We start from the raw sequence: 65,762 nt of genomic DNA, 5'->3' as shown, positions 1-65,762 counted from the left end.
TCCCCCGAAGCCGCCGTTGCCAGGCGACGCCCTGCGCTCCCGGCATGCCCCGCGCGGCGGTTGCCATGGCAGCGGGCCGCGGCGGCGATGATGGCGGCGATGGGCCCGCAGCGCTCTACGCGTGGTTGGACTCGGTGCCGCTGTCCCGGCCCCGCAGGAACCTGGCCCGGGACTTCAGCGACGGCGGTGCGGGAAGGGGGGGGGGGGAACGGGGGTGCGGGAGCGCGGGGGAAGCGGTGCGGGAGGGCCGCAGCCCCGAGGGGCCCGCGCTGAGCGCCGCCCGTGGCCCCGCAGTGCTGGCGGCCGAGGTGGTGAAGTTCTTCCTGCCCGCCCTGGTGCAGCTGCACGGCTACGTCCCCGCCTGCGCCACCGCGCAGAAGCTCAGCAACTGGGCACAGCTCAACCGGTACCGCGGGCCCGGGCCCTGACCCTGACCCTGCCCCACGGCACCCACCTGACCCGCAGTGACCCTGCCCCACGGCACCCACCTGACCCGCAGTGACCCTGACCCACGGCACCACCTGACCCACAGTGCCCCTGCCCCACAGTGACCCTGACCCATGGCACCCACCTGACCCACAGTGACCCTGACCCACGGCACCACCTGACCCACAGTGACCCTGTCCCATTGCACCTCCCCTGCTCCCCAATGCCCCTGCCCCACCGCGCCCTCCCTGTCCCACATTGACCCCTGCTCCACAGCATCCCCCTGTCCCACAGCACTCCCCTGCCCCCCAGTGTCCCTCTGTGCTCTACTGTGTCCCTGTCCCACAGCACCCCTGTGCCCCACAGCACCTCCCCTGCTCCACAGCATCCCCCTGTCCCACAGCACTCCCCTGCCCCCAGTGTCCCTCTGTGCTCCACTGTGTCCCTGCCCCTCAGCAGGAAGGAATTTCCTCCTTAGGTCCGATCTAAACTTGCCCTGTTCCAGTTTGATCCCGTTACCCCTTGTCCCTAATGAAGAGCCCTTCCCCAGCCTCCCTACAGCCCCCTTCAGTTGGGACCCTCTGCAGAGCCCTATGGGGCAGGGCCTGCTCATTCTCTCCCCCCCCGCCCCACGGCAGGAAGGTGCTGAGCAAGCTCAAGTGCTGCCTGCCGCAGGATGTGATCCGGCAGCTGGTGCAGGGCCGGCCGGGCGCGGCGGAGCAGGTCCTGCTGCTGCTGCGGAGCAGGATCCAGGAGAGGCTGCGGCAGAGCCAGGTGGGTTCGGGCTGGAAGGGGCCTTAAACCCCCTCCAGCCCCAGCCCTGCCATGGGGACCCCTTCCACTGGAGCAGCTTGCTCCAAGCCCCTGTGTCCAACCTGCCCTTGAGCACTGCCAGGGATGGGGCAGCCACAGCTTCAACCCCTTCCCGTGTCCCACTGCCCTCAGAGGGGAGAACTTCCTTGTATCCCACCCAGCTCTTCCCTCTTCCACTTGGAAGCCCAAACTCCTCTTCCCATCCCTGCCTCCCTTGTCCCAGGCCCCTCTCCAGGTTGCCTGCAGCCCCTTTAGGCCCTGGAGCTGCTCTGAGGTTTCCTCATGGATTGAGGCAGACCCAGCCCAGCCCGGCCCTGGGGCTCTGAGCTCCTGCCCTGGCTGCACCCCCTTCATCCCGGTGCTCCCAACACCCTGGGTCCCTGCCCCCCATTCCCTGCTGCTCCCTGCCCACTGTGCCCCCGCCCCTCCATGGGGTGACCCCCCCAGGCCTGACGGGTGTTTTCCTGCCCTCTCCATGCAGGATCCGGGTGTCCCGGCAGCGCGGGGAGGGCTCAGCTACATGGAGACAGGTACAGGCAGGGGCGGGATCAGGGAGCATCCCCGTATCCCACCCCTGATCCCTTCGGGGCACGCACCCCGACAGCGACCCGGGGGGTGCAGGAGGGGCTGCCGGAAGGGGGTGTCCCCAGGGAGGGGGGCAGATCCTGCTCTAACTCCTCTGTGATCCAGGGGGCTCCAAGGCAGGAGGAGGCAGCACCCAGGAGTCTCCCAAGGCTGCCGGGTAAGGGCAGGGATGCTCCATAGGGATGCTGAGCGGTGCTGGGGTCCTTGTGCAGGGATGCGGCTCTGCGGGCTGTCAGCAGCAGCCATGGCCCGTGCAGTGATGCTCCGGGGGGTCAGTGCTTATCCCGGTGTTCCCATTCCCACTGCAGGGCTCAGGAGCAGCAGGCAGAGCAGGAGAAGGCGCTGCTCCTGGCACAGGAAACCATCCAGGTGAGTGCCCCTCTCCTTGCCACAGCTCCCCTTTGCCTCCGCACCCATCCCGTGCCACCCTCCGGGGCTGCACCCGGCTCTGGAGGCACCCGCGGGTGTGGGATGAGCGGATCCACGATTCCCAAACGATCCCAATGCTCATCCTCTCTGCCCGGTGATGAGGGTGATGCGGAACGGGGGCCCGTCAGGGCTGCGGCTCGGTGTTGCCTAAAAACGCGGTTTTTCCCCTGGAAAACGTAGTTTAAAGCGTAAAATTCCCGGTGCTGGGAATCCCGGGCTGGGCTTTAAGGGATCAGCTGCGTGTGGGCGCTGGGAGCTGCAATAGGGACCCCAAATGCGGCCCTGCCCGCCTCGGTCTCCCCCGCCAGAGGTGATGGGTGCCCCCATGGCGGAGCTGCGGGCCGCAATCCCTGCGGGAATGTCGCGCAGATCCTGCAGCTCAAGGTGAGCCGCTTGGAGCAGCTGCTGCGCCTCAAGGACGTGCGCATCCAGGACCTGAGCCGGCTGCTGCGGGAGGCCCAGCGGCGCTGAGCCCCGCGCTTCCCGGCGCTTCCCGGTGCTCCCAGTTCCAGCACAGCGACTCCCAGGACAAGATGCAGGAGTGGGAACGCGGTGCTCACCTCGGGGCATGGCTCTGATTCATCCCATCCCCTCCCGTCCCGTCCCGTCCCATCCCATCCCCTCCCCTCCCGTCCCGTCCCATCCCATCCCCTCCCATCCCCTCCCATCCCGTCCCGTCCCATCCCATCCCATCCCATCCCATCCCGTCCCGTCCCGTCCCGTCCCATCCCATCCCGTCCCATCCCATCCCATCCCATCCCCTCCCGTCCCGTCCCGTCCCATCCCCTCCCCTCCCATCCCATCCTTCCCACGCCACGGATGCTGGGAATTAAATATCCCTGTTGTTTGGTGAGGCTGTGAGGGGGTCCTGGGGGGTTATTCCCCGGTGGATGCGGTGTCGGAGTGGGATCTGCAGTGTTTGGAGGCTGGGACTGAATCCCATTCCCAAAGCTCTTGGGTTCTGTGATCCTTGTGGAGATCCATGCCTTGGAAAGGGTCTGCGTCGGGCAGCCCAGGACGGGAATGTCGCCAGGAATGGGAATGTCGCCGCTCCTCCCTGGTGACATTCCCATCCCTGGGGACATGGGGACACCCCTGCTGTGCCCAGGACACCTTTCAGGGTGAAACCCACTGGGGTTATCCCGTTCTTCCCACATGAGGATGTGCTGTATCCCATCCCGGGCTGAGCCGTGTGCAGGGTCACGCGTTGTCACGTGTTGTCACGTGTTGTCACGCGTTGTCACGTGTTGTCACGTGTTGTCACGCGTTGTCACGCGTTGTCCCCCACCACTTTAAGCTCTCTGGCAGCTGTGGGCTCCGAAGGGAACGTTGTCCCAATGGGAACCTGCTCCAGCTGCTTTTCCCAGCCCCTATTCCCCCGGCAGCTGCCGGATCCCGGCATCCCGTGGGACACGCGAGCCCTTTCCCGTGCTCCGGTTCATGGGGAGACGTGATGGGAGCTGCAGGCGGTGGGAGGGGATTGGGATGAGGATGGGATGGGTTTGAAGGGGATGGGGGGGGATTGAATGGGATAGGATGGGATATGGGATGGGGTGGAATGAGCTGGGATGGGATGGGTTAGGTTTGAATGGGATGGGGTGGGATAGGATCGAGAGGGATAGAATGGGATATGGGATAGGGTGGAATGAGCTGGGATGGGATGAGATGAGGTGGGATGGGGAGGGGATGAGGTGGGATGCAACAGGATGGGATGGGGTGAGATATTGGGTGGGATGAGATAAGGTGAGGTGGAATGAAATGGGGTGGGATGGGATGAGATTGGATGAGTTGAGATGACACAGGATGGGATGAGATGGGATGGGATGAGATGGGATGGGATGAGATGAGATGGGATGGGATGATATGGGATGGGATGGGATGAGGTGACATGAGATGCGATATGGGATGGGATGAGATGTGATGGGATGAGATGGGATGGGATGAGATGAGATGGGATGGGATGATATGGGATGGGATGGGATGAGGTGACATGAGATGCGATATGGGATGGGATGAGATGTGATGGGATGAGATGTGATGGGATATGGGATACAGGATATGGGATGGGCTGAGCCATCCCTGCCCAGCTGCCCTGCCTGGGCCCCAGCCCAGTTCCCCCATGGAGCCGGGATGAGCCAAGGGGTGTCGGGGACAGCAGGGACCCGGCTCCCGCACCACATCCACCTTCCCCTAACGGCCCGAGGCCTTCGGCTCCAGCCCCGGCTGCCCCCCACGCCCCCGAGGGTTCCGCGCTGCCCGAGCCCTCAGTGCCGCCCTTTGCCTGCTTTAACTGGACTTACCCCCAAACCGGGGGGTTCATCCTGGGAGGGTCCCACCCGTTCCCACACCCTCGGAGGCTCCGGCCTGTCGCGGCACATCGTCTGGCCTGTCGCGACATGTCGTCGCGCTGTCGCGATGGAGGCCCGGACGGTAACAATGATCACGTGTTGCCGCGGCAACCGCATCGACCGATAACGGGGGTACCCCCTCCTCGCCCCTTCCCTCGCCGCCCGCTGCCCATTGGCTGCCCCAGCCCTTGGCCACGCCCCTTAGCGACAGCCCCGCCCCTTGGCGACGACCCGGAGGGCGTGGCTCGGTGGGCGCGGCCGTTAAAGGTGTGGACCAATGGGAAAGCGCGGAGGGTGTGTCGGGGCCAATGGGAGGCGAGGGGGCGGGTCCCGGTAGTGGGAAGCGGGGAGCCGGGAGCGCGGCGGCCACGGCGGTGACCGGGACGGAGCGGGCGGGGTGAGGCATGGGGAGGGGGGGACCGGGACCGGGAGGGGCCCCCGGGGCGGTGACACCGGGAAGGGGGGACCCGGATGGGAGGGGCGGGGGGTCCCGGTGCCGCGGTCCCGGCCCGTGCTGCTCGCCCGGGCCGGTCGTTACCCCATGGCCGTGATGGGAGCACCGGGACCGGGGGCCCAGCCCCGCGTCCCCTCCTGCAGCACCGGGGCTGGGGGGGGCAGGTGGGAAACACCGCGAGGTGATGGCGGAGGCAGATTGGGGCCACCGGGCGGGGCGGGGGGGTGCGTGTCTCCGGTTGGGTACCGGGGGGGCGGCCCGGGGAGACCGCGTACCCCGGGGCTGCGGCATTGACCCCGTCAAGGGCAACGGGAGCCCGCGGGCCCCGCATCCTGGGTGCGTTCCGGTGTTCCCGGTGAATCCCGGCGCTCCCGGCCCGCGCTGGGGCTCCCGGCGGGGTTTGAGCCTCAGCTTTGGGGTGCCTGGACCTGAACCTCCGGTTCAGGGGGGGGGGGGGGGGGAGTCCTGGTGTCCCCCGGTCTCGATGTACCCACCCGGGGGGTGCTGGTGGGGACCCCCGTTATCGGGGGGGGGGGCACAGCCATTCGCCAGGCCGGAGAGAGCAGCGATTCCCTTGGGAAAGGGATGGGGGGGGGGTTCCGTGCCCGGGTCTGCGCTGTTCCCACTCGGTTCAGGGCTCATGCGGCGGCTCCCGGAGCCTCCGTGCGGAGCGGGAATGGGGAAACTGAGGCACGGGGAGGGTTTGGGTGTGAATCCCCCTTTTCCAGGCGGGGAACCCCAGAGCTGATGGCGCAAGAGCCCGGGGCTGGCTCGGTCGCACCACGGGCTCCTGCTGCTGCCCGCACCCATGGGGGCTCTGCCTGCTCCTGCCCATCCCTGCCCCTTCCCTCCGCAGCTCCCGCGATCCCAAAGGATGGCCTCTTCCTGCCCGTGCCTTTGAAGTGCGGAGCAAGCACGATCGCTGCGGGGACTCATGGCCACGGCCAGCAAGGGTGAGTCCCGCACCCCTGCCCCTCGCCTCCGTGTCCCCTCCCTGCCCTGGTCCACGTCTGGTGCTCTGCTCCCTGCCACGGGATCCCTCTGCCTGCCCCATATCGGAGGCTACTGAATCCCAAGGGAATGCTCTCACCCTCTTCCCACTACAAGCCACAAGTGGGCATCCCCCGAGGCGCTTAGGGCAGGGGGGGTCCATTGGGTACCACCAGCATCCTTCAGCCACGGTCCCCCGCGGTGACCCCGCGCAGCAGCGCTGCTGCGGGATGCGGTGGGTGCCAGGCGCTCCCGGTGTCTCCCAGCCCCAAAGGGCTCTGGAAGCACCGGCTCTGGATGCTGGGGGGGGGCAGGACGGACCCCAAAGTGCTCTGGTGCGGGGTGCCCCGTGTGGGAGCAGCGAGACAAAGAGAGAAGAGGCTCTTTGTGCTGCGCGATTCCACCTCCTTTGTGTGCTCCAGCCTCCCTGGCTCCTTCCTACCGCTGCATCCCGCGGGATTCCCCCCTCCCGCCCGGCTTCCCAGCGGGATGAGGGCCGGCCGAGTGGCCCATTGGTGGCACTGGCAAAGGCCGGCAGGTTGCCTTGCTCCGGGAATCTTGCTCCCAGCGGCCCTGGGAAGAGGGGTTGCGGGTCCCTGAGTGCTTCCCTGCTCCCAGCTCTTCCTTGGGAACACTGAGACGCGAGGACTCTCATTCCCTGGTGGAGCCCACTTCCAAGGCTTGTGATTCCTATTGGCACCTGTGCTACGGGCACCCCCCCCCCCCCAAAGCCAGTGGGTCCCGGTGCCCCCCCTCCACGGCTGCGCCGGCACCCGAGGTGACCTGGGCGCTCCCATGGTTTCCAGGCAATCCCTGCTGTCCCCTCGCGATCCGGGGCTCGGGGCCCCTCAAGGTCACCGGGATGCAGGCACTGATCCTGTTCCCGGGACAGCTGCTGCGGATCCCGCTGCCGCCTTCCCGGCCTGTCCGGGCCGGGTTCCCTCGGGATCCCTCATCCCGGGCGCCTCCTCCGAGCCGCACGGATGGGCTTTTCCCTGCCTCTTTCCTGGCAGGAACTGGGGTTTGGCTGCTCCGATCCTGGCGCTGCCGCTGGGATTCCCAATGGAAGCCCCAGGCTGGGAGCTCGCCCATCGCTCCTGCTCTATGGGATCCAGGGGCTCACCCTGCCCTATGGCACCGCGGTGGGGGGGGGCTCGGTTTGGTTGTGGGTTCCCTCTGTGTCCCCTTCCCATCGGCAGTGTGCGGGTCTCCTGTTCTGTCCCTGCGTGCAGGGAAGGGCTGGCTGCTCCCGGCTGGACAAAGCCGGGTCGTTAAATCCCAGCCGTTCCCAGCACAAAGAGCCTGTTCTTTAGGGAGACACCGATCTGCTCCCGGCTGCTGCCAGATGGATGCTGGCGGCCGGAAGGGGGGGGCTTGGGATGTGCTGGGGGGCAGGAGGAGGGAGAGGCGGATCCCATTGCAGAGGAGCCCGTGGGGACCTCGCTGTCCCCAGCCTGGTGCCTGCCCTCGCAGGGGCGATGCAGGTTTGGGTTTTCCCATGGGATTGGCTTCCCTGGAGAGCCCTGGGACGTGCGGGATCCCTTCCCTGGGGATGCTGCCCGTGCCCCATCCGTGTCCCCCTTCCTGTGTATCCGCTCATCGACTCCTCTGGGCTGAATGAGCAAATGGTGCTGGGCACGGGGGCTGGATGGACCCCAGAGCCTCTGGGCATTGCTGGTGGCAGATCCGTGCTGCGGATGTGGAACCGTGGCTGGAACTGGGGATATGGGGCTGGGGATGTGGGGATGGAGGTGGAGCTGGGGGCATGGGGATGTGGAGCTGGGGATAGAGGTGGAACTGGGGACATGGGGATGTGGAGCTGGGGATGGAGGTGGAGCTGTGGATATGGAGCTGGGCCTGGGGATGTGGGGATGGAGGTGGAACTGGGGACATGGGGATGTGGAGCTGGGGATGGAGCTGGGGATAGAGGTGGGAATGTGGATGTGGGAATATGGAGGTGGGGACATGGGGATGTGGATGTGGGGCTGGAGCTGGGGATGTGGGGATGGAGGTGGGGATATGGGGATGTGGATGTGGGGCTGGAGATGGGGATATGGGGGTGTGGATGTGGGGCTGGAGATGGGGATGTGGATGTGGGGATGGAGGTGGGGATATGGGGATGTGGATGTGGGGCTGGAGATGGGGATGTGGATGTGGGGATGGAGGTGGGGATATGGGGATGTGGATGTGGGGCTGGAGCTGGGGATGTGGGGATGGAGGTGGAGCTGCGGATGAGGATGTGGATGTGGGGCTGGAGCTGGGGATGTGGGGATGGAGGTGGAGCTGCGGATGAGGATGGGGATGTGGGGCTGGAGCTGGGGATGTGGGAGCAGGGCTGTGGAGCTGGGGCTGGAGCTGGCGCTGATGCTGTGGGCGATGCTGGGGTCCGTGCGCACGGGGGTGACCCCGGGCTCCCTCTCCCCCCCCCGCAGGCAGCAAGGCCAAGGGGGGCTCCGTGCGCTTCGCCCCGGCGCAGCCCCCCGAGGGCTCCCACGGCCACGTCCACTTCGAGGAGCAGCTCCGCGATTCGGCCGTGATGGTGACGCGGGAGAGGGACGGCAGCTTCCTGGTGAAGGTGGGGGGGGCCGGGCTCGCCAGCCCCGGGCAGTTTGGGAACGGTTCTGGCCCCATTGCAATCACGGAAACGGCCCCGTTATCCCTGCTTGACCCAGGGAGCATCCCCATCCTTCCCTGCAGGCGGCTCCTTGCTCCCAGTGCTCCGGGTTCACCCCTCTGACTCCCCCAGCCATGGGGCAGGCTCGGAGGGTCCCCATTCCTGATGGGACAAACTGGGGGGGGGCTGGTCCTGCTGCCCCCGGGGGGATGGGGATGCGGCACCACCTCCTGTGCCCTGTTGTGGGGGACAGGGCTGAGCCGTGGGTGCTCACTGCTCCCATTGCCACGGGCACTGATCGTGGGCCCAGGGCTGGCGGTGGCTCCCAGGCGGGTGCTGACAATGGGGACAACCAAGGCACCGCGTAACGACACCGAGGGATTCATCCTGGCGCCTGGCAGGTTCACAGCCACGCACACACGAGCTGCCAGCCCCATCCCTCAGCTCCTCATCCCTCAGCTCCACATCCCTGAGCTCCTCATCCCTCAGCTCCACATCCCTGAGCTCCTCATCCCTCGGCTCCACATCCCTCGGCTCCTCATCCCTCAGCTCCTCATCCCTGAGCTCCTCATCCCTCGGCTCCTCATCCCTCGGCTCCACATCCCTCGGCTCCTCATCCCTCAGCTCCACATCCCTCGGCTCCTCGTCCCTGAGCTCCTCATCCCTCAGCTCCACATCCCTCGGCTCCTCATCCCTCAGCTCCACATCCCTGAGCTCCTCATCCCTCGGCTCCACATCCCTCGGCTCCTCATCCCTCAGCTCCACATCCCTCGGCTCCTCGTCCCTGAGCTCCTCATCCCTCAGCTCCACATCCCTCGGCTCCTCATCCCTCAGCTCCACATCCCTCGGCTCCTCATCCCTGAGCTCCTCATCCCTGAGCTCCTCATCCCTCAGCTCCACATCCCTCGGCTCCTCATCTCTCGGCTCCTCATCCCTCGGCTCCTCATCCCTCAGCTCCACATCCCTCGGCTCCTCATCCCTGAGCTCCTCATCCCTCAGCTCCACATCCCTCGGCTCCTCATCCCTCGGCTCCTCATCCCTTGGCTCCTCATCCCTCAGCTCCACATCCCTCGGCTCCTCATCCCTGAGCTCCTCATCCCTCGGCTCCTCGTCCCTGAGCTCCTCATCCCTCAGCTCCACATCCCTCGGCTCCTCATCCCTCGGCTCCACATCCTCGGCTCCACATCCTTGGCTCCTCATCCCTTGGCTCCACATCCTCAGCTCCTCATCCCCCAGCTCCTCATCCCTCGGCTCCTCATCCCTCGGCTCCATATCCTCGGCTCCTCATCCCTCGGCTCCTCATCCCTCGGCTCCTCATCCCTCGGCTCCTCATCCCTCGGCTCCACATCCCTCGGCTCCTCATCCCTCGGCTCCTCATCCCTCGGCTCCTCATCCCTCGGCTCCACATCCTCAGCTCCTCATCCCTGAGCTCCTCATCCCTTGGTTCCTCATCCCTCAGCTCCACATCCTCAGCTCCTCATCCCTCGGTTCCTCATCCCTCGGCTCCACATCCTCAGCTCCTCATCCCTCGGTTCCTCATCCTGCAGCTCCACATCCTCAGCTCCTCATCCCTGAGCTCCTCATCCCTGAGCTCCTCATCCCTCGGCTCCTCATCCCTCGGCTCCACATCCCTCGGCTCCTCATCCCTCGGCTCCTCATCCCTCGGCTCCACATCCCTCGGCTCCTCATCCCTCGGCTCCTCATCCCTCGGCTCCTCATCCCTCGGCTCCACATCCCTCGGCTCCTCATCCCTCGGCTCCTCATCCCTCGGCTCCTCATCCCTCGGCTCCTCATCCCTCGGCTCCTCATCCCTCGGCTCCACATCCCTCGGCTCCTCATCCCTCGGCTCCTCATCCCTCGGCTCCTCATCCCTCGGCTCCACATCCCTCGGCTCCTCATCCCTCGGCTCCTCATCCCTCGGCTCCTCATCCCTCGGCTCCTCATCCCTCGGCTCCTCATCCCTCGGCTCCTCATCCCTCGGCTCCTCATCCCTCGGCTCCTCATCCCTCGGCTCCTCATCCCTCGGCTCCACATCCCTCGGCTCCTCATCCCTCGGCTCCTCATCCCTCGGCTCCTCATCCCTCGGCTCCTCATCCCTCGGCTCCTCATCCCTCGGCTCCTCATCCCTCGGCTCCTCACCTGCTGCGAGCTGGACCAAAGGGAATGGGGCTGAAGCCCCTCGGGGCGTTGGTGGCAATGGCTGTGATGGGCCCCTGGAGCTGCTTTACCACATCCATCCCCGGCAGTGCCCAAGGCCAGGCTGGAGCAGCCTGCTCCAGCGGAAGCTGTCCCTGCCCGTGGGTCCTTCAACCCAAACCATTCCATGCCTCCATCCCCTCGCGGCGGCTCCGCGCCGGGTGCGGAGCTCCCCCAGCTCTGAGTCAGTGCCTGGTCTCGGTGGGTGATGGGATCCCTCCCTCGATCCGGCACGGAATTGCTTAGCAATCGCCGGGCTGTGGGTGGGATGTTGTTGTTTTCCCCCTGTGCCGTGCACCGGCACCCGGCACCGCACGTGCCGGCAGTGGGGCGGGCGGGGGCTGCAGCTCTTCCCTATGGATAGGTTTGGGATGCACCCCCCGTCGCGCTCCCGATGGAGGACTCGGTGCAGCGGGCGCCCCACGGCTGCGGGATGGGCTCGTCCTCGTCCCGGCCCTGCCGCAGGGGGGGTCCTTCCTTCCCCGCATGGCTTTGGGCGCGGAGGGCTGACATCTCCGGGGGTGCTCTTGGGAGCATCCTGGCTTTGGGGGACCGGGAGCAGCGGCTGAGCTCATGGATCATGTGCTGTTATCCCAGTTAGCCAGGAGCGCCCCCCCCCCGCTTCCCATGGGTGTGGGGTGGGTGCGCTGCGGAAGGGAAGGGGCTAAGGCAGGACCATGGCCCGGCCCCACCGCGTGCCCCCGTTCCAGGTGGGGTTCCTGAAGATCCTGCACAAGTACGAGATCAGCTTCGTGCTGCCGCCGCTGCGGGGCGCGGGGGGGGAGCTGTGCCCTGTGCCCCTGCCCAGCCTCAACCTGCGCCTCACCGGCATCACCCCCCTGCCTGAAGGTAAAGCCTGGACCCCCCCCCCCCCCCCCATTGTCCTCTTCCTGCCCTGGGGGAAACCTGGAGAGGGGCTTGGGATGAGGGATGCAGGGACAGGGCAAGGGGAACGGCTTGAACCTGCCAGGGGGGGAGATGGATGGGGTACAGGGAAGGGGGGGGCATGGGAAGGGGTTGAATGGAGGAGCTGTGGCTGCCCCATCCCTGGCAGTGCTCAAGGCCAGGTTGGACACAGGGGCTTGGAGCAAGCTGCTCCAGTGGAAGGGGTCCCTGCCCGTGGCAGGGCTTGGAGCTGGATGGATTTAAGCTCCCTTCATCTCACCCCATTCCATGGCTCCAACTCCATGGGTGAGCACTTCCCAATCCCAGCCTCATCCTGCCCCGGGTGCTTTTCCCAGTGCCCATCCCTGCAGCTTTACCCCAGGTCCACGTTGTTTCCATTGCGCATCCCAGGATGCTCCCTCCCCTCCCCGCGTGCTTCAGGAGCAGCTTTTGTGGCATCCGAGTGCAGGAGCAGAGCCCGGACACGGGGGCACTTTTAGCTCCTGCTCCAAGGGGCTGCTGCGGGAGCCATGGAATGGGTTGGGATGGAAGGGACCTTAAAGCTCCTCCAGCCCCAGGGACCCCTTCCTCTGGAGCAGCTCGCTCCAAGCCCCTGTGTCCAACCTGTTCCTCCGCCTCCTCCTTCCTCCCCATCCTTCCCCATTCCCATCCCGGCTCCCTCACTCCATCCCACCCCACCCCATCCCATCCCGTCCCCTCCCCGCCGCTGTTGCTCCATCCCCTGCAGCCCCACGTCTCTCCATTACTCATCACCTGCAGCTGGGAGGCTGGAAGCTCTTTTACCCCAGATAGGCGTCAATCACCTGCGGCTTGGTGTGGGTTTGGATCCGTTTGGGATGTGGGGATGTGGGAGGGGAGCAGCGGATGGGGGTTGGTGGCGCAGAGCCCACGAGCGGATGGGGACGAGGACTGGGTTTGCTCCAGGAGACCCCAGCCTGGCTCTGGGTTGGGGTCCCCTCGTCACCAGCATCCCCACAGGAGCAGGGATGTGCCCGGTGGCCCCCATGGAGCACTTGGGACACCCAAGCATCCCACTGGGCTCCGTGGCAGCCGTGCTGGGGACACGGATCCGCTCTGGGAACACCGTGCCGGCAGCTCCCGTTGATGCATCCCATGGGAGCTGCTTCCCGCATCCCTGTCCCCATGGGGCCGTGTCTCACCTCCCGCTCTGGGCCCGCGGCTCTTCCCGTGCTCCCGCTGGCTCCAGCCCAGCAAGGCACTCACAGCTCCCTTTGGTTGGAGCTTCCCACCTCGGCCGGGCTTGGAGCCAGGGAAGCTGCAGGGAAAGGAGCCCTTTGGGAGCCAGGAGCAGCTCCAGTGGGATCTGGTGCCCCGTGGTGCCTGTCCTCAGGGTCCTGGTGATGGGGACAGGGGGGTCTCGGGGGTGCCATTGGCTTGGGGGATGCTCAGTGGTACCCTCGGCCTGGCATCCCCGACACCCCCCCTGCATCTCTGTGGTGCTTCGGCACGTGTCAGCATCCTTGTGCCTGCCTCGTGGGGGGGGGAAACTGAGGCACGGGGATGGGGATGGAGCCGGGCAGGGGAAGGGATGCGGGGAAGATGCGGGCAGCGCTGAGCCCCCTGCCTGTGCCCCAGGGTACAGCGTGAAGTGCGAGTACACGGCGCACAAGGAGGGGGTGCTGAAGGAGGAGATGGTCCTGGCCAGCGAGGCCGGCGAAGGAGCCACCATCAGGGTCGTGGTCCAAGCCCGTGTCATGGGTAAGGGGCTGCTGGGGCCGGGTGTGGGGTGGCAGTTCCTCCCTGGAGCAGCTGGGAACGGGTTGCTCATGGGCTTGGCCAGAGACCTGCTGCCTTCTGCAGTGCTGGCGAGCTGGGGATGCTCCCTGCATCCCATGAGCCTGCCCCGTGCTCCCTCCTTCCCAACCCAGCTCGCACCAGTTCCCCCAGTCCAGCCCCCGCAGCCACTTCCCACCTGAGGAGCTGCTGAAACTGGATGGTTTCACCCCCAAATCCCCATCCCGGGGGGTTTCACCCCCAGAATCCCCATCCCAAGGGCTGAGGCTGTGGAGCCTCCCTGGTGAAGGGGCACATGGAGCAGGGCTGCAGCGGGTGGCTTGGGGGCATCCCTTGTCCCCCCCATCCTCACCCCATCCCCACTGGGGTCCCTCCCCATCCACCCACAGCTGCTCATTAGGCAGCAGAGTCATTAATGATTTTCCTTCTCCCCCGCCCTTTGCTGCCTGATGCTTGGTTCATCAGAGCCACGTTTCACAGCTCTGCCCCCCTGCACTGGGTGACACCGTGGCTGCTTCCACCGGCATCTTCAGTGGGGCTGGGTTTGGGGTCCCCCTGCTGGGTAGGGATGGGGGTTCACTCATTGTGCCCCCAGCACCTCGTCACACCGGGCTGAGCATCATCCCCTCGCAGCCACAGTGTGCAGCATCCCTGCATCCCCCTCCCCTTGGGTACCAGCATCTCCTTGGGTACCAGCATCCCCTTGGGTACCAGCATCTGCTTGGGTACCAGCATCCCCTTGGCTACCAGAATCCCTTGGGTACCAGCATCCCCTTGGGTACCAGCATCCTCTTGGTTACCAGAATGCCTTGGGCACCAGCATCCCCTTGGGTACCAGCATCCCCTTGGGTACCAGCATCCCCTTGGCTACCAGCACCCCTTGGGTACCAGCATCTCCTTGGGTACCAACATCCCTTGTGTGGTGATGGTGGGAGGGGGGACAACCACCTGTGGGCCTCAAAACACCCCAGAAGGCCCCATAGGCCAGCATGGGGGTGCTGTGGCTGTCCCCCAGCTGTGTCCCTGTCCCTCCCTCCCGCAGACCGGCACCACGGCACCCCGATGCTGCTGGATGGGGTGCGCTGCATCGGTGCCGAGCTGGAGTACGACTCGGAGCAGAGCGACTGGCACGGCTTCGACTAGACCCTGACCCCCCCGTGAGGATGGAGCCCATATGGAATCAGGGACAAATCCCCCCCCCCCCCCCCCCCCCCCCCATGTCAATGGGGTCACCAGGAGCTGGGGGTCCCCCAGTGCCGGAGCCCCGGGGAAGGGACCCTCTTGCTGCTTTCCCCCCGCTTTCCTCCCCGGAGCACCCCAGGAAAGGGACGTTTGGGGGTGCTGGAGCCCCTCAGGGTGAGGTTTTGCCTCTTGGGGTGCAGAGCAGAGCTGGACCAGGGGAGGGTCCGGCAGTGGAAGGGGTCAGGTCCCCAGGGCTGTCCCTGGGACAGAGCCTGTCCGTGTCCTCGTGTTGCAGCCATCGCCTTGGTCTTAGTCCTGTTATCCTTTCCCTTCCAGTTTCCCTTTTCCCCTCCAGTTCCCTTTCCCCTCCAGTTCCCTTTCCCTTCCAGTTCCCTTTCCCTTCCAGTTCCCTTTTCCCCTCCAGTTCCCTTTTCCCTTCCAGTTCCCTTTTCCCTTCCAGTTCCCTTTCCCTTCCAGTTCCCTTTTCCCCTCCAGTTCCCTTTTCCCTTCCAGTTCCCTTTCCCTTCCAGTTCCCTTTTCCCCTCCAGTTCCCTTTTCCCCTCCAGTTCCCTTTTCCCCTCCAGTTCCCTTTTCCCCCCCAGTTCCCTTTCCCTTCCAGTTCCCTTTTCCCTTCCAGTTCCCTTTCCCTTCCAGTTCCCTTTTCCCCTCCAGTTTCCTTTTCCCCTCCAGTTCCCTTTTCCCCTCCAGTTCCCTTTTCCCCCCCAGTTCCCTTTCCCCTCCAGTTCCCTTTTCCCTTCCAGTTCCCTTTCCCTTCCAGTTCCCTTTTCCCTTCCAGTTCCCTTTCCCTTCCAGTTCTTTTCCCCTCCAGTTTCCTTTTCCCCTCCAGTTCCCTTTTCCCCTCCAGTTCCCTTTTCCCCCCCAGTTCCCTTTCCCCTCCAGTTCCCTTTTCCCTTCCAGTTCCCTTTCCCTTCCAGTTCCCTTTTCCCCCCAGTTCCCTTTCCCCTCCAGTTCCCTTTTCCCTTCCAGTTCCCTTTCCCTTCCAGTTCCCTTTCCCCTCCAGTTCCCTTTTCCCTTCCAGTTCCCTTTCCCCTCCAGTTCCCTTTTCCCCTCCAGTTCCCTTTCCCCTCCAGTTCCCTTTCCCTTCCAGTTCCCTTTCCCCTCCAGTTCCCTTTTCCCCTCCAGTTCCCTTTCCCCTCCAGTTCCCTTTTCCCCTCCAGTTCCCTTTCCCCTCCAGTTCCCTTTCCCTTCCAGTTCCCTTTTCCCTTCCAGTTCCCTTTTCCCCTCCAGTTCCCTTTTCCCCTCCAGTTCCCTTTTCCCCTCCAGTTCCCTTTTCCCCCCCAGTTCCCTTTCCCTTCCAGTTCCCTTTTCCCTTCCAGTTCCCTTTTCCCTTCCAGTTCCCTTTCCCTTCCAGTTCCCTTTTCCCCTCCAGTTTCCTTTTCCCCTCCAGTTCCCTTTTCCCCTCCAGTTCCCTTTTCCCCTCCAGTTCCCTTTTCCCCCCCAGTTCCCTTTTCCCTTCCAGTTCCCTTTCCCTTCCAGTTCCCTTTTCCCCTCCAGTTTCCTTTTCCCCTCCAGTTCCCTTTTCCCCTCCAGTTTCCTTTTCCCTTCCAGTTCCCTTTTCCCCTCCAGTTCCCTTTTCCCCCCCAGTTCCCTTTCCCCTCCAGTTCCCTTTCCCTTCCAGTTTCCTTTTCCCCTCCAGTTCCCTTTTCCCCTCCAGTTTCCTTTTCCCCTCCAGTTCCCTTTCCCCTCCAGTTCCCTTTTCCCCTCCAGTTCCCTTTTCCCCTCCAGTTCCCTTTCCCCTCCAGTTCCCTTTCCCCCCCAGTTCCCCTTTCCTTGTTCCCCCCCAGGGAGCCCCATGGTACACGGACCAGGAGCAGTGGCTCAGTTCTGACAGCAACAGGAGGCTTCATGTGCCTATATATATAGATATAAATATAGAGATATATATATACATATACATGTATGTGTGGGGGTTAAGTACAAACCTATAGAGGTAAAGAGTAAACTGGAGCTGGGGGGGGGGGAATGGAGCCCAATTCACCCCCATTGAACCCCCTGGGAGCACTGGGGCTGGTGCTGCAACCCCATTAAACCCTATGGAGGACACGGGGCGGACGGAGAAGGGGCACCCCATAAGGGTACAAGGGGCTGCAGGAGCCTATCCCTGTGTGGGGATGGGGATGGGGATAGGGGCTTTGTGCTGCACAGTCCCATTGCAAGGGGGTCTGGGGCCCCCCGCTGTGTCCCTGCCCCATCCTCACTGGGCTGCACTGGGGGGGGTGTGTGACAAAATCCATCTCTGTGGGTGCAGGATGTGGGGCTGGGGCCTCAGGGGTGCTCTGGGGCTTGCTGGTGGCCACGACCCACACTTGGGGGGCGGCCGTTTCCTAACAGTCAAATCCCGACCCATTCCTATGGGAGGTGCAGCAGCTTTGGGGTGTCCCTTGAGTCGAGGGCCTGCAAGAGGGGCCTGGTGGCAGCTCGGTGTCTGCCTGCGTCCTTGCACCCATGGGTGTCCCAGAGCACTCATGGGGTGTCTCGGAGCACCCAGAAGTGCCCTAAAGTACCTGGGGGGGTCCCGAAACACAAATGGGTGTCTCAAACACTGATGAGCATCCCCAAAGCGCCCGTGGGTGGCCCAAAGCGTCTGTGGGTGTCCCAAAATACGAATGGGTGTCCTAAAACAAGGGGGTGTCCCAAAGCACTAATGGGGTGTTCCAAAGGATCTCTAGGGTGTTCCAAAGCACCCATGGGTGTCCCCCAGAGCACTCATGGGGTGTCCTAAAGGACCAACGGGGTGTTCCAAAGCACTAATGGGTGTCCCAAAGCACCCATGGGATGTCCCAGAGTACTAATGGGGTGTCCCAAAGGACCAATGGCATATCCCAAAGCACCCGTGGGTGCCCCAGAGCACTCATGGCGTGTTCCAGATCACCCATGGGTGTCCCAAAGCATCCATGGGTGTCCCAAAGGACCAATGTGGTGTCCCAAAGCACTCATGGGGTGTCCCACAGCACCCACGGGTGTCCCAAAGCACCCATGGGGTGTCCCACAGCGCCCACGGATGTCTCACAGCACCCATGGGGTGTCCCACAGCACCCACGGATGTCCCACAGCACCCATGGGATGTCCCAGAGCACCCATGGGATGTCCCAGAGCACCCATGGGATGTCCCACAGCACCCATGGGGCGTCCCACAGCACCCACAGGCGTCCCAGAGCGCCCATGGGATGTCCCACAGCACCCATGGGATGTCCCAGAGCACCCACGGATGTCCCACAGCACCCATGGGATGTCCCAGAGCATCCATGGGATGTCCCACAGCACCCACGGGATGTCCCACAGCACCCATGGGTGTCCCACAGCACGCATGGAGCGTCCCACAGCACCCATGGGATGTCCCAGAGCACCCATGGGATGTCCCACAGCACCCATGGGGCGTCCCAGAGCACCCATGGGATGTCCCACAGCACCCACAGATGTCCCACAGCACCCATGGGGCGTCCCACAGCACCCACAGGCGTCCCAGAGCGCCCATGGGATGTCCCACAGCACCCACGGATGTCCCAGAGCACCCACGGATGTCCCACAGCACCCACGGGATGTCCCAGAGCACCCACAGATGTCCCAGAGCACCCACGGGCGTCCCAGGGCACCCACGGGAGCTGCATCGCCCCCCGCGCGGGTGCCGCGGGGCTCAGTTGCCGAGGAAGTCGATGGTGGCCCGCACGGTCTTGGCGGTGCTGACGTCCACGGCGGTCACCTTGATCTCGGTGTCTCCGAACTGCATGGAGGCGCGGATCTCCCTGCGCGCGCCCGCGCCGCGGCCCAGCTCCTCCAGCTCCAGGCTGACGGTGCCGCACTTGCGCACGCCGGGGTCGGTGATGTACTGCGCCTCGTCGGAGGCGCTGCAGTAGACGTTGATGACGGTCCTGCGCTGGCCCGGCCGCGCCGGGCAGTACCGGCGCTGCACCACCTCGCCCAACGCCACCGACTGGTCCACGGCCACGAAGCGCTCGAAGACGTCGGTGCACCAGGCCCGGCCGCCCTTCAGCAGCAGCTTCTCGCGGGGGTGCTTCCCCTCCACGAACTTGTTGAGCACGCCCACGCCGTAGGAGAGGGGCGAGCGGCGCACGCGCACGACGGTGGGGTCGAGGCCGAAGAGCACGGCGCCCTTGAGGATGGTGAGCCCCACGTCCTGCGGCACCAGCACCCGGCACGCCGCGCCCAACGCCGCCTGCACCGCGCCCTGCAGCATGGGCGACTCGGCGAAGCCCCCCACCAGGAACAGGAACTTGATGCCTTGGACCTCCGGCTTCTTGAGGAGATCGTCTGGGGAGGGGAAAGGGGGAGAAAGAGGGGGGGAGTTGGGGCTGTGGGGGTGGCTGTGGAGTCACCGAGGCAAAACGGGGTGGGAAAGACCGTGAAGGTCATCGAGTCCAACCACTGAGGTCACCGAGTTCAACGGTTGAAATCAAACCCAACCATTGAGATCAAGTCCAACCATTGAGATCAAGTTCAACCATTAAGGTCAAGTCCAACCACTGAGATCATCAAGTCCAACCATTAAGTCCAACCGTTGAGATCAAGTCCAACCATTGATATCATTAAGTCCAACCATTCAGGTCAAGTCCAACCATTGAGATCATCAAGTCCAACCATTAAGTCCAACCATTGAGATCATGCCCAACCATTGAGATCAAGTCCAACCACTAAGGTCAAGCCCAACCATTCAGATCAAGTCCAACCACTAAGGTCAAGTCCAACCATTAAATTACCACTGAGATCAACAAGTCCAACCACTGAGATCATCAAGTCCAACCATTAAGTCCAACCGTTGAGATCAAGCCCAACCATTGAGATCAAGTCCAACCACCGAGGTCACCAAGTCCAACCATTAAGTCCAACCATTATCAAGTCCAACCTCTGAGATCAACAAATCCAACCATTGAGATCATCAAGTCCAACCGCTGTCAAGTCCAGCCACTGAGATCAAATCTAACCATTGAGGACATCAAGTCCAACCACTGAGATCAAGAAGTCCATTATCACCAAGTTCAACCATTGAGAACATCAAGTCCAGCCACTGAGATAGAGTCCATTAAGACCAAGTCCAGCCATTGAGATCATCAAGGTCAACAACTGAGAGTCCTAAGACCAACCATTGAGATCATCAAGTCCAAACATTAAGATCAAGTCCATCCGTTGAGATCAAGTCCAACCATTGAGATCATCAAGTCCAACAACTGAGAGTCCTAAGACCAACCATTGAGATCATGAAGTCCAAACATTAAGATCAAGTCCAACCGTTGAGATCAAGTCCAACCATTGAGATCATCAAGTCCAACCATCGTCAATTCCAACCATTATCAAGTCAACCACTGAGATCAACCATGATTAAGTTCCAGCCATTGAGATCAAGTCCAACCATTACAATCGAGTCCAACCATTAAGATCAAGCCCAGTCATTGAGATCACCAAGTCCAACCACTGAGATAGAGTCCAACCATTGAGATCATCAAGTCCAACCATTTAAGTCAAGTCCCCCCATTAGGATCAAGTCCAACCATTGTTGTCATCAAGTCCAACCTTTGCCCCTACCCCAGTGATGGCGGGAGGGTGTCAGGATCCCAAGGCACAAGGGGACCCCCTTTGCAATGCCTGTTCCCACCCTTCAACACACCCAGTGTGAGGAGGCCCTGCCCATGGCTACCGGATCAGTAGCAGGTACAAGAAGATGCTCAACAAGAAGAGCCCCATCCCTGGCAGTGCTCAAGGCCAGGTTGGACACAGGGGCTTGAAGCAAAGCTGCTCCAGTGGAAGGGTCCCTGCCCGGGGCAGGGGTTGGGGCTGGAGGAGCTTTGAGGTCCCTTCCAACCCAAACCATGCTGTGATTCCATGATTGCTCCTTTCCAAGCCAGCCCATTCCCTGACTCCATGAAGCCCTACCGATGTGTTTGATGATCTGGCTGATGGTGGGCTGGAAGAGCTCGCTCATGGCCTCGGGGGACATCCGCAGCATCCCTTGGGACGACCACTTCACCAAGTTAACACTGGGGAAGGAGAGAAGATCCAGGCCTGCCCTCACCAGTGGCTCCCCCCTCCCAGGAGCAGAGCACCCCAGTTTAGAGCACCCCAAGCCCCATTCCCCCCCCCAGGCCCTCACTTGCTCCTCTTCAGCGCCGTCTCCACGTTCTGCCCGCGGTGCTTGCGGTAGAAGTCGATGAAGGAGAAGGGCAGGGAGATGTTGAGGGCGCTGGCGCGGGCCGGGGCCGCCGCTCGCTTCCGCGCCTCGAAGGCGATGGTGAGGTCCACCCAGGCCGCCGGGCGCTTGGCCTTGAACGTGGAGATGAAATCCGCCCCGAAGATGTGGCACAGGAGCTGCTCGAAGGCCAGGTCCACCCCCACGGCCCCATAGGGACCCCCTGCGGAGCCAGAGGGGTGGATCGGGCACTGTCCCCATGTCCCCCATCCCCATGTGCTCCATCCCCATGTGCCCCATCCCGTAACCCCCATCCCCATGTCCCCCATCCCCATGTCCCCCATCCCCATAACCCCCATCCCCATGTCCCCAGTCCCCATGTGCCTCATCCCTATGTTCTCCATCCCCATGTCTTCCATCCCCATGTCCCCCATCCCCATTACTCCATCCCCATTACTACATCCCCATGTCCCCCATCCCATGTCCCACATCCCTATGTTCTCCATCCCCATGGCCCCCATCCCCATGTCCTCCATCCCCATGGCCCCCATCCTCATGTCCCACAGCCCAGCATCACCCGGTGCTGCCCCGGCTGGCACATGGGGACACCGGTGGGTCCGTGGCCCCAGGTTGGGTGCTCTGGGCCTCAGCTTCTGGCCTTGTCCTGCCCCGCAGCACCCCTGTCCCTGCCTGCCCCAGCCCAGCACCCCTGTCCCTCCGTCACCCCTCAATGCAGCATCCCTGTCCCACCTGAATCCCTGCCCCATCTGACCCCCCACTCAGCACCCCTGTCCCACCTTGTACCCCCATAACCCATCACCCATGTCCCACTGTTACCCCATCCCAGCACCCCCCATCCCAGCACCCCGTCCCACCTTGTACCCCCATAACCCATCACCCATGTCCCACTGTCACCCCCATCCTAGCATCCCTGTCCCACCTTGTACCCCCATATCCCAACACCCATGTCCCACTGTCACCCCCATCCAGCATCCCTGTCCCACCTTGTACCCTCATAATCCATCACCCATATCCCACTGTCACCCCCATCCCAACATCCCTGTCCCACCTTGTACCCCCATATCCCAACACCCATGTCCCACTGTCACCCCCATCCCAACATCCCTGTCCCCCCTTGTCCCCGCATCCAGCATCCCTGTCCCCCCTCCCTGCCCTTCTCCTCGCTGTCACCAGATGGCGCCACGACCCCACTGCTGCCACCGAGGGACCCCAAACCCCTTATGATGGGGTCCCCCCTTTTGGGGTGTCCCCCTCACCTGAGGCTTTGTAGAGCTCCTTCAGCGTCCCCTGGGGCTTCTCGATCTGATGCACGGTGAGGTCCACGGTGCCCCCCCCGCAGTCAGCCACGATGTACCTGTCACCTAGGGGCAGTGCAGGGGCTGAGGGGGGGTGGTCCTGAGTGCTCCCCACCCCGTAGCCCATCACCCTGCATCAGGCCTGACCCTCTGGGATACCCACCCCATGCTCCTGTGTGCTCCCCACCCCATAGCCCATCACCGTGCATCAGGCCTGACCCTCTGGGATACCCACCCCATGCTCCTGTGTGCTCCCCACCCATAGCCCATCACCGTGCATCAGGCCTGACCCTCTGGGATACCCACCCCATGCTCCTGTGTGCTCCCCACCCCATAGCCCATCACCGTGCATCAGGCCTGCTCCCCTGGGGTACCCACCCCATGGGCTTGGGGCAACGGGCTGAGCCCGTTGCCCCAAGCCCATGGGGTGGGTACCCCAGGGGATGCATCCCACTGCTCCAAGCGCATCACCCCCATGCAAGGACCCTTAGTGACCCCTCCAGCCCCTCTTCCCATCCCAGCGTGATCCAATCGGGCCCTTCCATGGAGCCATCCCTTCTCCTACCTGCCTGCATTTCCGACCAGAGCTCCCCCATTCCCGATTCCACCAGGAACGTGCGGCTGTGACGGGATCTCCGGAGCTGTTCCCGAGCTGCGGGATGCAACGGCAGGGCCAGCATCAGGATCGGAGGGGAGCAGCCCATGTGCATTGGGAATGCCACGGTGGGATGCACTGGTTTTCCGCTCCCTCCCAACCCGATGTAACGCAGCCATCCCTGCTGCTCTTCCCATTATCCCATAGGATCCTATGGGACCCCAGCTCACCACATCCAGTGCCCTTTTCCCTCTTCCCGGGTGGGGTTTCCTCTGCTTCCCCCCCCCCCTCCCATCACCAAAGCACCCGGAAGGGCAGGAGCTCTTTGGGAATGTGGGGTTATCCCTGTTTTCGGCACGCCGGGATGCACATGCAGCACCAGGTCCATCACCCTCAGCCTCCGGGATGCAGCTCCATGCATCCGGATGCGGCCCCGGCCAAGACAAAGGCAGGAGGCACCGGATGATCCCAGCTCCAGACCACACATGGGGGGAGCTCCGTGGGGCGGGGGGGGGGGGGGTGATCCTCTCCCCATACAGGGAGGTCGCTGTGGGATCGGGAAGCCCGAGGCCTCGGCCCCTATGGGGGCGCTGGGGTGGTCAGGGCCAAGGGGAGCCGCTGGGAGGGATCCAGCGACATTCCAGCTGAGGCAGCAGAAACGGGAATGCCGGGAAAGGGAAGGGGGGAGGCGGCGAGGGCAGGTCGGGCTGATGGCAGGGGCTAAGCCCGTGGGGGGTGCACGGCTCGGGTGGGCTTGGAACGGGGGATAGGGGGGGAAAGGGGGAAGCAGAGTGCATGGGGTCTCATTTCCCCCCTTGGCACAAGGCCCCGCTCAGCCCTGCCTCGGTTTCCCCGTCAGCTGGGGATGCCGCGGGTCCCGGACCCAGCTCTTCCCTGTCCCTGCGCTGAGGCTTTCCCTTGGCTCAGCCGCGTTGGATGAAGTGCCAGAGCAAGGAAAACCGCAGGGAAGGGGATGGGAGCGTGGAAAAGGGCCGGGGGCGGAGGAGCGGGGAGGGAGCCATCGCTGCTTCCCCGGCTGCGGCTCTGCTCCATCGCTGATGCCGAGCGGGAGGCAGGCGCCGGGTCCATGACTGAGACCTGCTCCCTGCCCTGGGAGCTCCCCGGGATGCTCATCCCTGTGGGAATGCCCCTCTGGATGGAAGAGCAGGACCCAGTCTGGGGTGATGCCGGTGCCGCTCACCCTGCCGGAAGCTGGAGTCAATGGGATGCTCCGGAGCCAGCCCCGTGCCCGCGGCCTTGCAGCTCAGGTCGGTCAGTTGATGGAGCCGGAGCTTCCTGCAGTAGATGGAGGCGGCCTCGGGCTCCAGCGCGATCAGGAGCTGCTCCGGGCTCTCCGGGGACACCAGCCCGGCCTGGAGGGATAACGGGACATGGGGATGGAGGGGGGAACATCCCATCCCTGAGCATCCCATCCCTGAACATCCCATCCCTGAGCAACCCATCCCTGAACATCCCATCCCTGAACATCCCATCCCTGAGCAACCCATCCCTGAACATCCCATCCCTGAGCATCCCATCCCTGAGCATCCCATCCCTGAACATCCCATCCCTGAGCAACCCATCCCTGAACATCCCATCCCTGAGCATCCCATCCCTGAACATCCCATCCCTGAGCATCCCATCCCTGAGCATCCCATCCCTGAGCATCCCATCCCTGAGCATCTCATCCCATCCCATCCCTGAGCAACCCATCCCTGAACATCCCATCCCTGAGCATCCCATCCCTGAGCATCTCATCCCTGCCCATCCCATCCCTGAACATCCCATCCCTGAGCAACCCATCCCTGAACATCCCATCCCTGAACATCCCATCCCTGAACATCCCATCCCTGAGCATCTCATCCCATCCCATCCCTGCCCATCCCATCCCTGAACATCCCATCCCTGAGCATCCCATCCCTGAGCATCCCATCCCTGAGCATCCCATCCCTGAACATCCCATCCCTGAACATCCCATCCCTGAACATCCCATCCCTGAGCATCCCATCCCTGAACATCCCATCCCTGAGCATCCCATCCCTGAGCATCCCATCCCTGAACATCCCATCCCTGAGCAACCCATCCCTGAACATCCCATCCCTGAACATCCCATCCCTGAGCATCCCATCCCTGAGCATCCCATCCCTGAACATCCCATCCCTGAGCAACCCATCCCTGAACATCCCATCCCTGAGCATCCCATCCCTGAGCATCCCATCCCTGAGCATCCCATCCCTGAGCATCCCATCCCTGAACATCCCATCCCTGAGCAACCCATCCCTGAACATCCCATCCCTGAGCATCTCATCCCATCCCACCCCTGCCCATCCCTGCCCATCCCATCCCATCCCTGCCCATCGCATCCCTGTGCATCCCAGCCCATCCCATCCCACCCCATCCCATCCCTGAACATCCCAGCCCATTCCAGCCCTGTCCATCCCATCCCTGCCCATCCCATCCCTTTCCATCCCATCCCATCCCATCCCTGCCCATCCCATCCCTTTCCATCCCATCCCTGCCCATCCCATCCATCCCATCCCTTTCCATCCCATCCCATCCCATCCCTTTCCATCCCATCCCATCCCATCCCATCCCTGTCCATCCCATCTCATCCCTCTCCATCCCCTCCCACCCCACCCCACCCCACCCTCACCCTGTATGCAGCCTCCCTCATGAACTGCTTGGCCGGCTGCTTCCAGATGGCCGGCACGGTGATGACCCAGCGGATGGCATCGCGCTCGGGCAGCGCCGGGCACTGCTCCTTCAGCTCCTGGCGGGATGGAGCCCCAGGATGGGAGGCGGGGAGCAGCGCCCCGGCAGCGGGGAGGCAGAGGAGGGAAGAGGGGGCCGTGGCCCTACCTGCACCGCGTGCTGCTTGAAGAAGCGGAGCGCGTGCGCGAACACCTCCAGCGCCTGCAGCTTCTTCCCGTTGACGGCTTCCAGCTCCGTGCTCATGGTGAGGTCCTGCGGGAAGGGCAGCGGCAGCAAATGGGGTGTCCTGGGCTCCCGGAGAGGCTGTGGCTGCCCCATCCCTGGCAGTGCTCAAGGCCAGGTTGGACACAGGGGCTTGGAGCAAGCTGCTCTATGGAAGGGGTCCCTGCCCGTGGCAGGGGTTGGGGCTGGAGGGGCTTTAAGGTCCCTTTACCCAGGTGTCCATGGGGTCTCCTCACCCCTCAGAGCATCCCAGTCTCCCCTCTGTTGGGTTAAAGCCATTCCTTGGGTCCTGTCCCCAGTCCCTGATGGAATCCTTCACCCCATCATCCCTCACCCCACCATCCCTCACCCCATCATCCCTCATCCCTCACCCCACCATCCCTCACCCCACCATCCCTCACCCCATCATCCCTCATCCCTCACCCCACCATCCCTCATCCCTCACCCCACCATCCCTCACCCCATCATCCCTCACCCCACCATCCCTCCCTTTCCCTTGCAGCCACCAGGAAGAGGACCCCACCATGGCCACTCTCCTGGAGCCCGGGATGCAGAACCTGCGCTTGGGTAAGGCTGGGCCCAGGGAGCTGGGGGGGGTCCCTGTCCCCATCACCCCCCATTGTCCGTGTGACACCCGGGGCCCTCTCCCTTCTCCTCCCCACCGCAGTCACCATCCCATGGGGAGCCCCCAGTGCTGCTCCTGCACGGGGGTAACCAGCACCATGTGCATTGAGGAGCCCTGGCCCTGCCGGCGCCAGCCTGAGCACGGAGGTGACGGCAAGGACGGGCTCCATGGGGGTCCCCCAAATCACTGTTGGTCCAGAGCCCACGCACTGGGGCTGGCTCCGGACCCATGGAAGGATGCTCTGGTCCGGATGGGTCTCTGGAGCCCCACGCTCCAAGCCTTCCACCCAACCCATTCCATGCCCCATGCCCCGTGCCCCATGACCCGTGCCCCATGTTCCATGCCCCATGCTCCGTGCCCCATGCTCTGTGCCCCGTGCCCCATACCCCATGCTCGGTGCCCCATGCCCCATGCTCTGTGCCCCATGCTCCATGCTCCGTGCCCCATGCCCCGTGCTCCATGCCCTGTGCCCCATGCCCCATGCTCCATGCCCCGTGCCCCATGCCCCATGCTCCATGCTCCGTGCCCCATGCCCCGTGCCCCATGCCCCATGCTCCATGCCCCATGCTCCATGCCCTGTGCCCCATGCTCCATGCCCCATGCTCCATGCCCCATGCCCCGTGCCCCGTGCTCCATGCCCCATGCCCCATGCCCCGTGCCCCATGCCCCATGCCCCATGCTCCATGCCCCATGCCCCATGCCCCGTGCCCCATGCCCCATGCCCCATGCCCCGTGCCCCATGCCCCATGCTCCATGCCCCATGCCCCGTGCCCCCTGCCGTACGCTCGTGCTGTGGATCTTCATCTTGAACTTCTCGAAGTAGAGCCACTCGCGGGCCTCCTCGGGGTCCAGGTCATGGTAATAGTCCCTGGCCGTGTAGCCGAAGCTGTGGAAGGCGCCGTCGGGCGTGAGCAGGAGGCTGGTCGGGCTCTTCTGGTTGGCCACCCCCGGGTCCCCTCCTTCCCATTTCCTGCGAACAGGAGCCTGTGAAGCTCAAGGCCGGCCCCGGCCCCGGCCCCGCTGTGTTCACCCCATGGCAGCGCCCCAAGGGACGCAGAACGGGGCAAGGTCCCTGCCGAGGCCGTGCGCGGAGCTTGCGCTGCTCCCCCGGGGCTCTAACGAGCGGAGCCCTAACGGGGAGCTGCCCACGGCTGAAGCAGAGAGCATCCCCCGGGCTCCCTCCACCCCACGGCGGGGTCCCGCTGCCCCCCTCAAGGCGGCCTCGCTGCCCCTCACCTCATCATGTGGATGGCCTCGGGGTCGCTGCGGAAGCTGAAGGCGTATCCGCTGGACGTGGTGCCGAAGTCGATGGCCACCACCACGGCGAAGGACGCGGTTTGCCGCGAGCGAGCCTCGCTCCTCTGGAACACGAGGGAAGCCCTTCGGGATGGGCTCTGCGCCGAGGGCACGCACCCAAACGGGGCTGGATGCTGCCCGAAAACTGGGTAAGGGGTTTAACCCCCCATGGACCAGGGCAAGGGATGCGCTGATGCTGTGCTTTGCTCTGGTGCCGGCAGCAAGGGCCGATTCCTCCTCTTGCCCAGCTCCGGACCATGGAGCAAAGGCTCGGCGGGCACCAGGCTCCGTGGGGATGCTGTGATTGCTCCTAAAGCTCCGTGGGACAAAGGGTTTGGACGGGGCTCGGAGCGAGCTGCTCCAGTGGAAGGGGTCCCTGCCCGAGGCAGGGGTTGGGGCTGGAGGAGCTTTGAGGTCCCTTCAACCCAAACCAGTCCATGATTCCATGACTGCATTGTCAGCTGCTCCCCATCTCTGTTCCAGGAGCCTCATCCCACCCCGTGGACCCCCCAACCCAAACCCTTCCTGGCCCGAATGCCCCTGGCGGGTTCTCTGATGCTTTCCTGGCCCCCCTGTTGCTCCCCATCCCTTGTCTCGCGGCTGGCGATGGCGGGTGGAGGTGCCAAGGGGACCGTGAAGTCACGGTGATCCCTGTATCCATGCCGGAGGCTCCCAGGCGTGCGGGGCAGACACGGGAAGCTAAAAGCCCTCATTAACTTTTAACACGTCCCGCTTTGCGGGGCGCAGGAGGCAGCCGGCCGTGAAGAGCGCCGGCAGGAACACGGCTCAGGAGCTTGTCTCCGACGTGTCCCTGCTCCGGCACGTTCCCTGCCGCCCTCCATCCTCCGGGATGCCCACGGGAGCGAGCTGAGCCCGCAGCCTCGCAGTGACTTAAACTGGAACGGATGCTGGTGCTCCTCCGGCTCCTCTCCTGCCTCCTCCATCCCAGCAGTCCCATGCCTAAAGGATGCCCTGGGGTCACGCTGACCCACCCTTGGGCTGCTGTTGGGGATGGAAACCGGGATGGGAGGCAATGGGGGGGTCACCACTGACCAGGGGAAGGCCAAAATGGGGGGCAATGCCACGAGAACAGACCCAGGGACCCCCCCGTTCCTTACCGGTGACTGGGAGGGCGTCAATGGGGCGATGCTGCAGCTATCGTGAGGGGTCTCCGGGGAGCCGGGGGGGGACGGCGTGGGGCAGCGCTCGCCACTGGCACCTGTGGACACAGGGGGACAGGGATGGGGATGGAGCAGGACCTGGATCCTCCTTGAGACCCTTCCCTTAGGGGAGGGCAGCACTCGGCATCCTCTCGCTGCGATGGAGACATCCCAATGGGTCATGGCCGCTGATCCCGGTGGGATCCATAGAGGGCAGGTCTGGGGTTCAACCAGTGTAAGGAAGGAGCTCGCCAGCGCTGGTTAAATAGCAAGAGAGGAAGCCCTTGGAGGTGTCAGGAGGTGCAGGAACCAGTTACACTTGGTGTTAGCACTGGGGAGCTCATGGGCATCCCTCTCGCTGCCTATGGGGGGGGATAAGGGGTGAAGAAGGGCTCCAGGAATGAGGGATCTCCTCCTCCTCTGTGGCCTGGGGACATCAGCGCTTGCCCGATGGGAAGATGCCCCATCGCTGGCAGTGCTCAAGGCCAGGTTGGACACAGGGCTTGGAGCAAGCTGCTCCAGTGGAAGGGGTCCCTGCCCGTGGCAGGGGCTGGAGCTGGAGGAGCTTTGAGGTCCCTTCCAACCCATTCCATGGTCGGGGTGGCCTGGTTGTGGTTTCGGGGGGTTCCACGCAGCGGCGTGGGCAGGATCTGGTGAGGAGACACGGGCTCAACGCCCCCTCCATCACCAGAGAGGAAGCAGCACAGGGAGCCAAGGACCTGCCAGCCCCGTGTCCCCATTGCCCCTGGGATGGGGGGAAAACTTGGGATGAGAGGTGCTGGGGGGCACTGAGGCAGGGCAAGTGTCCATCTCCTCCTCCTCTTCCTCCCCCTCGGACCCCAACCACCCCCCTGCCTCCTCCGTGACCCTGCCCTGGGTTCCTGGTTATTCCCGGCTATTCCCGGTGTGCCGGCCCCACGGAGCCGCCTCCGCTCCTCCTGCCACATGGTTCCCATTAGCACAGGGGGATTAATCACCATGGACGGGCTCCAGCTGCTCCGGGGGGGCTGGGGGAGCGGGGCCGCCTTTCCCAGAGGTTATGGAACCCCTGGGAATGGGATGTGGGGGCCAGGCAGTGGCACGGGGGTATCCAACCGCCCCATGGACCCACGCATCCACCCCAGCTCCCAGGGCAACCCCTGTGCGCCGAGGGAGCATCCCGGTGCGTCCCTTGTTAGCTCCCTAAATCCCTCTGGCAGCACGGGAGCCCCAGAGCCTGCCCTGGGGATGCTCTGGGACCCCCAACAGCAGCAGCTGTGGGGCTGGGGCTGGACTTGATCCCCCCCCCCCCATCCTGGGGCTGCGGTCCCAGCTCCCCCCAGCGCTTCCTCTCCTTGCCCGGCCAGGGCTGCGTCCCTTGACACGTCCCGGTGCCAGGATCCTGCTTTGTCCCGTGCCCCCCCCTCCCGCTCCCGGCTGCTCCCCACCAGGATGCGCCTCCGGTCCCTCCATGCTCCGTAAGTGCCTTTTGCTGTATCCGTGTCCGTGCCATGAATATTTGATCCCTGACAAACAGGGATGTCCCTCGGGATGTCTCTGTGTGCCAGCAGCGGGGGGAGGCCGGAGCCCCCCCGTTGTGGGGGGGGGGGGAAGCATCCCCCAGGTCAGGCAGGGGGATGAGCCGGGCTTGGAGCGTGGGGCTCCGGAGACCCATCCGGAACAGAGCATCCTTCCATGGGTCCGGAGCCAGCCCCAGCGCGTGGGCTCTGGACCAACAGTGATTTGGGGGACCCCCATGGAGCCCGTCCTTGCCGTCACCTCCGTGCTCAGGCTGGCGCCGGCAGGGCCAGGGCTCCTCAATGCACATGGTGCTGGTTACCCCCGTGCAGGAGCAGCACTGGGGGCTCCCCATGGGATGGTGACTGCGGTGGGGAGGAGAAGGGAGAGGGCCCCGGGTGTCACACGGACAATGGGGGGTGATGGGGACAGGGACCCCCCCCAGCTCCCTGGGCCCAGCCTTACCCAAGCGCAGGTTCTGCATCCCGGGCTCCAGGAGCGTGGCCATGGTGGGGTCCTCTTCCTGGTGGCTGCAAGGGAAAGGGAGGAATGGTGGGGTGAGGGATGGTGGGGTGAGGGATGGTGGGGTGAGGGATGGTGGGGTGAGGGATGGTGGGGTGAGGGATGATGGGGTGAGGGATGGTGGGGTGAGGGATGAGGGATGATGGGGTGAGGGATGGTGGGGTGAGGGATGGTGGGGTGAGGGATGGTGGGGTGAGGGATGGTGGGGTGAGGGATGGTGGGGTGAGGGATGATGGGGTGAGGGATGGTGGGGTGAGGGATGATGGGGTGAGGGATGGTGGGGTGAGGGATGAGGGATGATGGGGTGAGGGATGGTGGGGTGAGGGATGGTGGGGTGAGGGATGGTGGGGTGAGGGATGGTGGGGTGAGGGATGAGGGATGGTGGGGTGAGGGATGATGGGGTGAGGGATGGTGGGGTGAGGGATGGTGGGGTGAGGGATGGTGGGGTGAGGGATGGTGGGGTGAGGGATGATGGGGTGAGGGATGGTGGGGTGAGGGATGATGGGGTGAGGGATGGTGGGGTGAGGGATGATGGGGTGAGGGATGGTGGGGTGAGGGATGAGGGATGGTGGGGTGAGGGATGGTGGGGTGAGGGATGGTGGGGTGAGGGATGATGGGGTGAGGGATGATGGGGTGAGGGATGATGGGGTGAGGGATGGTGGGGTGAGGGATGAGGGATGGTGGGGTGAGGGATGGTGGGGTGAGGGATGGTGGGGTGAGGGATGGTGGGGTGAGGGATGGTGGGGTGAGGGATGAGGGATGGTGGGGTGAGGGATGGTGGGGTGAGGGATGGTGGGGTGAGGGATGGTGGGGTGAGGGATGGTGGGGTGAGGGGTGATGGGGTGAGGGATGATGGGGTGAGGGATGAGGGATGGTGGGGTGAGGGATGAGGGATGGTGGGGTGAGGGATGGTGAGGTGAAGGATTCCATCAGGGACTGGGGACAGGACCCGGGGAATGGCTTTAACCCAACAGAGGGGAGACTGGGATGCTCTGAGGGGTGAGGAGACCCCATGGACACCTGGGTAAAGGGACCTTAAAGCTCCTCCAGTTCCAGCCCCTGCCACGGGCAGGGACCCCTTCCACTGGAGCAGCTTGCTCCAAGCCCCTGTGTCCAACCTGGCCTTGAGCACTGCCAGGGATGGGGCAGCCACAGCTTCTCTGGGCACCCTGTGCCAGCGCCTCAGCACCCTCCCAGGGAAGAGCTTCTGCCTAAGAGCTCATCTCAGTCTCCCCTCTGGCAGGTTAAAGCCATTCCCCTTGGCCTGTCCCTACATCCCTTGTCCCAAGCCCCTCTCCAGCTTTCCTGCAGCCCCTTCAGGCACTGGAGCTGCTCTCAGGTCTCCCCTTCAGGAGCCTTCTCTTGTCCAGGCTGCCCCAGCCCAGCTCTCTCAGCCTGGCCCCAGAGGCCTGACCCTTTACAGCAGGAGACCCTTTACAGCCCCCCTGTCAATGCAGCGGTCACCGCCCGGCTCCGGCTGCTCCCATCCTGCGGAGCCACGGGCTCAGGACCACGCTGAGCTCATCGGGAGCGGCCTCGCTCCTCCCCAAGCCAAACCCAGCGCCCGCTGCCGGCCCTGAGCCTGGGTCCTGCCCTCGGTGCCTCCCCGGTGTGCTATGGATGGGCTTCTGCTGCCTAAAGGATGCTGTGATCCCGTGGCCCAAACCGGGCTTCCCAAGGGGTTCTGAGGGTCCTGCGAGGGGTTCTCCCCCCTCCAGCGCTGGGAATTTGGGTCTCCTCCAACGGGAGCCCTGCCCAGCGCTGAGCTTGCATTCCTGGTGTCCCTTTGTCCCGCACACCCCTTGTGCAGCCCCAGGGCTGGGGGGGGGGGGATAACCCCAGTTCTGCCCCCCCAGCCCAACGGGGCTATGCAGGGATGTCCTTTGTATCCCCACCCTGGGGGCTGAGCTCCCAGCGGAGCCTTCCTGCATCCCGCTGCTGCGGGAGCTGTCGGGGAGTGGGAGTGCGAAGCAAGACCTCGGGCTGTGGTGACCCGATGGCTTCATTCCTGCCCCTCCAAGGCCACGGGAAGGTCCGGACAGGCATTCCAGAGGCCCACCAGGATCCAGGTCTCATTGTGGGGTTGGCTCTTGGCTGCCTCCATCCCCGAGCTGCCCAGCCCCTGCCTGGGCTCCCATGAGGAATATGAGCAGCCTCAGCCCACTCTGGTGGTGGTGGCAGCAGAACAAGGGACCGAGGTGTCCTCCAGCCCCACAAAGGGGATTCCTGCCCCCCTCCGGAGACCCAGCCCCTGCACCCAATGCCAGGGCACTCCTGAGGTCTGGGGGCACCCCATGAGCCTGGCATCCCATAATCCCTGCTGGAGGAAGCGAGTGGGTCCCTCGGTTCCCATCGGCTGCGTCAGTGGAGCCCTGGTGTCCTCCAGCCCCATCCCCGGGCGGTGACCGCGCTGCCTGCACATGGGGCTGCCTGACCCACAGCTTCCAGCTCTGGGGAAGGATCCCGGGGCTCATTCCAGCAGCGTTTTCGAGGACTTTCCACCATTTCTGCCTCTGCAGGGGCTCGCGGAAACAGGGAGAGGAAACAAGTTTGGGTTGGACTCAGGGAGGCAGAGCCAGGCAAGGGAGAGGCGCCGGGGGCTCGGTGTTGATGTCGAGCATGGGATCCTTTGTGGGATTCACCCCATCGCGCGGCTCCGCTGGGATGTCCCCGGTGTGCCTCAGCCACAGCCCCTGCGCGGTGCTGGCGCTACCCCTGTGCCTCATTGAGGTGTCCCCGCCGGGACCCCAGCGTGGGGACACGGGGCCCTCCGGAGCTCAGGGGGGTCCCAACGCCCCCACCAGCGCCCTGGCACCCCCCCGCCCGCTCTCCACACTGCGGGGTGCCGGGGGCGAGCCGGTCCCCGCTGGCCCCGCGCCTCGGGCGCTGCTCCCCGCTCACCTCTGCATGGGACGGGTCGGGGCCCCCTCCGCGCTCCGGCGATGCCCGCGGGTGCCGGCGGTGCCGAACGGCTCCGCTCCCGCTGCCGCCGCCGCCCGCAGCGCCCCCGCTCGCGCCTCCCTCCGCTTCCCCCGCGCCTTCCTGCCGCGGATCGCGATCGCAGCTGCTGCAGATGTTGTGCGAGCGGGAGGAGCCGCGAAACCCGAGCCCCGCGGCGCTGCCTCCGCGCCCCGAGGGGGGAAAGGGACCCCCGGCATCCCGGCCGCGGTGCGCGGGAGCAGCGGCGCCTCCGTCCACGTCCTCCCACCCCATCCGCTTCTGTTTGTGCCCCCATTCCTCCCAGTGCTGGCTCTGGATGCGCCATGGAAGCAGGGGCTGGAGGCAAGCGGGGGGGGGGGGGGGCTCCTCTCTGCGGCTCCCAAAGGGCCCCAGGCCAAGAAGAAACCTTCCAGGGAGGGGCTCAAAATCACAAAGAGATCATTGAGATTGTTGGGGCTATTTGGATCGACGAGCTCAGTTGGGATCATTGAGAGCATTTGGGTCATTGAGATCATTGGGATCATTGAGATCAGTTGGGATCATTGAGAGCATTTGGGTCATTGAGAGCATTTGGGTCTTTGAGAGCATTTGGGTCATTGAGAGCATTTGGGTCTTTGAGAGCATTTGGGTCATTGAGATCATTGGGATCATTGAGAGCATTTGGGTCATTGAGAGCATTTGGGTCTTTGAGATCAGTTGGGTCATTGAGATCATTGGGATCATTGAGAGCATTTGGGTCATTGAGAGCATTGGGATCATTGAGGGCATTTGGGTCTTTGAGAGCATATGGATCATTGAGAGCATTTGGGTCTTTGAGAGCATTTGGGTCTTTGAGATCAGTTGGGTCATTGAGATCAGTTGGGTCATTGAGGGCATTTGGGTCATTGAGGGCATTTGGGTCATTGAGATCAGTTGGGTCATTGAGAGCATTTGGGTCTTTGAGATCAGTTGGGATCACTGAGATCAGTTGGGTCATTGAGGGCATTTGGGTCATTGAGGGCATTTGGATCATTGAGAGCATTTGGGTCATTGAGATCAGTTGGGATCACTGAGATCAGTTGGGTCATTGAGGGCATTTGGGTCATTGAGGGCATTTGGGTCATTGAGATCATTTTGGGATCATTGAGATCAGTTGGGTCATTGAGGGCATTTGGGTCATTGAGATCATTGGGATCATTGAGATCAGTTGGGATCATTGAGGGCACTTGGTTCATTGAGGGCATTTGGGTCATTGAGGGCATTTGGGTCATTGAGATCATTGGGATCATTGAGATTACTAGGATCATTTGTATCACTGAAATGAGTGGGATCCTGAAGGTTGTTGGGATCATCAAGATCCCCAAAACCATTGGGATAATAGTTGAGATCAGTGGGGTGGTCATTGAGACCATTGGGATCACACCTATGGACCACACAAGTGCCTGTCCTGCTCACTGCATCCCTCCTGTCCGTGCACACACGCTTACCTGCCCTCTTACTGCCTGCTCCTTCCTCCTCCTGCCATGGCCTGAGTCCCTGGTCCCAGTTTGGGACTGGGAAGAGCCTGGATGTGTGCTGGGCTCCCTGCAGGCAGGAGGGATGGGGCTGGGGGTGGTCGCTGTGGGCTCCTCAGTAGCTCTGTGTGCACACATACACGCGTGATCATGCAGGGCCATGGCATGCACACACACATGCGTGTGCATGCTGCACCCTGGGCCGGCTGGACGGAACAGGTCCGGGCAGGCAGGGCTGCAAGTGCCCAGTTGTACTGGGGCTGTACTGGGGTTGTATTGGGGTTGCAGTGGGGTTTTACTTTGACTGTACTGGGCTGAATGGGGTTGTAGTGGGGTTTTAATGGCGCTGGACTGGGACTTCACCAGGGCTGTACTGGAGCTGTACTGGGGCTTTACTGGAGCTGTACAGGGGCCATAGTGCGGCAGTACCATGGCTTTAGTGGGGCTGTACCAGAGCTGTACTGGGGCAGCACTGGGCTGAACTGGGGTTTTGCTGGCACTGGACTGGGGCTTTACCAGGGCTGTACTGGAGCTGTATAGGGGCTATAGTGTGGGAGTTCCATGGCTTTACCTGGGCCTGTACTGAGGCTTTACTGGGTCTGTACCAGGGTCTGTACTGGGGCAGAACTGGGTCTGTACCGGGGATGTACTGGGGTTGTACTGGGGCAGTATCAGGGTTATACTGGGTCTGTACTGAGGCTTTAGTGGGGCTGTACCAGAGCTGTACTGGGGCAGCACTGGGCTGAACTGGGGCTTTGCTGGCACTGGACTGGGACTTTACCAGGGCTGTACTGGAGCTGTATAGGGGCTATAGTGTGGCAGTACCGTGGCTTTACCTGGGCCTGTACTGGGGGTTTACTGGGTCTGTACCAGGGTCTGTACTGGGGCAGTGCTGGATCTGTACCAGGGATGTATCAGGGCTGTACTGGGGTTGTACTGGGGCAGTACCAGGGTTATACTGGGTCTGTACTGGGGCAGTACTGGGACTGTACCAGGGCTGTACCTGGGCTGAACTGGGGCAGTACTGGGACTGTACCAGGGTCTGTATTGGGGCAGTACTGGGTCTGTACAAGGGCTGTACTGGGGATGTACTGGGTTTGTACTGGGGCAGTACTGGGGTTATCCTGGGTCTGCACTGGGGCTTTAGTGGGGCTGTACCAGAGTTGTCCTGGGGCAGTACTGGGCTTGTATTGGGTCTGTACTGGGGCTTTAGTGGGGCTGTACCAGAGCTGTCCTGGGGCAGTACTGGGGTTGTATTGGGTCTGTACTGGGGCTTTAGTGGGGCTGTACCAGAGCTGTACTGGGGCAGTACTGGGCTTGTATTGGGTCTGTACTGGGGCTTTAGTGGGGCTGTACCAGAGCTGTCCTGGGGCAGTACTGGGGTTGTATTGGGTCTGTACTGGGGCTTTAGTGGGGCTGTACCAGAGCCATCTTGGGGCAGCTCTGGGCTTGTATTGGGTCTGCACTGGGGCTTTAGTGGGGCTGTACCAGAGCTGTACTGGGGCAGCACTGGGCTTGTATTGGGTCTGCACTGGGGCTTTAGTGGGGCTGTACCAGAGCTGTCCTGGGGCAGCTCTGGGCTTGTATTGGGTCTGCACTGGGGCTTTAGTGGGGCTGTACCAGAGCTGTACTGGGGCAGCTCTGGGCTTGTATTGGGTCTGTACTGGGGCTTTAGTGGGGCTGTACCAGAGCTGTCCTGGGGCAGTACTGGGGTTGTATTGGGTCTGCACTGGGGCTTTAGTGGGGCTGTACCAGAGCTGTCCTGGGGCAGTACTGGGGTTGTATTGGGTCTGCACTGGGGCTTTAGTGGGGCTGTACCAGAGCTGTCCTGGGGCAGTACTGGGGTTGTATTGGGTCTGTACTGGGGCTTTAGTGGGGCTGTACCAGAGCCGTCCTGGGGCAGCTCTGGGCTTGTATTGGGTCTGCACTGGGGCCATGCTGAGGCTGGACTGGGGCAGCACCGGTGGGATCGAGGTGTGGGGCAGGCACCGGGAGGCCTCAGCCCTGGAGCCGGGGAAGCTTCTGGAGGCAGAGCAGGAGCGGGAGGAGGAGGGGAGGGAGGCCGGGGCTCCGCCTGTGTTTGCTTCCCTGGCTCCCGGACAAGGATGAGGTAGCGCTTTCCGGGAATTGAGGTAAGGCCCAGGGAAATGCCTCCGGGCGACGGGAAACGGGGGAGCGGAGCGGGAGCCGGAGCCCGAACCCGGCCCGCGGGGCAAAACCCACCCGGGGCTGGTGGGTGCCCAGCGGTGGTGTTCCCGTGGCTGGGAATGGGGCCAGCGGCGGTGTTCCCGTGGCTGGGAATGGGGCAGGGGTGTTCCCGTGGCTGGGAATGGGGCAGGGGTGTTCCCGTGGCTGGGAATGGGGCAGGGGTGTTCCCATCACTGGGAATGGGGCAGGGGTGCTCCCATGGCTGGGAATGGGGCAGGGGTGTTCCCGTGGCTGGGAATGGGGCAGGGGTGTTCCCGTGGCTGGGAATGGGGCCAGCGGCGGTGTTCCTGTTGCTGGGAATGGGGCAGGGGTGTTCCCATCACTGGGAATGGGGCAGTCGCCACCGGGCAGAGCAATCCCTCCTGCCCACTCCACCCCGTTTGCCCCTCCAAAGGCAGCATCCCCTGGGATGAGCAGGGAGCCGGTCCCCCCTGTGCCGGGGCCTGCAATCCCCACCTTCATCACCACCCTCACCATCACCTCCCATCGCCAGGCATCCCAGGGGAGGGCTGGAGAAGCGGGATGGGACCGGGGCAAACAGGGCTGAAGGAAGGTGCCACCACTCAACCAAGGTCTTTGCGACCTCGCTGCCAATGGATCCTATGGGAAAGGGGGTGCTGGCACCGGGAGCAGGAGGGAGCACACCCAGGCTGGGAAGGGCCGGTCGCTTCCTCCACACAGCACAGCCCGTGTTTCCCATCACATTCCCAGTTTCCCATCCATTGTTGCCCATCCAACTGTTCCCCGCTGTTCCCAGTGGGGCCACAGCTCCTTTGGGATGGTTTTGGTCCCTCTGTGGTGCTGCCCCCATCTCACTGTGTCACTGCTGAGGAGGGGTTTGGGTTGGTGGCTCCTGCTCCGGTTGTTTCCCATGGAAAGCAGAGGGATGGGAAGCACTGGAGCTCAGGGAGCGTCTGTGGTGGTTTTGGACGTGGTTTGGGTCAGGCTGTCAGCAAACCACTGCCTGTGCCTCAGTTTCCCCATAGAAACGGCTGTGCAGGGCAGGGGGGTGCAGAGATTCAGTTCTTACTTCCTGCATCCCCCCAAGCTGCATGCGGCTCCCCCATGCACCCCATCCTGCCCTCCATGCCTTGGGATGCTGGTGGGGACGAGCTGCTGCAGCTCCGGTATCTCCCTGGGTGACGCCAGCCAACGACCCCTCGCCATGGGGCTGATCCCATCCGCTCCCCCACCAGGACACCCCAGACTCCGGGTGCTCGGTCTCCAGGAGATGATGTGCAGCTGTGACCCCCCCAGCATGACCCACACTGTTCAGCCATGATGCCCGCGGCAGGGGGCTGGAACTGGGTGAGCTTTAAGGTCCCTTCCCACCCAAACCATTCCATGCTTCCATGATCAATTCATCTCTCGGGCCTGACTGATGTGGGGAGCCCCACGGGCACTTTGCACACACACACAGTGACCACAGCCATACACAGCCCCGCACAGCCACCACCCTTTCCTGCCAAGCACGCCCTGCACACGCATGTGCACTCGCACACGTATGTGCACACGTGTCCTGGCTTCCCCTGCGGTGCTCACCAGAGCCTTCCTCTCCCAAGCCCGGTGCTGTCCCCTGGCCTGCGGCCGTGCCAAGCTTCCTTCCCGGCCTCTCCCTTCCCCTGCCCGCACGCAAACACCCCATGGGGGTCCTGCCAACCCGAACGGACGCCCGGGTCCTCAGCCCAGCCGTGGGGCCACAGAAACACGGGATGGTTTGGGTTGGAAGGGAGCTTAAATCCCATCCAGCTCCAACCCCTGCCACGGGCAGGGACCCCTTCCACTGGAGCAGCTTGCTCCAAGCCCCTGTGTCCAACCTGGCCTTGAGCACTGCCAGGGATGGGGCAGCCACAGCTTCTCTGGGCACCCTGTGCCAGCGCCTCAGCACCCTCCCAGGGAAGAGCTTCTGCCTAAGAGCTCAGCTCAGTCTCCCCTCGGGCAGGTTAAAGCCATTCCCCTTGGCCTGTCCCTACATCCCTTGTCCCAAGCCCCTCTCCAGGTTCCCTGCAGCCCCTTGAGGCACTGGAGCTGCTCTGAGCTCGCTCCATCCCTGCAGCCGCGCTGGGAGCTCGGGCTCTGCCCCGGCCCCGATCCGCAGCCGCCGCTCGCGGGTCTGGATCCCATTATCCCGGCGGGGGAGCTCCGAGAGCGGCATCAGCGGAAGTGCTCCGGGGAAGGGGAACAGACCCGGAGCGGGGGCACCGGCGGGGGCGGTCCCTCCTCCACCTCTCTCCAGCCACAGGCCCCGTTTAAGTGGCCCTAAATCACTGCTCAGCCCGGAGCTGGCCTCTCCCCGCAGCACCCGTGGGTGCGCTTCAGCATCTCCCGCTCAGTGCCTGGGACAGGGCAGGCCTGGGTGCCCCAGGGCGCCCCACACGCCCGGATCCGGCCAGAGGGATTTGGGCTGCTTGGAAGTCCTCCAGGATCCCACCCCACCCCGGGTCCCGGCCGGCGGCTGGGACGGGGGATGCATCCCCAGCCGTCCCTCGCCGAGGGGAACAGGAGGGTTTGAGATGAAAACGGCTTTTCCCCCATGAGCCCCCCTCCAGCCTTGTCCTGCTCGCACGGATCCATCAGTGCAGGGGGAACGGGGGGCTCCCGGGGGGTTCATGTGTCAGGTCCCGGTATCCAGGAGCAGGGAAACGGGGATGAGCCAAATGGCAAAGCGCTGTAGCGGCGTTGTCGGCGGCTGGGAGCAGGGAGCGGAGCCGGGGGCTCCGCATCCCCCTCCCGGCCCCCGGGGGGGAGCTCTTGGGGACGCGGTGCGGGCGAGAGCCGTGCCGGGGACATCGGTTTGACAGCGGCCGCGGCTCCGTGTCCTGCTCCGAGCCTGGTGGGGGAGCGGGGCCGGGGGGGGCTGTACCCACACAGCGGCCAAGGGGGGTGCCCCTGGTTTGGCTTCCAGCAGTGGGGCTGGAGGGGGGGGGGGAAAGGTGCCTGGATGGGGGTTCTCCGTTTCGCCGGGGGTGGCAGCCCTGGGGTGTTGGAATCATGGAAGCATGGAATGGTTTGGGTTGAAGGGGCCTTAAAGCTCCTCCGGCTCCAGCCCCAGTGAAGGCCTCTGCCCAAGTCCCTTTGCTGCACAGCGTGGGATGTTCAGAGGCTCCTCTATACATGTGGGGCTGATGGGACCCAGTGTGTCTGTAGGAACACGGATCAGGATGCCCTGGGAGCAGCCCGGGTGCCTGCTCTGCCCATGCACCAAGCGCTGTTAGCACAGGGTGCCCAGAGAAGCTGTGGCTGCCCCATCCCTGGCAGTGCTCAAGGCCAGGTTGGACACAGGGGCTTGGAGCAAGCTGCTCCAGTGGAAGGGGTTGGGGTTGGAGGAGCTTTAAGGTCCCTTCCAACCGGAACCATTCCATGATTCCATGGAGCATCACCTCAAGCCAGGACGGGGCTGTCCCAGCTTCAGGCCTGGGGTCCTCATTCCCTTGGGAAGAGGGCAGCACGCTTGGACAGGGCAAACCTTGGCTTTAGGCTGAGCTGCCCTCAGGCTCTGCTCGTGCCAGGACCCGCTCTGCTGCGCCGCAGCAGTGACCGGAGGGGAGGCAGCGATGCTGCGGGTCCCCGGCGCATCCCTCTCCAGCCCTTGGGGCTGCAGCAGCCCCTGTCCCCCCGTGCCCACCCCACGGCGCTGCCGTGTCACATCCCATTCCGTTGGACATTGCTGCTCGCCGCGGCGCAGGAATAATTTAAGGCGTTTTCCCAGCGGAAGCCCCCGTCTCGCTCCGGAGCTAATGAAGCGTCTGGGATCAGTGACTCGAAACATTCCAACGTCCCCTGCCCGGGGCGGGGCTGTGCAGCTGAGAGCGGGTTTGCGCTCGGATGCTCCCTGTGCTCGTGTTCAGGTGTCCTGGAGATGCGATTCCAGCCCAGGATGGGGTCGGTGAGGCCGCAGCTTGGCCTGAAGCCCTGCTCCCCCCAGGCACTGGGGTCCCCCCGGGCACCCCCCTGGCTGTACCGGGGCAGGCGATGCTCTGCCGTGGGCGCAGGATCGATCCTGGGGGTCCATCCCGGTGCTCAGCACCGCAGCCTCCCCTCGTCCTGTGGGGCTCCCCTGCCCTGCCTGTGCTGAGCCCCCCCTGCCCCGGCTCCTGCCCCTGCCTGAACCCTGCCGAGCATTGACCCCAGAACTGCACCGCACCAGTGCCTGTGACATCCCCATCCCATCCCATCCTATCCTGTCCTGTCCCGTCCTATCCTAGCCTATCCGATCCCACTCTGTCCCATCGCATCCTATCCTATTCTATTCCATCCCATCCTATCCTGTCCTATCCCCATCTCATCCCATCCAATCCCATCCTATCTTATTCTATCCCATCCCATCCAATCCCATCCCATCCTATGCTATCTTATCCTATCCCATCTTATCCCATCCCATCCTATCCCATACTACTTCCTATCCCATCCCATCCTATCCCATCCCATCCTATCCCATCCTATCCTATCCTATCCTATCCTATCCTATCCTATCCTATCCTATCCTATCCCATCCTACCCTGTCCCATCCCATCCCATTCCCCACCCCACCCCAAGGCCCCCACCCCACTCCCCGCCCTAGGGCTCATCCCCCCATGTCCCCTCCTCTCTCCCCTCCCTGCTGAGCTCAGCAAAAGCCCCCCCAGCCGTGGGGGGCACCGATGGGACCCCCTTTACCAGCACCCGCCCCCCGGACCCCCCCAGCCCTGCAGAGCCCAGCACCGGGCCAGGAGGAGCTGGGGGGAGCCGGGCCCCCCCAGTCTCACCAGGGCCTCGCACCGGCCCCACTGCCAAAGCCAACATTGACCCAGAGCAGGAGCAACCGGAGCCCAGGGCTGGGTGACCCCAGTGCCCCCCAGTGACGGGGATGGGGGGGCAGCACACAGTGACCCCCAGTGATGGGGATGGGGGGGGCAGCACACAGTGACCCCAGTGCCCCCCAGTGATGGGGATGGGGGGGGCAGCACTCAGTGACCCCAGTGCCCCCCAGTGATGGGGATGGGGGGGGCAGCACTCAGTGACCCCCAGTTCCCCCCAGTGACGGGGATGGGGGGGGCAGCACTCAGTGACCCCCAGTGATGGGGAAGGGGGGGGCAGCACACAGTGACCCCAGTGCCCCCCAGTGATGGGGATGGAGGGGACAGCACACAGTGACCCCAGTGATGGGGATGGGGGGGGCAGCACACAGTGACCCCAGTGCCCCCCAGTGATGGGGATGGGGGGTGCAGCACTCAGTGACCCCCAGTTCCCCCCAGTGATGGGGATGGGGGGGACACAGTGACCCCAGTGCCCCACCAGTGATGGGGATGGGGGGGACACAGTGACCCCAGTGCCCCACCAGTGATGGGGATGGGGGGGCAGCACACAGTGACCCCGGTGCCCCACCAGTGATGGGGATGGGGGGGGCAGCACACAGTGACCCCCAGTGACGGGGATGGAGGGGACAGCACACAGTGACCCCAGTGCCCCACCAGTGATGGGGATGGGGGGGCAGCACACAGTGACCCCCAGTGACGGGGATGGGGGGGGCAGCACTCAGTGACCCCCAGTTCCCCCCAGTGATGGGGATGGGGGGGCAGCACACAGTGACGCCCAGTGATGGGGATGGGGGGGGCAGAACACAGTGACCCCAGTGCCCCCCAGTGATGGGGATGGGGGGGACACAGTGACCCCAGTGCCACCAGTGATGGGGGGGACACAGTGACCCCAGTGCCCCCCAGTGATGGGGATGGAGGGGACAGCACACAGTGACCCCAGTGATGGGGATGGGGGGGCAGAACACAGTGACCCCAGTGCCCCCCAGTGATGGGGATGGGGGGGACACAGTGACCCCAGTGCCACCAGTGATGGGGGGGACACAGTGACCCCAGTGCCCCCCAGTGATGGGGATGGGGGGGGCAGCACACAGTGACCTCCAGTGATGGGGATGGAGGGGACAGCATACAGTGACCCCCAGTGCCCCACCAGTGATGGGTGCAATGTGGGTCCCCCACCTCCACCCAGCTCCAAGCAGAGGGAATGGGATTCTGGAGCTTCCCCATGGAGCAGCCCCTGTCCCTCCAGCCCCCAGGAGCCCCCGTTGGGGCGCTGCTTCCCACGTGTCCCCCCCAAAGCAAACCAGCGCGTGTTGACTCAGGTGCCAGCGCTGAGCTGGGCTTGGCCCTGCTTTTCCAGCCCTTATCCCAAGGGAGCAGCTCCTTCCTTATCCTTTCCTTCCAGCCCCTCCCCTCCCCTCGGTGGGGGGGATCCCGGGGATTGAGCCCCCTCCTCACACCCCACTGCCTCCAGAAGCATCCGTCCCGGGGAGCCCACGGGCAGGTTCTGCAGGGGGGGAGCAGGGATCCGCCCCCGTTCCCTGTGTGGGGCCGGGCCCGGGGCACTGCGGAGCCCCCCGGCCCAGCCCTGCTTTGTGGCCCCTCTCCCCAGGGATGTTTTCCTCTCCCTCCCGCAGCCACACCTCGGATTCCTGGGATGCCCCCGGGCAGCTCCCTATCCCTGCGGTATGCGGCCGGCCCGCATTCCTGCGCCGAGGATCTGCCGCCCACTGCTGCCCTTGGGAGCCGGCTCCACCGGCACTGGGACACCGCCACACCGGCACAGAGCAGCACACGGCAGCGCACACAACGGGTAACCCCCACGGAGCAAGGCTGGGAGAGCTTTACCCCTTGGAGGATGCTCATCCACAGGAGGACGCAGGTCCCCAGGAGGATGCTGGTCCTCAGGAGGATGCTGGTCCTCAGGAGGATGCAGGTCCTCAGGAGGATGCAGGTCCTCAGAGGATGCAGGTCCCCAGAGGATGCAGGTCCTCAGGAGGATGCAGGTCCTCAGGAGGATGCAGGTCCTCAGAGGATGCAGGTCCCCAGGAGGATGCAGGTCCTCAGAGGATGCAGGTCCCCAGGAGGATGCAGGTCCCCAGGAGGATGCAGGTCCCCAGGAGGATGCAGGTCCTCAGGAGGATGCAGGTCCCCAGGAGGATGCTGGTCCCCAGGAGGATGCAGGTCCCCAGGAGGATGCAGGTCCCCAGGAGGATGTAGGTCCTCAGGAGGATGCAGGTCCCCAGGAGGATGCAGGTCCCCAGGAGGATGCAGGTCCTCAGAGGATGCAGGTCCCCAGGGGGATGCTCATCCCCATCCTGCATCACGGTCACCCCTCCCTCTCTCCCTCCCTCCCCGGGACCAGGCCATGGGGCTGTTGGCACGCTGCTTTTTCACCCATTTCCTGACCTCTTCACTTGTTTTGGCTTCCCCATCAGGTTCCCCTTTGCAGATGGGCACCACCCTCGGGATGGGGAACAGGAACTGCATGGGCTCTGCCCTCATGAGCTGTGGGCAGAGGGATGAGCATCAGGCAACCCCTGCGTGCCCAGCACCCTGCGCGCGCCTGATCCAGCACAGCAGGGAGCTCTGCCCTGCGTGGGGCAGTGATGTGGGTGCTTTGGCTTGGCTGGACCCATGAGGGATGTGGGGTGCTGGGGAAGCTGAGTGGGCACGGGAGCACTTGCAGCACCTCGATCATGGAAGCATGGAACGGGTTGGGATGAAGGGAGCTTAAAGCCCCAGCTTCTCTGGGCACCCTGTGCCAGCGCCTCAGCACCCTCCCAGGGAAGAGCTTCTGCCTAAGAGCTCATCTCAGTCTCCCCTATTGATGGGTTTCCATGGGTATCTGTGGGTTTTCATCACAGCATTCCCAACCCAGCCCTCCCAGAGGGGTTTCTGGTTTCATACACCGGGACATGGGCACCATCTGCTCCAGCTGCTGCAGGAGGCTCCAGAGGGGCCATGGGGAGCTTAGATGTGGACCCTGCCCCAGAGCATCCTCAGATCAGCGTAGCTGATCTGAGGATGCTCTGGGGCAGGGTCCACATCCAGACTGGTGCCTGGATCTAAAGCAAAGGGGAATTAGGATGAAAGGATGTAACAAATGGGGTGTAGAGCAATAGGGGCAGCTCCGGGTGACTCCAGAGAGGGCCCCAGCAGGTCAATCCATGGGCAATTCCATCCTTATCATTTACGCACCCACCCCCTTTGTGCCTGTTAACCCAAGGGTGGATTTTGGGCTGGGGTCTTCCGACACCTCCTCGGGTTCCTTCTCCACCTCCATACGTGAGCAGTTCTTACCCCATGGGGTCGCAGGTTGTGCTGATGGCTGTAGCCTCCTTGTCCCCTGCTTCGTGCCCCTGGTGCTCATGGGGACCTAGGACAAACAGGGAGCAACAACGGGGCCATGAGCCTGCTGTCAGCATTGCTCCCCCTGAGGCCAAAGCCCAGCCCTGCTAGGGAAGTCCCAAAGGATAACTCCATCCCAGCGCCTGGAATCCACAGCACTCAGCGAGCTCCCTGCTCACGGCAAGCAAATGGAGCTGCTTGTGCTGAAACCTCCCAGTAGGAATTGAGGGGGACTCGTCCTATTGGAAAATCCCTTCTTTAAGCTAAAGAGCAGCCCTGAACACCCCTTCCTTGCTTGCATGGAGCCCTTCCTGCAGGGAGCCCGGTGGGATGTGCCGGGCTGTGACTGCTCCCCACAGTGTCACATCCATGGGGACCATCAGCAGGCACAGCAAGGCCAGGATGGATGCAGGGGCTTGGAGCAAGCTGCTCCAGTGGAAGGGTCGGAGCCGGAGGAAGCTTTAAGGTCCCTTCCACCCCAAACCAGGCTGGGATTCCAGGGATCCATGAATTAACAGGGATAAAACCTCTTGGTGATTGGTTGCCCCAGGTGAGGGCTGCACCAGCATCCCCATCCCCACGGGCACCCGCACTGGGGGCTCAGGGCGTCCCAGCAGAACCCAAGACCCTCTTGGGGTGCTGTGGGGATGCCCCGGGGCTGGGCATCGCCCTGCTCTGGCTCTGCCCCATCCACAGGGTGGAGGGTGCTCCGCCAAGGCACCCCTAAGCCTTGTCAATGGGTGCTGCCAGCCCCTCTGTGGGTCCCCGAACCCACCCGGATCAGCACAAGGCAAGAACCAGCTGAGGCTGCAGCCACTTCCCAAAAGCAGTGGCAGGGACAAAGCCCTGAACAGGGAAGTGGTGTGGGTTTGGGCTCCTCACCCCCCCCCCCCACACATAACCCATCCCGGGGTGGGGAAGGACGGTCACCATTCCCAATGCCACGGCTTGGGACCCAGCACCGGAGCCACCGGCGCTGCCAGGTAATGCCTGGGATGGGGCCACGGGACAGAGCCTGCCCATGGGGCTCGTGCTGTGGGGCTGTGGTGGGTATGAGGGTGGCACTGGTTCCTCATGGGGTGGATGGTGCTGGAGGGGATGCAGCGGTGGTGGGAGCATCTTCAAGGGGCTGAGCCTCATCTCTTGCTTCTGGGGATGGGGAAGCCGCACAGAGCTCCAGGTTGTGGTCCAGGACTGGGGATGCCTCTGGAGCGTGGGATGCAGCCGACCTGCACCCCTCGGAGCATGACCCTGGGGGAAAGCCTCGATGGCAGCAGCGGGAGGGTGGTTTGGGACTGAGGTGCTTCCAGCACGTGTGGAGGATGCAGTGATGGCCTTTGGGACTGGACAGGAGTGGTGCCGGAGCAGCGGTGGGGCAGGGCTGGGTGCGTCTTTGCAATGGGAGACGGTGGAGGCTGGAGGGACCAGCACCTGAGGCTTCCCTTCTTCACGCTCAGCCCCGCTTTGGCCCCACTCCTATGGCAATGGGGGGTGAGGTGGTGGTGACCTGCTCAAAGCTGTCAGAGGAGGCCACGGGGATGCTGCGAGGGCTGGAGCAGCTCTGCTCTGGAGCCAGGCTGAGAGAGCTGGGCTGGGGCAGCCTGGACAAGAGAAGGCTCCTGAAGGGGAGACCTGAGAGCAGCTCCAGTGCCTGAAGGGGCTGCAGGAAAGCTGGAGAGGGGCTTGGGACAAGGGATGTAGGGACAGGCCAAGGGGAATGGCTTGAACCTGCCCGAGGGGATACAAGGAGGGTGGGGAGACATTGGAAGGGGTTGAATGGAGAAGCTGTGGCTGCCCCATCCCTGGCAGTGCTCAAGGCCAGGTTGGACACAGGGGCTTGGAGCAAGCTGCTCCAGTGGAAGGGGTCCCTGCCTGTGGAAGCGGTTGGGGCTGGAGGAGCTCTAAGGTCCCTTCCAACCCAACCCATTCCATGAGTCCCTGATCCCAAGTCAGAGCCCTCCCTCGCTGCCACGCGCGGGATCCTTGCGTGGTCTTTGCTGGTTGATGGCAGCTCCTGCTCAGCCTGGCTGTGACGCAGAGGGGACCCTAACGGGCTCCTTCCCTGTGTAACCTCCTCTTTCCTCTCTATCCCGGGTTCCCTTGCCCGGTCCACCCCAGGTGTCAGTGCACAGCGCATCCTGCTCCGGGTGCTCCCGGTGCCTGCCCCGGGCCCCCGCTGCCCTCAGCATGCGTCCCCCCATCACCCCCATTGCAACCCCACCTAACGCCTTCATGCTGTTGATTGAGGGGCAGGGCCCCAACCGCAGCCTCTGCTATGGGGGCCGGGGCCCATCCTGCCCCAAAGGTCCCCTCGAGGCCAGAAACCGAAACCGGGAGGAAGGGGGCAGAAATGAAACCCGGCTCCGGCAGGAGCAGGACCCGGTGCTGAGCCAGCGTTTCCTTCCTCCTGCTCCCTGCCCAGGGCTATTTCTGGCCTTTCACCCCCCCGATGGTCACCCAGGGGCCATCCCGTGTGCTCCTGCTGCTGCAGTTTGCTCGGAGAGCTTCGGAGCCTCCCCAGACCGAGCGAGCAGCACAAATACAAAGCAGGTGTGGGGAACAGAAGGCATTGGCGCATCCCTGACGGGGGAAGAGGAGTCAGGAGCAGCTGGGTGCCATAGGGGGGAGGTTGCCAGGATCTGAGCTGGACTCAATCCATTGGCTGCCCCATCCCTGGCAGTGCTCAAGGCCAGGTTGGACACAGGGGCTTGGAGCAAGCTGCTCCAGTGGAAGGGGTCCCTGCCCGTGGTTGGAGCTGGAGGAGCTTTAGGGTCCCTTCAACCCACCCCATTCCTTGATTCCATGGCACTTTGACATTCCCAAGGCCTTTGGCCACCTCTTCTTGTTGGCAGGGTCCCCTCTGCCCAAAGCTGACATTGGAGACTCCCACCTCGCTCCCACCATCACTGCCTGCTCCTGCCCTGCCTCTGCCCCCCAGGACCCCCACCAGTGCCCGGGGTGCTGCCATGCTCCTGTGCCCATGGCTCATCCTCCTGGCCAGCCTCATCCCACCAGGTACAGTGCTGGTGCCACCAAGAGACCCGGTGCCTCCTGCCCCACCGCTGTCCAGGGATGGGGTGGGCATCATGGGGACAGCCAAGGCAGCAGAGAAAGGACGAGGGCACAGAGAACAGGGGAAGGAAATAGAAATAAGCTTTTGAAGAGCCAGGATTGCAAACTTGCCCTTTCCACTGCTTATTGAGGCCTTTGCTTTTCCAATCCACCCGTGCCTTGTGCTGCCCCAGATCCACCTTTTCCCCATCATCCCCCCCTCAGATTCCCTCCCGATCCCACTCCCCCATCCTCCTCTCCCCATCCCAAGCCCCTCTTTGCCTATTCCAGCATCTCGGGAGCTCAGTCTGGCCCGGGAATGTCCCAGGAGGGGAGCAGGGTGCCATGGACCGCACGGCACAGCCCCGCATCCCTCTGCCCTCGTCCCACACAGCCCTCGGCTCTTGGGGTGTCTCCTACCCCCGATCCCTGCGGGGCATCAGCGGCTCCTGCGTGGTGATTCCCTGCTCGCTGAGCTTCCCGGAGGAGGTGGCCACCGACGACGGCTTGGTGGCCATTTGGTACAAGGACTACACCGAGCAGAAGACGCTCGTGTTCCACTCGGCGGCCCAGGAGGTGGACGCTCACTTCCAGGGCCGGGCCCAGCTCCTGGGGGACCCCTCGGCTCGGAACTGCACCCTGCAGCTGCAGGGGGTGACGGTGGGGGACAGCGGGCCCTATCGGTTCCGCTTTGAGATCGTCAACGGAGACCGGTGGTCGGCGGCGCAGGACGCGGTGCTCAGCGTGTCGGGTGGGTGCAGCGGCGAGCCCGGTCTTCCCCCCATCTCCCCTCCTGCCCGCCCCATGGGGACCCCCCCCACGCTGTGCTCTCCGTCCCCAGAGGACCTCGAGAAGCCCAGCATTGCCGGCAGCGAGGAGCAAAGCGAGGGGCAAACGTCCACCTTGGAGTGCTCCGCACCCTACGCGTGCCCACTGGGAGACATCGCCCTGCGCTGGGAGGGCCACGACCCACAGGTCTCGCTGGTGTCCGGCCGCGTGCAGATGGACACGAGTGGGGTCGGGCACTACCTGACCCTCACCACGTCCTTCTCCTGGAGGGACCACTCCAGGAAGCTGCTCTGCGAGGTCTCCTACGGCTCCAGGAAGGCGGCCAGGGAGGTTGTCCTGCGGGTCAGACGTACGTGGGGATGCTGAGCGGGGCGGTGGGATGGGGACAGCCCTGCCATGGCCACACCGCCCCAGGCCCCCTCCGGTCACACATTGTGCCTCCTCATCCCTTCCCGGGGTCCTTCAAAGAGCCGGACCAAGGCTTTAGATTGGAGATAAGGAAGAAGTTCTTTCCTGTGAGGGTGGTGAGGCACTGGAATGGGTTGCCCAGGGAGGTTGTGAATGCTCCGTCCCTGGCAGTGTTCAAGGCCAGGTTGGACAGAGCCTTGGGTGCCATGGTTTAGTGTGAGGTGTCCCTGCCCATTGGAGGCGGTTGGAACTGGATGCTCTTAAGGTCCTTTCCAACCCTAACTATTCCACGATTCTATGATCCCTCCACCTTATCCCATACCCCCACGGCTCTCCATGCTCACTGTCCATAGAATCCCAGAATGGTTTGGGTTGGAAAAGACTGTCTGGATCATCCAGTTCCAACTCCCTGCTCCGTGGTGGTGCATCCTCTTTGTGGCCAGCGTGGCAGCTTTACCCCCATCCCAGCCCATTGCATACAGGCAGCAGGACGGGCTATGGCTGGATCCCATAGTGCACCCATGGTGCCCACCGTGTCCGTCTGTCCCCCTGCAGACACCCTAAGGACACCCAAGTGTCGGTGAACCCCTCCGGGCAGAACATCCGCGTGGGTGGACACCGTGTCCCTTCACGTGCACGGTGGGCAGCAGCCACCCCCCGGTCTCGCTGTACCGCTGGTACAAGGATGGGGTGCCCATGGGCACCGAGCAGATCCTGACCCCTGCGAGGGGTGCGCCGGGAGGACTACGGGCAGTACCACTGCGAGGCTGAGAACGCCCTCGGGGCTGCTGTGGCGCCTGCTGTGGTGCTCTACATCTTCTGTAAGTGCCAAAGAGCTTGTCCAAGGACGGCGCGGTGATGGAGCAGGGCCACGGGGGCAGCAGGGAGTCCAGCCAACGAGTCCAGACTGGTGTGGGGCTGGGGCTGGCACCACGGTGGTTGGTGCTGGCTGATGGACCAGGAGCCGAGGAGCCCATGGTGGACTGCAATGAGTCCATCATAACGCGGCCTTCTTGGCACGGGGTTTTGGGTGAGCCCCAAAGGCAGGACGGGGAGGGATTTCCCCTGCTGAGTGGGAATTGGGTTGTCAGAGCTCGTGGGGTTCAGAGCCAGGGCCTTCCATCAGCAGAGACAAGCCCCAGACCACTGCATTGCCCAGGAGCCGTCCCACATCAGGGTCCATCTTCACCGGTCTGGAGATGCTGGGGCTGGTCTGCTCCCCATAGAGCTCCCCCAGGGCAGACTGGGAGAGGTGAAGGGCACTGCCACGAGCTTCGTCCCTGCGGCAAACTGGCTTTAACAGCAGAGGGGAGGCTGAGCTGAGCTCTCGGGCAGAAGCTCTTCCCTGTGAGGGTGCTGAGGCGCTGGCACAGGGTGCCCAGAGAAGCTGTGGCTGCCCCATCCCTGGCAGTGTTCAAGGGCAGGTTGGACACAGGGGCTTGGAGCAAGCTGCTCCAGTGGAAGGGGTCCCTGCCCGTGGCAGGGGTTGGAGAGCTGGAGGAGCTTTAAGCTCCCTTCCAACCCATCCCATTCCATGATAAAGCCAGAACCGGAACTGATGCCCAAGGCACCCGGTGGTGGCCGGGAACAAGCTGGGCTCAGAGGAGCTCCCTCCCGTGCCCAGGCTCTGCCCCACACCTGGGGGTGTTGGAAGCTGCTCTCCTGCCCCTGAGCCCCCCCCCCCCGACCACGCTCCCACCTCCCTCAGCCGCAGCCGTCTCGGTGAGCCCCGCGGCCGAGGTGCTGGAGGGCACGGCCACCACCCTGTCCTGCGACGTCCCCGGGCACCAGGGCCAGGACCTCCACTACTCCTGGTACAAGAACGGCGCCTGGCTCAAGGAGGGCTCCGCTCACACCCTGCTCTTCCACCACGTCACCGCCGCCGACGCCGGCTACTACTGCTGCAAGGTGACCAACGACCGCGGCAGCGACACCTCCCCAGCCGTCAGCTTGAGCGTGAGCTGTGAGAGCTCCTGCAGTGAGGGTCCCTCTGGGCCGTGGGTGGTGCAAGAAGCCGAACCCGACCACCGGGGGTCCGGTCGGAGGTGGGTGTCAGTCCTTCCCCCGAAGGCAGCGACTCCCGGTCACGAGGTGTGCTTGGGGTACCATAGAGTGGTGGTTGCTGCGCCATGGGGCTGCCTGCTCCTCGCCGCATCTCCTGCTCCTCCGTGCACACCTGAGCTGCAGGGAGGCCGCTGAATGAGGACCAGCTGCGGTAATAACAGCTCGGGAGCTTCTGGGGTCAGGGGGGATCAAACAGCGCTGGGGTTAGCTTTGACGCAGGCACTTTACGTAAGGGAGAAAGCGCTCGGAGGAGAAGCCAAGGGTGATGCGACCTAAGGGACCTTGTGGGTTGGAACCGGGTGAGCTCTAATGCCCCCCTCTCCCCCCACCAGACCCCCCCCGGACCCCCACCATCACGCTCTTCCAGGAGGCCCATGGAGGCCGCTTGGCCATCATCCACTGCGCCGTGGACAGCTACCCCCCGGCCGCCGTGGCCGTGTACCGCGACGGCACCTTGGTGGCAACCAGCGGGTCGCAGGCGGCCCCACAGCAGCGGTTCGGTGTCACCAGCTCCCGCAACACCCTGAGGCTGGAGATCCGTGGAGCAGGGCCCCGGGACAGCGGGGAATACCGCTGCACCGCCAGCAATGCCCACGGCAACGCCAGTGCCACCAAGGTCTTCATCGCCCGCGGTGAGTCCCCTTGCTGGCGGTGGGAGGGCACCTCCGAGCTCCCGGCCGTGGGTCATGGGGCTGGGGCTGCTGGGGCTGTTGGAGGGACCCGTGTGGCACAGGGACACGGGTGTCTTGGGGACCGTGTGGTGGCAGTGCCCTTTGTGCAGCCCTTCTCCGCCTCGGGGGGTCAAAGCTGTCTGCAGAGCTAAAGGTGCTCCCATAGGTTTCAATACCTATAGCAGAGTTTGTCCAAGCTGTGTCGGCTCTGCCCCCACAAGCACCCAGGGGTGCACATCTGGGCTCCTCCTGCTCCAGCCCTCGACACTCTGCACCGCGGGGCTCCCCCAGCATTGATGGTCTGGGGGTGGCAGAGGCAGCAGCCAAGGAAAAGGAGGAGGGAATAGTCCCGCAGAGCCATGTCCAAGAGGAACAGCCCTTAGGATGCCGAAAGAAACCAAAGCAGACTTCAGGGTCCAGCTCCAGAGAGTTTAGGTGCTGCAGTGGCTGGTTGGGGTTCCATTTCAGACACGGGGGACTGAGCCTGTCCTGGGAGCATCTCACTTGGGTAAAGGCTCAGGAAAGGCTGGTGGCAGAGAGCTGGGGCGAGCAGCTCCAGTGGAGGCATCCCAGGTGATGTCCCGCATCCCCAGGGAACATCGCCTACCAAAGATGCAGCCATTGGCACCGAGAGCGCCTGCAAGGGATGGCGCTGCCCGGCTCCTGCCTTAGGGAGAGGCTGAGTGGATGGAGCCAGGGAAAGGGTGGAGGGGTGCAGGAGAGGATTCCCTTCCATCCGGGAAGAGAATCTACCCCAGGAAAGTGGCGATTCCCAGAATCACCATCCCTGCAAGTGGTCACACACCGCGTGCACAAGGTCCCCGGTGCCGTGGGTCAGCGGCGGCCTTGGCAGCGCAGGGAAGGGTCGGACTGGATCCCAGAGGTCCCTCCACGATCCCTCTCCTCTCCCCTGCGTCCCTCAGGCACAGAGGTCCTGATCCAGCCCTCGGCGGAGGTGCGGGAGGGGCCGCGGTGACCCTGGACGTGCGCGGGGCCCTGGGGTGCTGCGGAGGACGCGCTCTACGCCTGGTTCCGCAACGGCAAACGGCTGCGGGAGAGCTCGGCCCCGGCGCTGCGGTTCCGCTCCGTCCGCGCCGAGGACGCCGGCGCCTTCCAGTGCCGGCTCCGGAGCCGCAACGGCAGCGACGAGTCCGAGGCAGCCCCGCTCCGTGTGCTCTGTGCGTGCTGCTGGGCGCTGCCGCGGGTCCTGGGGCGATGCTGAGGTCTGGGGTGATGCTGAGGGTCCTGGGGTGATGCTGAGGGTCCTGGGGTGATGCTGAGTTCCTGGGGTGATGCTGAGGTCCTGGGGCGATGCTGAGGTCCTGGGGTGATGCTGAGGTCCTGGGCGATGCTGAGGTCCTGGGGTGATGCTGAGGGTCCTGGGGTGATGCTGAGTTCCTGGGGTGATGCTGAGGTCCTGGGGGTGATGCTGAGGTCCTGGGGCGATGCTGAGGTCCCTGGGGTGATGCTGGGGTTCTGGGGCGATGCTGAGGTCCTGGGGTGATGCTGAGGGTCCTGGGGCGATGCTGAGGTCCTGGGGTGATGCTGAGGGTCCTGGGGTGATGCTGAGGGTTCTGGGGTGATGCTGAGTTCCTGGGGTGATGCTGCGGGTCCTGGGGTGATGCTGAGGTCCTGGGGTGATGCTGCGGGTCTGGGGTGATGCTGAGGGTCCTGGGGTGATGCTGCGGGTTCCTGGGGTGATGCTGAGGTCCTGGGGTGATGCTGAGGGTCCTGGGGCGATGCTGCGGGTTCTGGGGTGATGCTGAGTTCCTGGGGCGATGCTGAGGGCCCTGGGGTGATGCTGAGGTCCTGGGGCGATGCTGAGGGTCCTGGGGTGATGCTGAGGTCCTGGGGCGATGCTGAGGTCCTGGGGTGATGCTGAGGGTTCTGGGGCGATGCTGAGGTCCTGGGGTGATGCTGAGGGTCCTGGGGTGATGCTGAGGGTTCTGGGGTGATGCTGAGTTCCTGGGGGTGATGCTGCGGGTCCTGGGGTGATGCTGAGGTCCTGGGGTGATGCTGCGGGTCCTGGGGTGATGCTGAGGGTCCTGGGGTGATGCTGCAGGTCCTGGGGTGATGCTGAGGTCCTGGGGTGATGCTGAGGGTCCTGGGGCGATGCTGCGGGTTCTGGGGTGATGCTGAGTTCCTGGGGCGATGCTGAGGGTCCTGGGGTGATGCTGAGGTCCTGGGGCGATGCTGAGGGTCCTGGGGTGATGCTGAGGGTTCTGGGGTGATGCTGAGGTCCTGGGGCGATGCTGAGGGTCCTGGGGTGATGCTGAGGGTCCTGGGGTGATGCTGAGGTCCTGGGGCGATGCTGAGGGTCCTGGGGTGATGCTGAGGGTTCCGGGGTGATGCTGAGGTCCTGGGGCGATGCTGAGGGTCCTGGGGTGATGCTGAGGGTTCTGGGGTGATGCTGAGGTCCTGGGGCGATGCTGAGGGTCCTGGGGTGATGCCTGAGGGTTCTGGGGTGATGCTGAGGGTCCTGGGGCGATGCTGAGGGTCCTGGGGCGATGCTGCAGGTTCTGGGGTGATTCTGAGGTCCTTGGGTGATGCTGAGGGTCCTGGGGTGATGCTGAGGGTCCTGGGGCGACTGCTGAGGTCCTGGGGTGATGCTGAGGGCTCTGGGGCTCTGAGGGCTCTGGGGTGATGCTGAGGGTTCTGGGGCTCTGCTGTGGGTCCTGGGGTGATGCTGAGGGTCCTGGGGCGATGCTGAGGGTTCTGGGGTGATGCTGAGGTCTTAGGGTGATGCTGAGGGTCCTGGGGTGATGCTGAGGGTTCTGGGGCTCTGCTGCGGGTCTTGGGGTGATGCTGCAGGTCCTGGGCAATGCTGCCAGCAAGAGGGATCCTGGGGGCTGGGATGGGGGGTTCTGGGGTGGGGGGTTCTGCTGCTCCCACCACGGGGTCTCCACCATCACCAAGGAGCTGTTGGATATAAACGTGTGGAGGAATTCCCCTTTTCCAGCTAAATCTGGACTGGGGGGGGGGGGAATCTGGAGAATCCCCAAGTTCCCAAGAACAGGTTTAGGATGTCTGTGGAGTTTTAGAGAGCCCAGGGACCCCAGCGCCTGGAGGGTCATGAGATGCATTCATTGGAAAGCAGCAATCCATCCCTTGGGATCTTGGGCTTCTCCCAACCTCCGGGATCCCCCCTGTTCTCACCCAGAGCTGTTTTAACCCCGCAGTCCCACCGAGGCAACCGGCGATGAGCTCCTTCCTGGAGACCCAGGGCGGGCGCATGGGCATCATCCAGTGCACTGCTGAGAGCGAGCCAGAGGCCAACCTGACCCTCTGGAGAGGAGACGAAGTGATAGCCTGCACATGGGGCTGCCCCATAGCCCCCAGCCCCAGGGTCCAGGCCACCTCATCCTACAACAGCCTGAAGGTGGAGATCCGGGATGTGGTGTTTGGAGGACGAGGGGACCTACGTGTGCTGGGCTGGGAACACGGAGGGCAACGCCAGCGCGAGCATGGACTTCCGAGCTGAGAGTGAGCGTGGCGAAGGGGCAGGATGGATCCAGGTCCCGTGGAAAGGGCAGGGTGGGAAGGGAATGCCGGGCAAGGAAACAAGCTCATGGTGATGGTGGCAGAGGGAGAGATGGAGCAGAAACGGGGACATGCATCAAAGAGCATCTCTCGAACGAGATGCTGTGCACAAGTCATGGCGGGAGGGCAGAGTGAAGTTAAAGGGGGGCTGCTAAAAGATGGAGATATTACAGCCCCTCCAGCTTCTCCTGATGGGTCTGAGGTCTTCCCACGGCCATGGGGGGGTTTCAGCTGAGAGGAGTTCCCATAGGTCATGATCCCTGGGCTGGTGAGGTCTGGGTGCTGGTACCCAGCGCAGACTCCTGCAAGGTGCCGGTCCAGCTCACAGCCATCCCCATCATGACATCACAGGATTAAGGATGCACTTGGCACACTCTGGAGTCCCTTTGGTGGCTGAACAGCCTCGGGAGGGGTTGCTCACCCTAACCGCTGCCTCCATGCCCTGCCCGCAGGTGCCAGCATTGTTGTGGCTCCATCCAGGACCGTGCTGGAGGGTGATGCTGCCAACCTGACGTGCCAGCTCAGCACCAGCTCCACGGCTCTGCCCACCTTCACCTGGTACCGCAACGGGCAGCAGCTCACCGAGGGCTCGGCTCCATCCCTGGTGCTGCAGCACGTGGCCAGCGAGGATGCGGGGCTCTACCAGTGCCGAGCCACCACCAACAGCAGCAGCCGCAGCTCCCCCAGCGTGAGCCTGGAGGTGCTGTGTACGTACAGGGTTGTAATATCGGATGTGTGGCTTGAGCCACCATAGAACCATGGAAGGGTTGGGTTGGAAGGGGCCTTAAAGCTCCTCCAGCTCCAACCCCTGCCACGGGCAGGGACCCCTTCCACTGGAGCAGCTTGCTCCAAGCCCTGTGTCCAACCTGGCCTTGAGCACTGCCAGGGATGGGGCAGCCACAGCTTCTCTGGGCACCCTGTGCCAGCGCCTCAGCACCCTCACCCATTATGGTGTCTCTTCTTCCTCCCCTGCCCTTTTCCTTTTCCTGTTTCCCTTTTCCTTTCCCCTTTCCCTTTTTTTTTTCCCTTTCCCTTTCCTTTTTCCCTTCCCCCTTCCCCTTTTCCCTTCTCCTTTTTCTTTCCCCTTTTTTCCTTTTCCTTACCCTTTCTATTCCCTTTCACCTCCCCTTTTCCCTTCTTCCCTTTTCTCCCCTTTCCCTTTTTCCCCTTTTCCTTCTCTTCCCTTTCCCCTTTTCTCTCCCCTTTCCCTTTCCCCTTTCCCTTTCCTCTCCCCCTTTCCCTTCCCCTCTCCCCTTTCCGTTTTCCCCCTTTCCCTTTTCCCCTTTCCCTTTCCTCTCCCCCTTTCTCTCCCCTCTCCCCTTTCCCTTTTCCCTTTCTCTCCCCTTTCCCTTTCCCTTTCCCCTTCCCCATCCCCATCCCTCCCCTTAAAGCCTTTCCCCCTCCCTGGGCAGCCCCCTCTCAGCCCCGCCTCTCCCCGCGCAGACCCCCCTCGGGCCCTGGTGCTGACGGCGCTGCTGGAGGCGCAGCGCGGCCGCGTGGCCGTGTTCCGGTGCTCGGTGCGGAGCAGCCCCGCGGCCCGCCTGGAGCTGCTGCGCGGCCCGGTCCTGCTCGCGTCCAGCGGCGGCGGCGGCGGCCCCAGCCCCCGGCTCCGCGTCTCGGCCGCCCCCAACGCGCTGGAGGTGGAGATGCGGGAGGTGACGGCGGCGGACGAGGGCAGGTACCGCTGCAGGGCCGGGAACCGGCACGGCACCGCGGAGCAGAGCCTCTACCTCCGAGTGCAGGGTGAGGGCATCGCCACGGCGGCAGCGGCGGGAGCGATCCCTTGTGGGTCCCGCTGCTGCCGGAGAGATGGGGTGGGGCGGGGTGGGGTGGGGTGGAAAGAGGTGGGACAGGATGGGATGGGATGTGGGTGGGGCGGGGTGGGGTGGGGTGGGATGGAAGAGGTGGGACAGGATGGGATGGGATGGGGTGGGACGGGGTGGGATGGATGCGATGGGGTGGGATGGATGCGATGGGGTGAGATTGGATGGGATGGAAAGGGGTGGGACAGGATGAGGTGGGGTGGGATGGGATGGAACAGGGTGGGATGGGATGTGGTGGGACAGGATGGGATTGGGTGGGATGGAGTGGGATGGGGTGGGATGGGATGGGATGGAAAGGGGTGGGATGGGATGGGATGGGATGGAAAGGGGTGGGATGGGATGGGGTGGGATTGGATGGGATGGGGTGGGATGGGATGGAAAGGGGTGGGATGGGATGGAAAGGGGTGGGATGGGATGGAAGGGGTGGGATGGGATGGGGTGGGATTGGATGGGATGGAAAGGGGTGGGATGGGATGAAAAGAGGTGGGAAGGGTGGGATGGGTGGGACGGGGTGGATGGATGGAATGGGATGGGATGGGATGGGATGGGATGGAAAGGGGTGGGACAGAATGGGATGGGGTGGGATGGGATGGGACAGGATGGGCACAAACTCCAGTGCTGTCAGTGGTGACAGAGAAACATCACTGCTGATGAGAAGCTGAGCTGTGGTGTCCAGCTCCCCAGTGACCCAGAGGGAACTGAATTCACCTTTTGGGTTGGGATCTGGCCCTTGCAGTGACAGATCCAATGGTGCTTCCGTGGAGGTGTCCACATGGGAGCTGGTTTCTGTGCTCCCTCCCAGTCCTGCTGGATCCACCCAGGCTTTGGGTGGTGCTCTGGAGGCACTGACTCATCCCCATACCAGGCACCAAAACACCTCAGCCCCATCCCTGGGCACCATAAGTGATGGATCTGTGGGGCAATGAGCTAACGGGGACAGGGAGCAGCACCTGTTCTTAAGCCTAGGTCTTAGAATCATAGAATCCCAGGTTGTAAGGGACCTCAAGGATCATCTGGTCCAACCTTTCTAAGCAAAGCATGACCTAGGCTGCATGATCTGGCCCAGCACCCTGGCCAAAGGTAGATACCTTACACAGAGCATGCAAAGGGCCAGCCCCAGCACTGCCCGGGCCTCCCTGCTCAGTGGAAGAGAAAACCCATGTGGGTGAGGTGCTCAGTGCCATGGATTAGGGGTGGCCTTGGCCACGCTGGGGTGACGGTTGGAGCTGATGACCATGAAGGTCTTTTCCACCCTGGTTATGATTCTGAGAGCACCGGAACACGCTGCGCTCTGCCGGCGCGCGTCATGGAAGTGGCATCTCCCCATGCTCCAGCTGCCCGCGTCCTCATCTCCCCGTCCTCGGAGGTGCTGGAAGGGGACGACGTGTCCCTGACGTGGCCAGACGGCCGCCGAGCCGCAGGACGACGCCGTCTACTCCTGGTACAAGAACAGCGAGCGGCTCCAGGAGACCCCCGACAACGTCCTCGCGCTGCCCCGCGTCACCAGCGCTGCCGCTGGCTCCTACCACTGCAGAGCCCGCAGCCCCACGGGGACCAGCGTGTCCCCGGCCATCGCCCTGCGCGTGTCCTGTGAGTGCAGCCTCCCGGGGCTGAGGGGGAGAGGTGCGCTGCGGTGGGGCGGATGTGGCTCCACGGGATGGCGTGGGGTGGGACTCACCCCCCTTACCCGTTATGGTGTCTCTTCATCTTCCTGCCCTTCCCCTTTTCCTTGCCCCAAACCTTTTTCCTTTCCCTTTTGCCGGGGAGGAGACGGGGACAGGGTGGGATGGTGGCAGGGAGGGGATGGGATGAGGATCAGATGGTGATAGAAGTCAGATGGGACAGGGTGGGGTGGTAGTGTGGTGGGATGGTGACGCAGGGGATGGTGCCAGGATAGGATGGGATGGTGCCACGGTGGGATGGTGCCAGAGATGGGATGGGATGAGGATGAGATGGTGCTAGAGGTCATATGGGACAGGGTGGGATGGTGCTGTGGTGGGATGGTGCCAGGGATGGGATGGGATGGGGTGGGATGAAACAGGGTGGGATGGTGCTGTGGTGGGATGGTGCCAGGGATGGGATGGGATGGGGTGGGATGAGACAGGGTGGGATGGTGCCAGGGATGAGACGGGATAAGGATGAGATGGTGCTAGAGGTCATATGGGACAAGGTGGGATGGTGCTGTGGTGGAATGGTGCCGCAGTGGGATGGTGCCAGGGATGGGATGGGATGGGGTGGGATGAGACAGGGTGGGATGGTGCCAGGGATGAGATGGGATAAGGATGAGATGGTGCTAGAGGTCATATGGGACAGGGTGGGACGGTGCTGTGGTGGGATGGTGCCAGGGATGGGATGGCACTGGGGATGGGATGGTGCCAGGGAGGGGAGGTGACAGGGTTGAACGGTGCCAGGGTTGGGATGGGACAGGATGAGATGGGATGCAGGAGGATGGTGCAGGGCATGGGATGGGATGAGGATGAGACGGTGCTAGAGGTCAGATGGGACAGGATGGGATGGTCTTTTGTGGTGGGATGGTGCCAGAGATGGGATGGGACAGGGTGGGTTGGGGCGGGATAGTGGCAGGGATGGGATGGGATGGGATGGGGTGGGATGGGACAGGGTGGGTTGGGGCGGGATGGTGTCAGGGATGGGATGGGATAGGACGGGATGGGACAGGGTGGGTTGAGGGGGATGGTGGCAGGGATGGGATGGGATAGGACGGGATGGGACAGGGTGGGTTGGGGCGGGATGGTGTCAGGGATGGGATGGGATAGGACGGGATGGGATAGGACGGGATGGGACAGGGTGGGTTGGGGGGCGATGGTGGCAGGGATGGGATGGGATAGGACGGGATGGGACAGGATGAGATGGGTGCAGCAGGAGGGTGCAGGGCACGGGATGGTGCTGCAGAGGGAATAGTTCCTGTTCTCTAAGTGGGGGCTGCTTCACCCTCTGCAACGCCCGTGCAGATCCGCCGCGGGTGCCGGTGCTGGCGCTGCTGCTGGAGCCCCCCGCGGCGCAGCGGGCGGTGCTGCAGTGCTCGGTGGACAGCAGCCCGCAGGCAGAGCTCGCTCTCTTCAAGGACCAGGCTCTGGTGGCCTCCACGGCGCTGCCCCGGCCCAGCGCCCGGCCACGGCTCAGCATCAGCTCGGCCTCCAACACGCTGCGGGTCAGCATCCGCCCCGTGCTGCTGGAGGACGAGGGGCAGTACCTGTGCGCTGCCAGCAACGCCTATGGCAACGCCAGCGCCACGGCCAACCTCAGCGCCGGCAGTGAGTGCTGGGGTGGCACCGGGCTTGGGGGGGGGCACGGAGCTGTGGGAGCGGTGGGGAGAGATGGGTGCAGGGGGTTGTGGTGGAGAGGGGAAGGCAAAGCGGTGCTGGAGGATGCTCAGCGGGGAGGGAGGGTGCTGTGGTTTGGACCCCGGTGATAGCTCAGTGCCACACAAAGGGAAGCTGGAATGGGATGGGCAGCACAGAAAAGGAGGGGAAGTGGAGGGAGACGCGTGTGTGTGGGGATGGTGATCATGGATGTGCCCAGAGCTGAGGCATCCCCCCACACACGGTGAAGGAGGTGCAGCTCCTCTTGGAGAGGATGTAAAGGACTGGCTGGGCCACAGGATCATAGAATGGATCACCCAGTCCCAGCCCCTGCAGGGACACCTCACACTAGTGCAGCTTGCTCCAAGCCCCTGTGTCCAACCCGGCCTTGAACACTGCCAGGGATGGGGCAGCCACAGCTTCTCTGGGCACCCTGTGCCAGAGCCCCAAGCAAAGCCCTGCACAGGACCAGCTCTCCCACCAAGCACCCCACTGCCCTCCCTCGCCTCCATCCCACCCCGAGCATCACCTCCTTCCCCTCCTATTGCAGGCACCAGGGTCCGGATCTCCCCGTCCCCGGATGTCCGGGAAGGCGATGCTGTCAACCTGACCTGTGTGGTGGAGAGCAGCGGTGTGCAGGTGCTGCGCTACAGCTGGTTCAAGAACGAGGTCTGGGTCAGCAGCGGCTCCTCCCCGGTTCTCTCCTTCCCCAACATCACTGTCCCCGATGCTGCCTCGTACCACTGCAGCGTGCGGACCTCGGCGCGGACCCACAGCTCTGCACCCATCACCCTCAGCGTCCTCTGTGAGTCCCCAGGGAGCTTCATGGCGTGGAGAGGGGTCCCCAGCACCCACCAAGGGCAGGGAGAACCCATGGGGTGTCCATTGGCGGGTCCTCTTGGCTGGGAACCCTCCTTGGGATGTGGTGTGGAGGGGTGGGAGTCTTGCAGGCTTGGCTTAGCTGTTAGACCCCTGGTAAGCAGACCTGGCCATGCAGCTCCACAGCATGGAATCATGGAATTATGGAATGCTTTGTGTTGGAAGGGACCTTAAAGCTCCTCCAGTTCCGTTCTTCTGCCTAAGATCTATGGTTTTGAGTGTCAGGTTTGCTATGGGACCGCGGATGCTGCGCTGCAGGCAGTGGAGCATCCCCTCCCCAGCTCCCAGCCCAGCACCTGGGGCTGCTCCGACTCGCTGAGATGCTGCTTGCCTACAGCTCCTCCTCTTTCCTTCCTTCAGACCCCCCCAGGAACCTGCAGATGAAGGCCTTTGAGGAGAGCGAGGAGGGGACCGCAGTCATCCTCCTCTGCACCGTGGAGAGCAACCCCCTGTCCGAGATCACCCTGCTCAAGGAGGGCCGGGTGGTGGCCTCCAGCCCGGCCATGGGGGGGGACCTCCCCTGGCAGAGCAGCCGTGTCTCCCCTTCTCCCAACACGCTGAGGCTGGAGCTCCGGGAAGCATCCGAGCAGGATGAGGGCGAGTACGAGTGCCGGGCACGCAGCCCCCTCGGCAGCACCCATGGGTCCCTGCCCCTCCGTGTGCAGGGTGAGTCCGGCATTGCTATGGGTTGGGCAGGGGGACAGGAGGCTGGAGACCCCCAAGCGGATCATTGTGGGCAGGGAGGGATGTAACCCTTATAAGAAGGTGGTGTGGGATCTGGGGCTACAGCCCAAATAAGAGGGTGCTGTGGGCATCGAGAGGTAGGGACCAAGCAACGGGGTTGGTGCGGGCATCAAAGGGTTATAGCCCAAATAAACGTTGCCGTTGGGCAAGCAGAGCACCCGAGGGGTCAGGATAACGTGGGGCTGGTGGAAGGACAGGGAGAGGCCGCTGGCTATGGGGCTGGCCGCCCACCTTGTCCCCACAGCCCTGTGAACCGTGAGTGGCGGCTCTGGAGCCGCGCAAGCAGAGGAGGGCAGGGGTTGGAAGCGGGTGATCTCCAAGCCCTTTCCAGCCCAACCCATCCCACGGTTCCTTCCCCGCAGCCATCAGGGTGAGCATCCATCCCTCGGCCGAGGTGCTGGAGGGCACGGCCGTGGCTCTGACCTGCCGGGCCGCGGGCGCTGGCCCGGGGACCGGGTACTCGTGGTACAAGGACGGCCGGTGGGTGCCGGGGGGCCCCGGTGCGCGGCTCCTGCTGCCCGCCGCCCGCCGCTCGGATGCGGGCTCCTACGGCTGCGAGGCGGGGCCGGGGCTGCGGGGCCGCCGCTCCCCCCCCGCCGCCCTCCGAGTGCTCTGTGAGTGAGGGGGCTCGAAGGGGGGGGCAGCACGGGGATGGCGCTGTCGAGGGGAGGCCGTCGGGACCATGGTCTATGTCGCCACCTGGTGACATGTCGCGATAGGGATGTGCATGGACACACCGGACCCTGGCACTGGGGGGGGGGGTGGTGTCCCTGGGTGCTCCCGCGTATCGCATCCCTCCCTTGTCCTCCCCACTTCATCCAGCAGCGAATCCAGACCCCCCCGAGCCCCGTTTGTCATTTGGGGAGGGGGGAAACACCGTCCTTGTCATTGCAGATGCCCCCCGAGACCCGTCCTTCACCTCCTTGGTGGACCCCCGGGGCGGGCAGCGCACGGTCCTGCTCTGCACCGTCGACAGCGTCCCCCCCTCCGACATCGCCCTGCACCGCGGGGATGGCCACGCAGCCCTGGCCTCCACGTGGGGCCCGTCCGACCCCCGTGTCACCGTCGAGGCGACCCCCAACTCCCTGCGTGTGAGGATGGGGGCTCTGGAGCCGGGGGACGTGGGGGTCTACGTCTGCTCAGCCAACAACAGCTTCGGCGCCGCATCCTCATCCCTGCGCCTGGATGTGGGAGGTGAGGGGGGTCCTGAGCCCCAGAGCGGGGTCCCGCTGGGGTCCCCCATGGGTGGCTCTGGGGAGCCTTTGGGATGACGCCGGTGCCAAGCCCTGGGCTCTGTCCCTGCTCCTCCGCAGGGGTCACGGTCGCTGTGGAGCCCTCTGCAGAAGTGCCCGAAGGCTCCACGGCCACCCTGACGTGCTCGGCCACCCCCTGGCTGGGGGACGAAGCCAACTACACGTGGTACCGGAACAGCCGCTGGCTGCTGGAGGGCCCGTCCGGTGCCCTCGTCCTCACCCGCGTCACCAGCGCTGACACCGGGCTCCTACCGCTGCCGGGCGAGCGGGGCACGGGGCAGCGGCACCTCGGCCCCGCTCAGCTTCAGCGTCCTCTGTGAGTGTCCCCATGGGGTGCATCCCATCCACACGGAGGGGCTTCCTCCTCTTATAGAGCCATGCAATGGGTCGGGTTGAAGGGACCTTAAAGCTCCTCCAGCCCCAACCCCTGCCACGGGCAGGGACCCCTTCCACTGGAGCAGCTTGCTCCAAGCCCCTGTGTCCAACCTGGCCTTGAACACTGCCAGGGATGGGGCAGCCACAGCTTCTCTGGGCACCCTGTGCCAGCGCCTCAGCACCCTCACCCATTATGGTGTCTCTTCTTCCTCCCCTGCCTTTTCCCTTTTCCTGTTTTCCTTTTCCCTTTCCCTTCTCTTTTCCCTTTCTCTTTCCCTTCCCCTTTCCCTTCTCCTTTTCCTTCCCCTTTTTTCCTTTTCCTTACCCTTTCTATTCCCTTTCCCCTCCCCTTTTCTCTTCCCCTCTCCCCTTTTCACTCCCCTTTCCCTTTTCCCTTTTCCCCTTTCCCCTTTCCCTCCCCGTTTCTCTTCCCCTCTCCCCTTTTCTCTCCCCTTTCCCTTTTCCCCTTTTCCTTCTCCTTCCTTTTCCCCTTTTCTCTCTCCTTTCCCTTTCCCCTTCCCCTTTCTCTTCCCCTCTCCCCTTTCCCTTTTCCCCTTTTCTTTCTCTTTCCCTCTCCCCTTTTCTCTCCCCTTTCCCTTTTCCCCTTTCCCGTTTCCCCTTTCTCTTCCCTTTTCCCTTTTTCTCTCATCTTTCCCTTTTCCCTTTTCCCTCCCCTTTTCCCCTTTCCCTTTCCTCCCCCCCCCCTTTTTCTTCCCCTCTCCCCTTTCCCTTTTCCCCTTTCCCCATCCCCTTTCTCTTCCCTTTTCCCCTTTTCTCTCCTTAAAGCTCCTCCAGCTCCAGCCCCTGCCCCGGGCAGGGACCCCTTCCACTGGAGCAGCTTGCTCCAAGCCCCTGTGTCCAACCTGGCCTTGAGCACTGCCAGGGATGGGGCAGCCAGAGCTCTCCCTGCCCTGCTCCTCTCCCTCTGGACCCGGGGAAGGGGATGTTGGGGTTTCACCCGGTGCTGACCGCAGATACCCCTCAAAAGCTGGATTTGGAGCCAACACGCTCCGATCCACGCGGGAATCTCCCATTGGATCGGGAAAGAAGGGCTGGGGAGGGTGCGGATGCCAGGCAGTGACTGCTGCAGCCCGCAGGAGGGATGCGCTACGGACCGAGCCCAGCGCGGGGCTCACCCCCAGCCCCGTCTCCCTCCCCGCCCCGCACAGACCCGCCCCGGGACGTCTCCATCAGCACCCTGCTGGAGAACCGCAGCGGGCGGCTGGGGCTGGTGCAGTGCACGGCCGAGAGCCACCC

At 63.8% G+C, this 65,762-nt stretch overlaps 4 protein-coding genes across 4 annotated transcripts in view; 3 read left to right on the top strand and 1 right to left on the bottom strand.

The window, feature by feature from the left end:
• The first annotated feature begins 44 nt into the window (after positions 1-44).
• SPEF1 (sperm flagellar 1) lies at positions 45-2,731 on the top strand. The gene is made up of 7 exons (XM_061441059.1): positions 45-186; positions 295-406; positions 1,065-1,200; positions 1,721-1,769; positions 1,930-1,981; positions 2,133-2,193; positions 2,623-2,731. The coding sequence occupies exons 1-7, from the start codon at positions 45-47 to the stop codon at positions 2,722-2,724; spliced, it is 654 nt and encodes a 217-aa protein (XP_061297043.1). The 3' UTR covers positions 2,725-2,731.
• Positions 2,732-5,758: 3,027 nt separating this feature from the next.
• ADISSP (adipose secreted signaling protein) lies at positions 5,759-15,042 on the top strand. The gene is made up of 5 exons (XM_061441040.1): positions 5,759-6,008; positions 8,478-8,620; positions 11,566-11,704; positions 13,358-13,480; positions 14,559-15,042. Exons 1-5 carry the CDS (start codon positions 5,990-5,992, stop codon positions 14,657-14,659), a joined length of 525 nt encoding a protein of 174 aa, XP_061297024.1. The 5' UTR covers positions 5,759-5,989; the 3' UTR covers positions 14,660-15,042.
• A 3,309-nt stretch (positions 15,043-18,351) lies between these two features.
• On the bottom strand, positions 18,352-33,724 carry HSPA12B (heat shock protein family A (Hsp70) member 12B). The gene is made up of 13 exons (XM_061441092.1): positions 33,705-33,724; positions 30,747-30,811; positions 28,743-28,843; positions 27,565-27,689; positions 27,112-27,298; positions 25,629-25,733; positions 25,423-25,539; positions 23,971-24,142; positions 22,740-22,826; positions 22,136-22,240; positions 20,823-21,081; positions 20,606-20,709; positions 18,352-18,988 (listed from the first exon to the last, which is right to left on the bottom strand). The coding sequence occupies exons 1-13, from the start codon at positions 33,710-33,712 to the stop codon at positions 18,354-18,356; spliced, it is 2,070 nt and encodes a 689-aa protein (XP_061297076.1). The 5' UTR covers positions 33,713-33,724; the 3' UTR covers positions 18,352-18,353.
• A 12,777-nt stretch (positions 33,725-46,501) lies between these two features.
• Positions 46,502-65,762, top strand: part of SIGLEC1 (sialic acid binding Ig like lectin 1) — a 22,323-nt gene continuing 3,062 nt past the window's right edge. The window contains 25 exon segments of the mRNA XM_061441048.1: positions 46,502-46,571; positions 48,441-48,603; positions 49,034-49,390; positions 49,481-49,781; positions 50,392-50,449; positions 50,452-50,556; positions 50,558-50,657; positions 51,545-51,799; positions 52,233-52,532; positions 53,495-53,749; positions 55,751-55,971; positions 55,973-56,054; positions 56,564-56,818; positions 57,555-57,854; positions 59,269-59,333; positions 59,335-59,524; positions 60,904-61,206; positions 61,805-62,059; positions 62,494-62,799; positions 63,240-63,491; positions 63,772-64,071; positions 64,191-64,372; positions 64,374-64,446; positions 65,675-65,760; position 65,762. The exon segment at position 65,762 is cut by the window's right edge and continues 210 nt beyond it. Coding sequence (XP_061297032.1) covers positions 46,527-46,571; positions 48,441-48,603; positions 49,034-49,390; positions 49,481-49,781; positions 50,392-50,449; positions 50,452-50,556; positions 50,558-50,657; positions 51,545-51,799; positions 52,233-52,532; positions 53,495-53,749; positions 55,751-55,971; positions 55,973-56,054; positions 56,564-56,818; positions 57,555-57,854; positions 59,269-59,333; positions 59,335-59,524; positions 60,904-61,206; positions 61,805-62,059; positions 62,494-62,799; positions 63,240-63,491; positions 63,772-64,071; positions 64,191-64,372; positions 64,374-64,446; positions 65,675-65,760; position 65,762 — 4,810 coding nt within the window. The 5' untranslated portion in view covers positions 46,502-46,526.

This window comes from Pezoporus flaviventris, unplaced genomic scaffold (assembly GCF_033815535.1).
Source record: "Pezoporus flaviventris isolate CSIRO_AGI_PZ_B2104156 unplaced genomic scaffold, CSIRO_AGI_Pfla_v1 ptg000188l, whole genome shotgun sequence".
Classification (NCBI taxonomy): Eukaryota; Metazoa; Chordata; class Aves; order Psittaciformes; family Psittacidae; genus Pezoporus; species Pezoporus flaviventris.
Note: the sequence above shows the minus strand (reverse complement) of the source record. Positions and strands in the feature narration are given on the sequence as shown.

What these genes read in the sequence shown, in the direction of transcription:
- ADISSP (XM_061441040.1), top strand. An exon ending in ACGGCAGCTTCCTGGTGAAG is followed by an intron (nt 8,621 to 11,565) that starts GTGGGGGGGGCC and finishes CCCCCGTTCCAG; the next exon opens with GTGGGGTTCCTGAAGATCCT. An exon ending in GGTCCAAGCCCGTGTCATGG is followed by an intron (nt 13,481 to 14,558) that starts GTAAGGGGCTGC and finishes TCCCTCCCGCAG; the next exon opens with ACCGGCACCACGGCACCCCG.
- HSPA12B (XM_061441092.1), bottom strand. An exon ending in TGACGCCCTCCCAGTCACCG is followed by an intron (nt 27,690 to 28,742) that starts GTAAGGAACGGG and finishes CTCGTGTTCCAG; the next exon opens with AGGAGCGAGGCTCGCTCGCG. An exon ending in TGAGGGAGGCTGCATACAGG is followed by an intron (nt 24,143 to 25,422) that starts GTGAGGGTGGGG and finishes TTATCCCTCCAG; the next exon opens with GCCGGGCTGGTGTCCCCGGA.
- SPEF1 (XM_061441059.1), top strand. Translation starts at nt 45, where the DNA reads ATGCCCCGCGCGGCGGTTGCCATGGCAGCGGGCCGCGGCGGCGATGAT. An exon ending in AACTGGGCACAGCTCAACCG is followed by an intron (nt 407 to 1,064) that starts GTACCGCGGGCC and finishes GCCCCACGGCAG; the next exon opens with GAAGGTGCTGAGCAAGCTCA. An exon ending in AGAGGCTGCGGCAGAGCCAG is followed by an intron (nt 1,201 to 1,720) that starts GTGGGTTCGGGC and finishes CTCTCCATGCAG; the next exon opens with GATCCGGGTGTCCCGGCAGC.